The sequence below is a fragment of the Lynx rufus genome, unplaced genomic scaffold, assembly GCF_022079265.1.
Source record: "Lynx rufus isolate CCGP_SWC_20201006 ecotype Redwood Valley unplaced genomic scaffold, mLynRuf1.p SCAF_27, whole genome shotgun sequence".
In the NCBI taxonomy this organism is placed as follows: domain Eukaryota; kingdom Metazoa; phylum Chordata; class Mammalia; order Carnivora; family Felidae; genus Lynx; species Lynx rufus.
This window is the reverse complement of record NW_025814842.1, coordinates 7,822,082-7,883,029: the sequence shown is the minus strand read 5'-3', so window position 1 is coordinate 7,883,029 and position 60,948 is coordinate 7,822,082. Positions and strand designations below refer to the sequence as shown.

At 54.7% G+C, this 60,948-nt stretch overlaps 5 protein-coding genes across 6 annotated transcripts in view; 2 read left to right on the top strand and 3 right to left on the bottom strand.

Annotated features, from left to right (window-relative positions):
- Positions 1-2,384: 2,384 nt before the first annotated feature.
- NAT16 (N-acetyltransferase 16 (putative)) lies at positions 2,385-4,843 on the top strand. The gene is given in 6 exon segments (XM_047089548.1): positions 2,385-2,492; positions 2,574-2,708; positions 3,057-3,670; positions 4,291-4,339; positions 4,342-4,457; positions 4,459-4,843. Coding segments are annotated over 6 exon segments (1,407 nt in total).
- Positions 4,844-12,211: 7,368 nt separating this feature from the next.
- Positions 12,212-14,558, top strand: VGF (VGF nerve growth factor inducible). The gene has a single exon (XM_047089359.1). The coding sequence runs from the start codon at positions 12,212-12,214 to the stop codon at positions 14,066-14,068; it is 1,857 nt and encodes a 618-aa protein (XP_046945315.1). The 3' UTR covers positions 14,069-14,558.
- A 1,118-nt stretch (positions 14,559-15,676) lies between these two features.
- Positions 15,677-22,136, bottom strand: AP1S1 (adaptor related protein complex 1 subunit sigma 1). Its single transcript, XM_047089452.1, has 5 exons — positions 22,050-22,136; positions 20,043-20,221; positions 19,299-19,407; positions 17,759-17,896; positions 15,677-16,449 (listed from the first exon to the last, which is right to left on the bottom strand). The coding sequence occupies exons 1-5, from the start codon at positions 22,050-22,052 to the stop codon at positions 16,402-16,404; spliced, it is 477 nt and encodes a 158-aa protein (XP_046945408.1). The 5' UTR covers positions 22,053-22,136; the 3' UTR covers positions 15,677-16,401.
- Positions 22,137-28,815: 6,679 nt separating this feature from the next.
- SERPINE1 (serpin family E member 1) lies at positions 28,816-36,514 on the bottom strand. Its single transcript, XM_047089490.1, has 9 exons — positions 36,400-36,514; positions 35,338-35,609; positions 34,496-34,729; positions 33,787-33,981; positions 32,817-33,015; positions 31,706-31,806; positions 31,501-31,587; positions 30,860-30,943; positions 28,816-30,547 (listed from the first exon to the last, which is right to left on the bottom strand). Exons 2-9 carry the CDS (start codon positions 35,606-35,608, stop codon positions 30,510-30,512), a joined length of 1,209 nt encoding a protein of 402 aa, XP_046945446.1. The 5' UTR covers position 35,609; positions 36,400-36,514; the 3' UTR covers positions 28,816-30,509.
- Positions 36,515-58,932: 22,418 nt separating this feature from the next.
- Positions 58,933-60,948, bottom strand: part of TRIM56 (tripartite motif containing 56) — a 3,466-nt gene continuing 1,450 nt past the window's right edge. For both annotated transcript variants that reach the window (XM_047089177.1, XM_047089178.1), the window contains exon 3: positions 58,933-60,948. This exon is cut by the window's right edge and continues 322 nt beyond it. In XM_047089177.1, the coding sequence (XP_046945133.1) occupies positions 58,957-60,948 (1,992 nt within the window). In that variant the 3' untranslated portion in view covers positions 58,933-58,956.

The window sequence follows — 60,948 nt, the reverse complement described above, 5'->3', positions numbered from 1 at the left end:
ACACACCCTTTGGAAATACTCTCCCCCATCTTGAAAGCACAGGAGGGGTAACCAAAACCTCATGTCTTGAATTATTCGTTGGATGTGTCCCAGTCTACAAGTTGCTCACTTTCTGTCCCTTTTTGGGGCAGTGGGGAATCGCTGGAGTCAGCACAGAACTACCAGCTTGTTATTTTCCAGGGACTCAGGAACAGCTGGTGAGGTTGCCTGGAGACATAAATGGGAGCCACAAGCTAACTTGCTTTTATCTCTTCTGAGCCTCGTCATTCCTGCCTGTCACAAGGAATCTGATGCTTGAGCTGGTCCCCGGCTTGGGCTTGTTGTTGGCATAGGAACTGCTGACATGGGCAGAGGGTAGTGGGGATTCCTCCCATGGTCCCATCTCTGGTTCTTAGCCCTCAGCCCTTGGGACCTTTGACTCCTGCCAAGGACCCAGTAATTCCTTGCTCTTCAGGCTGGGTTTGGAGATCCAAACATACACCAAAAAGAGGTCTCCCCACCACTAGCCTGGGGGCTAGGAAAACGTAACTGTTAGCCTGGCTCTGCCCAAGCTGAGTCACTTTAGGCAAGACCTTAGCCTCCTTGGGGGTCTGTTTCCTCATTGTGAAAGAAGTGGGTTGAACCTGATGGTCCCCAACTCTAGCAGGGGCTCTAGGATCCTCTGAGCCTGTGCTGCCCCCACCTCTGATGACATTGGCCTGATGCTGTCTTACTTCATCCAGGCTTACCTGGGAGAGCCTTAGACATCAGCATCAGACTGAAAAGAAAGAGGGAGATGGGGCTCTTGTTTTAAAGCTTTGTCTGTACAGCAGGCACGCTGTGTTCATGTAAGCTATGTTTATGGCATAGAGGCTAAGATCATCCCTAAACTCCTTGGTGTCATTGTTTGTCCCCTATCCCAAGCCTAGGTCATGTTCCTGTTAACAATAAATAAATAGCCAACCAACACCATATTATCTCTCACAAAGTAGCTGGTATGTGTGTCCCCTGGGATGTTGGTTTATGAGGCTTAATGTAGGTTATATGAAGGGACAGTTATAATTGGCTGAAAGAGAGGAGGAAGATTTAATTGGAGGATTTGGGTGGGCACTTGTGTGACTCAGTCGGTTGAACTTCCAACTCTTGATTTTGGCTCAGGTCAGGATCCCAGGGTCCTGGGATCAAGCCCTGCGTTGGGCTCAGTGCTGAGCATGGAGCCTGAATTCTGTTTCTCTTTCTCTCTCCCTCCCTTTGCCCCTCCCCCAGTCAAATAAAAATTAATAACGATTAGTTGATTTTGTTGGTTTGAAGGAGAGAGGTCTGGAAATGAGGAGTCTTCAGGACTTGGGGAGGGGCCTTTCTCTTTGGCCCTGTCTCTGGCAGGGAAAACAGAAGAGCTGGAGGCCAAAGGGTACTAGATCCATAGGAGTTGACCCAAAAATGAGAAGGGGAAGGGCACAGAAAGTATTGAGCAAGAGACAGAGCAAGAATTATAGGAAGAAACTAAAAGCAGAACAGAGGGAGAGAGAGAACACAGAGACTCTCTGTAGGGAAGGTAAATGGGGGGAGGGGGCATCAGTGATCCCTGTGCACATCTTGTTTGCAGGAGCTCCAACAGAGCCCTTTTCCAAATAATCATCTAGCCCTAGAGTGGAACCAGGTCTTCCTATGGAGAAGGAGAGGACAAACTTCAGCAGAAGGAAGGGAAAGGCAGGTTTGATTAGCCTGGGAGAAATGACTTGAAATTTTTTAATGGAACTGTCCACCTGTCCACTCCTCTGGCTTATGTTTGAATGTATGTGTTGGAGGGGAGTGGAGGGCACTGGAGTGGACATAGGGGGAAGATCTGGCATCTACATCCTCCTCCCTTTGCCCTGGGGATTGAGAGTGGCAGTGGTAGGAAGGGGAGGAGGTTGAACCCTCTGCTTTTCTCAGGGAACCCTCTTGTAGGAGGAGTGGGGATGATGGGGCTTTCCCATGTTCTTGCAGAGGCCTGAGAGAGATGGTGGGACCCTAGAGGGATGTCTTTCCATTTTTTTTTACCCCTCCAAGGACCTTCTGCCCCTTGCCTGAGTCCCTGGGGGTGACTGGGGTTGAAGGAGATTTGGGGCCAGTCCGTGAGGAGCTCATGGCATTCCTGAGTTTGTCACTGTTGAGGAGCACCCTGGTAGGGTGGGGCAGGGTAGGATTGGGATTTGGTCAGAGTTGGAGGCCCTGAATTCCCAGGGTTAGTGTGGAGAGAGAAAGAGAAGGGGTATTTGTGTAGCAAAGTACTGTGGGGAGTGTGTGTGTGTGTGTGTGTGTGTGTGTGTGTGTGTGTGTGAGCGCGCATGCGCGTGTCAGGTGCTATATGTGGAAACAGGGGCTCTGACCATGATACTGGGTTGTCTATTTTCTGCAGGGTGATGAAACAATCCAGTTGTGATTCAGCCAGCTCAGAGCTCCCTAAGCCTGAAAAAAAGGCCCAACCAGATGTCGAGCCACACTCAAACACCCCGCTACAGGAAGCGGAGGCCAAGTTCAGATCCGGATGGGGGCTTGAGGCTGAGACTGAGCCCCTGGGGGCTGAATCAGGGCCTGAGGCCAAGGCCAAGTCCTTGGGGGCCAACCCCAGGTCTGGATCGGGGCCTGAGGCCACGGCCCAGCCATTGGACTTCGTGGTGGCAACCGAACAGGACGGCACCGTGTGCTGGCCAAGCGAAACAGGAGTGAGGAGAGCCGGGGCCCAGGTGAAAAGGGGGTGAAGCTACGTTTGGGTGAGTGGACCTTAAGAAAGAGAGGAGGCGAGCCTCTCCCCCAGCCCCCGTCCGGATGCTGAGGAGCCAGTCGGCCTTGGAACCAAAGAGTAGGATGTGCGGATCCAGGGGCCCAGCCAATGAGGGTGGGATGGAGGAACCCGAGGGAGGGGCTGGTGATAGCTTCGGTGTTTGAGCATTCATTTGGAGTTCCTGGGAGCAGGAGCACAAAAAGAAGAGAGCAGGCAAGAGAGGGTAGACCGGGGGTGAGAGCAAGAGTGGGGTCAGGACCCCCGATAGACCGAACTCGCGTACGAAAAAGCACCTGGACGCGGTTAGCAGGACCAGCCCCTAGACGGGGTCCGGGGCGGAGCTAAGAAGAAGCGGGGCGTGGCAAGGCCCGGGGCGGGAGGGCGTAGCCAGCTCCTGGGGTGGATCCAAGGGAAGGGGGCGTGGCCAGTGCTCAGGCACGGGGTGCACGCGGAGCTGGAGCATCTCGAGAGGTGGACGAGAGCCCGGCGCATGAGCTCCCTCTCTGCCGGCTCTGGAATTCGAGACCCAAGTGCTGAGGAGATCTGGGGCAGGCCCGGGCCTGGCCTGGCGCCCGGGGTGGTGACGACGGAGTGCTCAGCTTGTGGGAAGAGGCGAGCCCTGCGAGCCGAGAGTCCCGGCAGGGGCGGAGGGCCCCCTAACGGCCTGGGTCCGCCGATCGCGCTGGAGTCGGCGCACGTGATCGACTCCGGGGAGACGGCGCGGGTGGAGGGGCTGTGCGTGGCTCCCCGGGAGCGCGGCAAGGGCGTGGCCGGGCTGCTGCGGCGCTTCTGCCCGCAGCTGGTCAAGACACAGAACCCGGGGGTCAAGGTGGCACGGCTCACCCGGGACGACCAAGTGGGCCCCCGGGAGCTCAAGAAACACGGCCTAATCACCAAGCAGGTGAGAAGGACAAGGGAGCTCGGGTAGCCGGGCGTCCTCCCCGCGAGCCCAGTCACCGGCTTTCCTTCTCTGCTGGCTCTACCGAGTGGGGGCGCCCGTGAGCCCCGCCCCCGGACTCCCAGTCCTTACCCAGGCCCTTTTGCCCGGGGGAAGTCAAAAAGTTCCCGACTCCCAGCCGTCAAACCCTCAGTCCTTACTCCAGATGGCTGAGGAGCCTAAGCGTCCGGAGTTCCGTGACCGGGACTCCTCTCTGTTGATCCGGCCTCCCTCCAGGGATCCAAACATCCTAATGTGAATCTTTGTCCTTTCCGTCCGGCTCCCCTATCCTACCGACTGATCTGTTTTCCTCCCTTCCACTCCCCTCCGAGACCCAGGGGCCCACACCCCCAGTCCCCTGGCTCCCGCACACTAACCCCGCCCCTCCTTGGGGCTCCAGGAACCTATCCTGAGGACTTGCCCCTGGGTCCTCCATGCTACCCTCGGGGGTGGGGCAGGCTTTCACATACCCCACTCCACTTGGCCCGGCACAGTCGGTCCTTCCGAGGGGCCCTGCTGGGAGCCCGTGGGTGTGAAGATGCTGAGGCGCTGGGCTCTCCAGCCCTTCCGCTGCCCACTCCGCGCTCACTCTTGCCCCCCACAGGAGCATCCTTTGGGTCTGAGTCAATGCCTCCGTGCTACTGGCGCGGCTGGGCGTGTGCAGCTGGCGGCGCTGCGGGCCTCCGTCACCTCGCCGCTGCCCACCGAGACCGTGTCGGAGACTGGCGGCGACGTGGCCCGCCTCCTACTGTTGCCTTCCGTGCAGCGCGACGTTCACCCAGGACTGGCAGCCCTACCGGCCACGTGAGAGCAACCTGCGCCCGCTGGTGGCCAAGGGCCTGGAGTGGCACGTAGACAGCTCCGCGCGCCCGCGCTTACCCACGCTGTGCACGCGCCCCTTCCTCATCCCGCACGGCGGTGACGGCACGTGGCGCTACCTCAACGTCGACGCCGTGCGCAGCGCTGGTGCGCAGGCGCAGAGCCGGCTTCTGCGGCACCTGCAGGGCCAGGCCCCGCGCCTCGCCGGTCTCAACGCCATGCGCCAGCTTTTCCTGGCGTCCCAGTTATGGTCGCAGCTGGCTGACCTCTGCCAGGCCGGCTTGGGGCTCGAGCTGGTCAAGGGTTACACAGAACAGTACCCGCTGGAGGCCGACATCTAGGGCCTCTCCTCTCGGAGGCGAGAGGAGCATTTAGATCCGTCCATTTTCGCTGCTCTCCAGAAAGCCCCGCCCCCCAGTGTTTGCAAGCTCCGCCCCCTCCCCCTACTCTCCGTGGTCGGCTGGGAAGCCTGCTTACCCTTACCGGAGCGCCCCCCCCCCAACCTTTTAGCCTTGCCTCTCTGCCATCTCGCCTCTAGCGCGCCCACTCTATGGCCCACAACTGGATCCGATCGCCGGGTTTGGGGGAGGCCCTTGCTCTGCTATGGTCCGCCCGTTCCCCTCACGGGCCGAAGAATGGGTTCCTTCACAGGCTTCAGAGCCTTTTTTTGTCCGTCGCCCTGGGCTGGCGGGGAACTCCGTCCTTCCTGGCTTCTCCCTTCTGCCTCCTCGTGGGCGGAAGCGGGTAGAGGGATGTGCAAGGTCCAGCTGCCCAACACGTATTACTTTTCTTCCTCCCGCCCTTTCTCAAGCTCTCAGAGCTTGCCCCGCGCTCCCCTCCTGCCTCCCTCTCAGTCTCTTGCGCCTCTACATCAGTGTCCCCTCTCTCCTTCTCTCTGAGCTCCCATCCTCCTATTCCCCGGACCCCCCCCCCAGACACTTAGCTCCTCATTGCCCATTTGTCTGCTCCTCCCTTCCTCTTCCCCATGAACTCTTCATCACCCGCCCTGTGTGCAATACGGAGAGAGAGCCTGTAAATGAAACAATCATAATGCCCTGTTGACCCTCTGGTGACACATCTTTACAAGCCTGCCCCCCCTGATGGGGTTCGTCCAACTTTGCACGATGTTGCTATTTCCCAGGCCCCCTTCCTATATCCCCAACCAGTGCCTGAACCAGGACATGAAACAGGGGGCTTGAGCTGGGAAGGGCAGTTTCCTCAGCCCAGTATGGGGCTGTCTTCTGGCTCTAACCAGGCTTCCTTCTAGTGCAACTGGAACCCCTGCCTCCAGATATTTCTGGACATCCCTCCCTTCCTCTGGTTCCTTTATGGGGTTTTTTTTTGGACTTTGGCAGTTTTCTATTTCAATGCAAGTAGTAACAGCTGCAATTGCACAGCGCTGTCTTCTACACTGGATCCTCACATCTACCACCGAGGGAGGAAACAGACTCAGAAAGATCAAAGTGACTTCCAAGTCATTCAGAGTAGCTGGGAGCCTGGCAGGGACTGGAGTTCAGGTCTGTCCCAAGCCAGAGCATGCCTCAGAACCTCACTCGTTGTGGCGGTGACTGTTTGAACTTCTTGTTGGACGATGGACAGTTGCTAGGGATTTGTTGACAGTAAGCACAGGGGTCGCTGGGGATGGAATCAGAGACGTGGGCAGAGGAGGGCGCCAGGAGGTGGAAGAAGGTGGGCACAGAGGACAGCCGCTGCTCCATCACTTCCCCCAGTTCCGGTTTTGCTGTTGTGCTACACTGCCTTGCTTGTCTGCCTTCAGCGCCTGGCCATGCTGCCACCCTCCCTGTCACTTCAGCCGTGGCTGTATTACAATAAAAAGGACCCTTAGCCCACCCTCTGTGTCTGTTTCACTTCTCAGCGGGGGAGGGATGAGGCGCATTATCCTTCCCCCTTCCCCAGCAGCCTGTATTAGAGAGGATCTCTAAGCCCTGTGGCAATGGGGCTAATGACTTCCTGGAGCTGGAGAGGGCTGCTGGCCGTTGCGCGCCCCCACCCCCACCCCAGCCAAGCGGCAGAAAGAAGCGGTTGCTCAGAAGCGAGGCGGGCAGCTGCGCGCCGCCCTGACAAGCCTGGGTCTCGCTTTCCCCTGGGCCGGGGAGTCTGCTGCTATCCAAATTCTATGGGCTTTTCTCCCAAGTTCCCCTTGGCATCCGGGACCAGCCTCCCTCAGCCCCACCATCCAGGCGTCTAACTCCCAGCTCTCTGGGCCAGCGCGCTGGCTTTCCGGATTCCTGGGTGGGCAACGCGCGGAAGGGGGAGGAGGTGGAGGGAGCTTGGGCACCGCCCCCCCGGGAGCCGAGCTCCAGAGCGCCGGAGACTGCGACTCCGAAAAGTAACGCGAGGGGGCGCCAGGACGTGTGGACGCAGGCGAGGCAGCGCAAGGTGGTTTCCGTCCGTGTGAGTGTGTCCATGGGAGTCTTTGTGTGTCTGCGTTTCTGTACATGTGTGTACAAGTCAGAGGGTGTCCGGGTGGGATGTATTCGGGACAACGTGTCTGGTGTACCCCAGAATCAGGTACTCCAAGTGGCTTTTTGATGAGGAGGATGCTTGATATGTTACTATGTATGTGTGGATGGGGAGGTAGGCAACTGTGTATCGTGGTGTGTGCAAGGCATAGCCTGCGAGTCCCTGAAGCCGCATCTTGGATTTGTGAAGTCACATTCCCTCAGGGTTTTTGCCCCCTCCCACCATCCCATGTAAAAGAAACGAGGGCTCTCAATGCAAATCTCCATTACCCTGGTCACATCTTAGCATGTGTCTGAGTGACACTGCCGAGGCTAGGTGTGATACTGTGTTTGTGTAAGTGGGTGTGTCTCAGAATATCAGTGTAACTCTGAATAATAGTATGTTTGTATGTGACCGGTGGGTGTTGGAGGAGGCTGGTTCAGGATTATGAAAGTAATGTGCTTTCTCTGATTAGTTTGTGGATATCATCTTTATGGTGTGTGTGTTTTCCCTTCTCAGTCTCTCCAGAAGCTGTCTCTCTTTGTGTCTCCCCTCATCTCTGTCTCTTTCTCTCTCTCTCTCTCTCTCATTCTCTTGGTGACTCATCTCTGCGGCTTTGCCCTCCCCCGGCTTGCTGGGTCTCCCATCCCCCACTCAGGAGTGGGTGGGGGTATGAGGGAATGGGACCCCGGAACTGAAAATCAGGGTGAGCACCCCCTTCCTATCACTCATCATCCCCAGTCCCACCAGTGGCCCTCAGCCCCCTCTCAGTCCCCTCCCCAGGACTCCCCACCCTACACCCTACTGAACTGGGGTGGGCAGGGGATAGGGCAATGATGTTTTCTAATGGGGCCATTTTCAGGGGGACTTCCTGTGCCTTCTTTCAGTTCTAAGTGGAGACCCCTTCCCCTCTCATAAAGTGCCCCCTCCCTGCCTGTCCCCCCATCGCTGACGCAATGAAAGGCTGCAGAGGTGAGTCACCAGTTGGGGGGAAGGGAAAGATGGGGGGACGGTGAGCTGCAGGGTCCCCAAGCCCCTGGCCTGTTTTTCTCTTCCAAAGCTTCTCAGGGAAAAGACAGAGTGCTCTGTCCCCCCTCTCCTGGCTTTCCAAATCTTCAGCTTGGATCACTACTCCACCGGACCCCAGCTTCTCCTGCTACCCTCTTGGAGAGTATGAGAGATTCAGAAACAAAGACAGAGATAGATTTATACAAATAACTCAGAGCAAGCACCAGGCATACCCTCCAGGTTCCCATCTCAGCAATGCCTTTTCCAGCTCTGTCTCTCCATTTTCTTTCTTTCCTGCCACCTCCCTCCTCTACCGATTCCAGGATTCTGTCCCCAGTCCAGCTTTTTTCCAGAAGCCCCTAGAGGCAGCAGGATATGAAGGGCGCATCACATCTCTGAGAGGTGGGGTGTGTGTGAATGCGCAGACCCAGGTAGGGAACTGAGACGAAGAGAGGCCCAAAAACAGACCCAGAGATTCAGAGTCTGTGCAGGCATGATCCAGGTTGTGGAATGACCAAGCCTATCACCCTGGGTGCCTGGCTTCCACCTTCCTGTCCCCTACTCCACCCCATGCTGACTGAAATTCTTGGGATGTCAGTGTCTGAGAAGCTCTCCTGAGCTTCTGGGCTGAGTGAAGGAAGGAAGGGGTGAAGAGTTGGGGAAGAATGGAGGAATGATCTGAAAATGGGGGGCAAGGACCCAAACTTGGGGGCTGCAGAGGAGTGGCTTTACTTTACAGAAATCTAGACATGGTGGATGTGGGGGAGGGGCGAGCAAGATCAAAGACAGAAACATCCACATAACTTCTAACATATATCAGAAGGTATGGAAGGACCCAGGGAAATGCACAAAGACACATGCGTACACACACACACACACACACACACACACACACACACACAGTATTGACACATCAAGCCAGGCTCACTTTTCAGACACCAGCAGATGCCCAGACTGGATGCACTCAAAGTCTCCCAACCACGCGAGTATATGGACGGACACTCAGAAGGATCAGAACCCCTGCACACTCATACTTCTACAAAGACATCTGGACACAGGCAAAACACACGGCCACACAGATTGGGAGAGATTTCATATTTAAATTGGAACACTACCATGCCCATCCACTCTATCTGATTAAATACACAACTGGTCTTCCAATTCCCTTTCTCCCCACCCGTTTATGTTTCATCAATCTCTACACACACACAAACACACATGCACATATATGTACATGCACACACAGGTGCATGGGGACGTACACAAGCCCCCAGGAACACAAACTGTTTCTCTAGGTGCCTGTCTCCCCTCATCTCACACTTAGTTGTTAGCCCCATCAGCTCTCAGTCTGCCCCCCCCATTGGCTCCTTCCCTCCCCCCTTCTCTCTTGGATGGTTTCCCCTCCCCCCTCCAGATGTCAGAGCCATTTCACTGATTCATCCTCCTCGGGAAGGTAACGTGACCCCCTCCCCATTCCACTGCTCTCAGTAACCAGGCTGGGAAGATAAAGGGGAGAAGAGGAGGAGAAAGGAATGAGGGGAGCTCACAGGGTTAGGGAGTGGTCCTAGACAGTTGTGTGTGTTGGGGGATGGGGGTTAATCACAGCCTTGGGGTCTGCTGCCCCCTCCTCTCTCTGCTTTCTTTCGCATCTCTACAGTCACCTTGGTTCTCAGGGCTTTTTTTTTCCCCCCTCTCCTTTAGCCTGTTCCTTCTACCTGTTCCAGATTCCTTCCTCCCTCCCTCCCTCTCCTGCTCCCATCTCCTCTCTCTTGCCTCTCTCTCTGCTCCTCCCCACCTCTTTCCCTGCAGAGCTGATGGGCTTTCTTCTGGGAAAGTCGAGCCACTGATGGAACCGAGAAGCCACTGCTGGCTATAGAGGGAAAGCACGTGAGTGTGTGTGTGTGTGTGTGTGTGTGTGTGTGTGTGTGTGTGTGAAAGAGAGAGAGAGAGAGAGGGGGAGAAGGAGGGTCAGTGCTAGGAAGAGATGAGGAGGGGGTTGAGGACTGGCTCAGAAAGAGTCTCTGAGCCCTGACAGACTGCCCTGATCTCGGTTTCCAGAGTCTTAGGGCGCGGGTGTCCTGCGTGTGCCCACAGGCACCCCTGTGTCCGCAGTTCTTGTGTGTCTGGCATGTGTCATTGTCACTCCCCCCTTTCCCTGCCCACGCCCCCGCACAGCTTTCTGCCTGCACCGCAGCCCCCTTCAACCTCCCTCCTCCCCTTCATTCCTGCAGTGGCTGCTCCCCTTGCCTTCCTCTCTTCTCCCCTACCCCCTCCCCATTTCCGTCCTCCCCCCCCACCCCCGCCCACGGCTGGTCTCCCTTCACTGGACCCGGCTCGCTGATGGATTCTCTTTGCGCAATCTGTGCGTCATCGCCCCCCCCCCACAACCTCTAGTTGTCCAAGCCCCCAACCCCAACCCTTCTGGCAGGAGATACGGACGAGGGGTCTGGTGGTAGAGAGGGGCTGTCTCTGACGTTGCACACCCACCCCCACCCCACCGCGTTCAAACCTTCCCTTTAAGCGGTGGAGAGAGCTCGAGTTGAGTCACCCCCCCAACCTGCGCAACCCCCTCCCCACCTGGTCTGCTCTCGCCCTCCAAACGTCCTTTGGGGGGGAAGCAGAGGGAGGGAAAGAAGCAGGAGGAGGGTGGGGAGAAGTGGGCTGACAAGGGGCAAGCGGGGGCGCCAACATACGCTACAGAGTGAGATGGACAGAAGGACAGACACACCTTTTTCTCCAAACACGCACCGACTGTGAACAGACAAGACAGAGGCACACACATCCTCAATCTTTCCCCTTTCTTCTGACTCGGACCCTTTCCAACGGGATTACCAAAACCGCAAGATCCACCCATCTGCCCCGGCCCAGGACTGGCACCCCGCACCGTAGATCCGCGAACAGCGCCCGCAGGCGCGCAGATCCGTCCCTCCTCTCTCGGGTTCACGCCGTCCTTGGGTGTGTTCCCTATGGACCGTGCGTGCGGTCGGGGGATGGGGAGTCCAGCCCCTTCGTCGGCTTTGGAATCTTTATCCTCCCCCTCCCCAGTATGGATCTCCTACTGATAACCCAGTCAGACTCCGGGAGTGCCCCCATCCTATTCGGCTCAGCGACGCGGGCTGCCGCAGCTGCAAGTTGCTCTGTAACCCACCCTCCCGCTTTGCAGCGTCTCCGCATCCACCCTTCCATTCATTCTCCCATTCATTCATTCATCCTTTTCTCCTCGTCCCTCCTTCATTCATTCATAGCCCCCTGCCCCGCCCGCCTCGGCGATTTCATTCATTCATTCATTCATTCATTTCCCTGGTGCTAGGCTAACGCACGCCCCTCTAGCCGAGGCTCCCAGTGCGCAGGCGCAGGCCGGGAGAAGACCACATCCTCCAATCACTGGGCAGCCCCCCGCTTCGAGGCACCCGCCCGCTTCCCCATGAATGAACATTGACGTCAATGGGGCGGGGCCAGCCCACGTGACCCTGCGCTCTCCCCTTTATAAGGCGCCAGCGGCGCGGGCGCTGTCCAGCGTGCTGAAGCCGGAGCGAGCGAGTCGCCCAGAGCCGCGCGGACCCAGCTGAGCCCAACCCACTGGACGCCAGAACTCGACCGTCGCTCCTATCCCAGCCACTGCTCGGAGCCGAGGCGGACGCGTCCCGATCTTTCCCTGTCCCCACCCCGCCCCGACCCTCCTCTCCACCTCCCGCATCGTGAGACCAGCTGGTAAATACTCCGCTGTCCATCCCTCAAACCCTCAGCAGCCGTGGGCGTGAGGGAGGGTTTCTCTCTCCTCCCGGATGGGGGTGTTAAAAACACAGCGGGGAGACCCCGGTAAGGGTCCCTGATAAGTGGGGGAGTCGCCGCTTTTCTCTTGCTGCTGAAGTCGCCCACGCACCATCCGGGGAGTCCTGTGGGGAGGGAGCAGAGATTTTTTTCCACCTTATCTTAGCTGCTTAGTACGTGGGCGCTGGCAGTGAGATGGCTTAGGCAAGGGGGCGAAGAGGCATTGGGGGAGCGAGGGTTGCGGGCGTTTTCCCACTTACACGACTCCAGAGATCGGCACAACATCTTCCTCCTTTGCTTCTAAACGTCCCTCCTCTGGGTAAGGTTAGGGGGATGAGGGAAGCCCTGGCTTTCCTGATTAAAGGTGGGGGAAGGGGATATAGAATCAGAGAGCGGAAAATTCTTACAGAAACCCTCTCTTTCTTTGGTCCCTTCTATTTTTCACAGTCTCCGGCAGTCCTTTGGTCATGAAATCGCTCAGGTTGCAGGCTTCCACCCTCGTCTGCTTCCTTCTACTGATCAAGGGGTTGGGAGCAGCGCCCCCGGGGCACCCTGAGGCGCAGCCACCTCCCCTCAGCTCTGAACATAAAGAGCCGGTAGCTGGAGACGCAGCACCCGGGCCGAACGATGTTAGCGCCCCAGAGGTCCGAGCCGCTCGAAATTCTGAGCCGCAGGACGAGGGAGAGCTTTTCCAGGGCGTGGATCCCCGGGCGCTGGCCGCGGTGCTGCTTCAGGCACTTGACCGCCCGGCCTCGCCCCCGGCTCCCGGCGGCTCCCAGCAGGGGCCAAAGGAAGAAGCAGCAGAAGCTCTGCTGACCGAGACCGTGCGCAGCCAGACCCACAGCCTGCCGGCGCCGGAGACCCAGGCACCTGCGGCCCCGCCTCGCCCTCAGACTCAGGAGAATGGTCCCGAGGCTGGAGACCCCTCCGAGGAGCTCGAGGCGCTAGCTTCTCTGCTCCAGGAACTGCGAGATTTCAGTCCGAGCAGCGCCAAGCGCCAGCAAGAGACAGCGGCAGCAGAAACGGAAACTCGCACGCACACTCTGACCCGAGTCAACCTGGAGAGCCCCGGGCCGGAGCGCGTGTGGCGCGCTTCCTGGGGAGAGTTCCAGGCGCGCGTTCCGGAGCGCGCGCCCCTGCCACCCCCCGCTCCCCCGCAATTCCAGGCGCGTATGCCCGAGAGCGGGTCCCTTCCTGAAGCCCACCAGTTCGGGGAAGGGGTATCCTCCCCCAAAACACATCTAGGTGAGGCATTGGCACCCCTATCCAAGGCGTACCAAAGCCTGGGCGCCCCTTTCCCCAAGGCGCGCCGTCCGGAGAGCTCACTCCTGGGCGGCTCTGAGGCTGGGGAGCGCCTTCTACAGCAAGGGCTGGCGCAGGTAGAAGCCGGGCGGCGGCAGGCAGAGGCCACACGGCAGGCCGCGGCGCAGGAAGAGCGGCTGGCAGACCTCGCCTCGGACCTGCTGCTCCAATATTTGCTGCAGGGCGGGGCCCGGCAGCGCGGCCTTGGGGGTCGGGGGCTGCAGGAGAAGGAGGAGGAGCGAGAGAGCGTGAGGGAGGATGCGGAGGCGGAGCAGGAGAGACGCGGCGGGGCGGAGAGGGTGGGGGAAGAGGATGAGGAGGCGGCGGAGGCGGAGGCGGAGGCGGAGGAGGCGGAGAGGGCGCGGCAGAACGCGCTGCTGTTCGCAGAGGAGGAGGAGGACGGAGAAGCCGGAGCCGAGGACAAGCGCTCCCAGGAGGAGATGCCCGGCCACCGTCGGAAGGAGGCTGAGGGGGCAGAGGAGGGCGGGGAGGAGGAGGACGACGACGAAGAGATGGACCCTCAGACGATCGACAGCCTTATTGAGCTGTCCACCAAACTCCATCTGCCAGCAGACGACGTGGTCAGCATCATCGAAGAGGTGGAGGAGAAGCGGAAGCGGAAGAAGAACGCCCCTCCCGAGCCCGTGCCGCACCCCCGGGCCGCCCCCGCCCCCGCCCACGTCCGTTCCCCGCAGCCCCCGCCTCCCGCCCCCGCCCCCGCCCGAGAGGAGCTGCCCGACTGGAACGAGGTGCTCCCGCCTTGGGATCGCGAGGAGGATGAGTTGTTTCCCCCGGGGCCCTACCACCCTTTTCCCAACTACATCCGGCCGCGGACACTGCAGCCACCCGCTGCCTCGCGCCGCCGCCACTACCACCACGCCCTGCCGCCCTCGCATCACTATCCCGGCCGGGAGGCCCAGGCGCGGCGCGCGCAGGAGGAGGCGGAGGCGGAGGAGCGCCGGATGCAGGAGCAGGAGGAGCTGGAGAATTACATCGAGCACGTGCTGCTCCGGCGCCCGTGACCTGCCCCGGTCCCGCCCCCGCGCGCCGGAGACGCGCGCGCTGGCACCCCCCTCCGTGTTGCTCCTCTCCCCTTCTAGGTGTTTGCATGCACCCCAGCCCCATCCCTGGCCGCCGCCTGGCCCCGCCCCTACCCCCGGGTCGCCCCGCCCCAGGGCTGCGCCGGGACCTGTCAGACAGCTTCCCGGATTCGAAGCCCGAACTCCCCAAATTCATTCAAGGGGGCTCCCGGGGCCATCCCAGGCGGGCGGGCGGTTTGTGCGAATTCCCTCTCCTACCACGGCCTCTGGTCCCCACTAGTCCCTCTCGGGACGTCCCCGTCCAAAACCGGAAAAAGCTATTCCAGTTAATTGTGTGAAGAAGTGTCTGTCTCCTGCCCTTTGGGCCTCCCAGGAGCCTCTCCACCCTCTCCAGTTCGGTGTGAATTTACCTATTCTTTCCCTTCTCTGTTGTAAATACCCCTCACGGAGGAAATAGTTTTGCTAAGAAATAAAAGTGACTATTTTATTAGGACTTTGTTCTCCCTTATTCACCCGTCCCCTTGGGCCTCCGTGGTCCTCCCCAAGGGGCGGTGAGGGAAGCGCCAGCCACAACACCCTGTTCAAAAGTGAGGGTAGTGGAACCACTTTCAACCATATTCAAGAGTAGAATATGGCCCACATCTACTAAGAAAGCCTAAATTCCACTTCCAGCTTAGGGGTGGTGGCGGGGGGTAAAGTCATTGGTCCCCAGGGTGGGGCAGCTCCAGGCCACTTTGAAGGCTCTTCTGTCCATGATCCTCTGGCCTCTTAGGCAGTACTGGTGGCTCCCCACAGTCCCTGTTCCACCTACTCGCCTCCCTTAACTGCCCCCTAAATTCCCTGGTCCTACATACTTCGCAACAAACAGGGAGGAAGGGCCTCCAGCTATAGAAACACCTTGCTTTTAGACATTTCTCAACCCTTTGCAAAGCACACAGGGTTGGATATACTGTTGAACTCCTGACTCCTCTCTCCAAATAGAACTAAACCAGCTGAGGGGCGCCTGGGTGGCTCAGTTAAGTGTCCAACTCTGGGCTTTGGCTCAGGTCACGATCTCATGGACGGTGAGATGGAGCCCCGAACTGAGCTCTGCGCTGACAGCACTTAGCCTGTTTGGGATTCTCTCTGACCCCCCTCTCTCTGCCCCTCGCTCCAGCATTCTCTCTCTCAAAAGAAATAAAAACAAAAACAAAAAACAGCCGAATGAAATGTTCCACAAAGAAACCTCAGAGGTGTGAAACTATGTCCCCAGGAATGGCTCCTACCTGGCCAAAGGCAGCTCCAGAGCCGGAGACACCGTGTTCAGAAAGGCACTGAGCTCACAAACCCATCTGGAATAGGGGTACCAGATAAAGTACAGGACACCCAGTTAAAATTTCATTTTGAATAAACAGCGGATGTGTTTGCATAGGACACATAAACTAAAAATATTATCACTCAAATTGAACTGGGTGTCCTGTATTTTTTTCTTCCTCTCTCTCTCTAACTCTGGCAAACCTAGTTCCAGGGAGGTGAAGAGGCAGTGTTCCCATCCCCTCCTGACTGATCCCAGAAGCTTTTCCTTCCTTCACAGAGCCTAAGCAGGCAAAGTCCAGAAATGCTTTTCCTTTTATTTCAGAGGAAAGGAAATAAAGTCAGCCACTTCCCACACCCCACCTCTTAGCTCCTGCCTCACCCCGAACACGGAGTGAGGGAGGGACAGTCTCCCATAAAGCCTGCCCTTCCCCCAAAGCTCACTTCCCTCAAAGTGGCAAGGTTAGAAAAAAATTAACCACGCTGTCCCTCCCCTGGCACTGGACAGAGTCCCCACTGCAGCCAAGGAGGAGGGAGGAGGAGGGCAGATGAGGGGAAAGGACTTCCCTCTCAAATACACAGGACCCCCCTCCCCGCCCCTGCCCCAGGCAGAGAAGATGCCCTGGCTGACTATGGGGCAGGGTGGAGGTAGGTTTTGGGGCAGGGAGCAGAGAAGAACCCTGAAAACCTTTTCCCTTTAACCTGACATATTTATATATTTACAGTTATAAGGGAGGGGAGTGAGTTTGGGGTAACATTAGTTCTTCAAAGGCAGGGAATGAAAGCCAAATAGCACCCCCATTTTGGTCACATTTGCCTACCTCCTAAAACCTTCATTGGGGAAAGGGGAAACAGGAGATAGAGGTGGAGGGAGGGAATGTTTGAGGGTCCTGAGCCCACAGCTCACTCTGAAAGAAGGTGAGGCAGCAGAGGAGGGACAGCTGGGTCCCGTCGAGGAAAGGGGGCACTCATGCCCTGCCTCTCCACCAGCTCCCCACGTCTCCACGCGGCCCAGGCGGGGGCTACGCCAGACCCATCTCCTCCAGCACGCTGCGAGGCGACTCATCCTCCTGAGGCAGAGACAGACAGAGGGTGACGCAGAGACACCAGGAGAGGCGGACAGGGAATGAGGCAGAGGAGGGTGGGCAAGACAACAACATCACGAGTCGGGGAAGCACAGAGAGACACGGGGAGGGGAGAGAGAAGCCAACATGAGCTCAAGTCTGGAACAGCTGGGGACCCTTCCGGGGAGCTCCCCAGTCTCCAGGGACCACCCCCCAGAGGCCAACTGTGGCGAGGAAGGAGGTCCAGGTTGAGTCCACCACCACCCAGAAAATCCCAAACCAGGAGCTTGGTGAGCAGGGGCGCAGTCTCAGTATCTGAGGGGGAAGGGTGTGAAGCTGGGATGGGGGCGGGCAGGGGAGGGAACCTGCTTTGTGAAGGCTGGGGGTGCCAGCTGGCTGGGTTCTTTTATGCAGAGTGGGGGCAGGGAGTAATCAGTTGGCATCAGGTCCCTGAGGGAAGGTGAACCAGACTGCAGAGAAATGAGTCATTAGGGTCTGAGCAGAGCACTAGTAACAGGGGTGGGTGTGTGCCAGGGCACGTGTGTGTGTGTGTGTGTGTGTGTGTGTGTATGTGTGTGTATAAAGGGGAAGTCAGACCAGTGAGGTGGCAAGTTCAATTCTGCTCCTTCTCTTACTGCAGAGATGAGCCCCCATCTTTCCCCCTCCTCAGAGCCAGCTCGGGCCAGCTTGCTTGTCATTGCAGATTCCGGTGACTCATCTCCCTGCACCAAGTCTCAGCGGTGGCACAGCAGAGAGGGGGCAGGCAATAATGGGGTGAGGGCGGGGGCGTCAGAGAGCAGGAGAACCCCCAGCCAGGCACCCTCTACCCCAACCCCCGAGTCCCCGCCACCCTTCGCTTCTGAGGAGCAGAGGCTTTTGAGTGTGTGAGTGTGTGTGTGTGTGTGTGTGTGTGTGTGTGTGTGTGTGTGCATGCGTTAAGAAAAAATGGGGAAGGAGAAGACACCAGGGGGGTGAAGAATCATGTGCCCCTTCTCCAATTCCCTGAGCAACCCTAAATGCCTAGAGAAGGATGGGACACGGGAGATTCAGCTAGGATGGGACACCTTGGGTCTTGGGAGAAAGAGGGGGAGCGGGCCCAGCGGGCTGCCTGCCACCCATACCTCCCACCCCGAGCAGTCAGCGCTCGAGGGCAAGCTGGCCAACTGGGTGCTGTGGGGGCCAGACGCCACAGGGAGGGGGGGCCCCTTGGTGGCGGGAAGGGGGGCAGCCGTGGCTGGCAGGCAAGGTGTCCAGGGCAGGGAGGGCACCCTCCACCACGGTACTCATCTTCCTCCTCACTGTCCCAGGCCCGTACCTCCTGCAGCAGGTCTGCCTGCTCGATGGCCTTCAGCACACTCTTCTTGGAGGTGTCCTGGACGTCTCCCCCCATCAGAAACTCATCCAAGATGAAGTAGGCCTTCTCAAAGTTGAAGATGATGTCCAGCTCGCACACCTGGGAGGAGGGGGAGGGAGAAGGCAGGGTTGAGTGTCAAGGTGCGTTCCCACCCCACCTGCACCCCAGCCGCCCACTTCTTTTCTTTTTTTTCCTTTTCTTTTTTAAATGTTTATTTGAGGGGCGCCTGGGTGGCGCAGTCAGTTAAGCGTCCGACTTCAGCCAGGTCACGATCTCGCGGTCCGGGAGTTCGAGCCCTGCGTCAGGCTCTGGGCTGATGGCTCAGAGCCTGGAGCCTGTTTCCGATTCTGTGTCTCCCTCTCTCTCTGCCCCTCCCCCGTTCATGCTCTGTCTCTCTCTGTCCCAAAAATAAATAAACGTTGAAAAAAAAAAATAAATAAATGTTTATTTGAGTGGGGGAGAGGCAGAGAGAGAGGGAGAGAATCTCAAGCAGGCTCCACACTCGGTGTGGAGCCCCACGTGGGGCTTGATCTCACAACAAAGAGATCATGACCTGAGCTGAAATCAACAGTCAGGCGCTTAACCCACTGAGCCACACAGGCATCCTGCCCACTTCTTTTCTCATCATGGCTCCATGGTCTTCTCTTTGGGACCACTTCTCCCACCCCGGGCTCTTGCCACACAGGTCGATGACCTCCCCAACCCATAGGCCTTAGCGTTCAGTTTGACTTTTCCTTCTTGACTGTAGTTCCTGCTGCCTTCCCCTCCAAATCTGTGACATTGTTCCCACCAGAGGCTGGCTAGTCTCCCTTCCTAGACACTATGGAGCAGAGGAGGAGACTCTGAATCACAGGTAGAAAGACTTGAGTTCTAAGCAAGGCTCTGCCCCTAGGCAGCTAGATGCACATGTCACTTCATTTCTCTGAGCCTCAATTTTCTCATCTGAAAATGCAGATAACAACACCTACTCGCAGGATAGAATAAGGAGCAGACACGAGAGCCTGAAAGCCCTTTGTAAACCATTAAGTGGAATACAAATTATGGAGTCATTACTATTCTCCATCTAAGATCTGAGCTGTCAATGTCCAGGCTATACCCCAGATCAGTTAATTCAGAACTGCTGGGGGTGGGACCCAGGCATCACTAATCAACAACAACAACAACAACAACAACAACAACAACAAACCTCTCTAGGAAATTCCAATGCAAAGTCAAGGTCAGGAGCCACTGATAAAATCTGAACTTGGTTTCTGTCCTTATGGGAGAGGTCCGAGCTGAGCTCCACTTGATTAAGTGGCAGATTCTGATCTGCCCCCCCTGGGCCCAGGGGCCGATTAAGGGATATGGCTAATAGGCTTAAGGCTTAAAATGGGAAATTAATTACTGTTCTCACTGCTCCAATTTCACCTCGCCCAAATCTTCTAGGCAGAGCCTGGAAGGGTCCCAGGGTTTGGTAGAAGAGGGGACTGCTGGGTACGAAAAGGTGGGTGGGGACACTTACGCTGCCGAAGTATTTGTCCAGGAGCTCCACATATCGGTGGATCAGCTCCAGCGTGATGAGCTCATTGTCTTGGCCCTCGATGGCACAGCAGAAGTAGAGGCTGGCATATCTGTGGACAGGGGCACATGCGGGGTAGCTGGGGGGGCTGCTGGGCCTGCTTCCGGATCCAGGCTTTCTGCACTCAAACCTCCCATTTGCCCTCATTTCCAGCTCAGGGTCTATGTCCCTACTGGACACAGGCAGGGTGACCCCAGGGTATGCAAATAGTAACTCACTCTGCCTCGAGGTGGCTCTCACAAGCACAGGCAAAGACAGGCATGCACACTCTTTCCCTCTCGCCCTCTGACCTGTTCAGTTTGACTCAGCAAAATCCTGAGTGAACTAATCCACCTGCTCAAAGAAGGAAATGGACAGGGTGTGTGTGTGTGTGTTGGGAAAGGTGGTGCAGGACCTAGGACTGTTGAATGAGGCTGCGAGGGACGTGTGCAATGGACAAGAATAGGGCCTTTGCGACAGAGGTGAAGTAGGTGTCAGGTTGAGCAATACAAGTGGGGAACAAGAAGGTCTTCAAGGGAAGTTCGGAGAGCAAAGGAAGAAGCTGGAATTCATCACTGCCCTCCGGATGCCCTTAGTTCCCAATCCTCCCTGACCCGAAGGGATGCCTTATTTCTCAGCCATCTGAACCCACTGCCAGGCCCCAATCAAGCAGGGTCCAGACCGGTCTGAAAGCCGGTGGTGAGTCACCTCTTATAGACGACTTTGAGATCCCTCCACTCCAGGAAGCTGCACATCTTGGGCTTGCGAGCCAGAACCACCTGCATAAGCTCCCGAACCATTTTCTTTCGCTCCTTGTCCGATGTGGCCAGGTACCATTTTTGCAGCCGCAGCTTCCCCTGCCGGCTGAACAGCAGCATGAATCGCATCTAGGGAGAGGGGGCAGAGCCCAGAGAGGGCCAGAGACCCCAGAGAGGGTCAGAGATTTGGTTCTCTGAGTTTGTTTACTCCAGAAACACAGCCGCAAATGCATCCATCACATCCACGCACATCTAACTCTTCTCTATTCATGGCCCCGGTTGCTTAGAAAATCAGCCCTTGCCGTCAACTCTGGGTATTCCCGCCAGCAGGTGCCCTTCCTTCTGGAACATGTCAGAGCTTCTGAGTCTGTCATTTGGGCTCAAACCCTGGCTCTACTAGTTGAGTCATTTGCCTTGGGCAATTATTTCATGTCTCTGGCCCTCAGTTTCCTGGTCTGTAAGATGGATGTAATAAAAGTACCTTCCTGTTTGGAGGGATTAAACGAGTTGATATATGCAACTGTGCCTGTCACGTGGTAAGCACTGTAACACAATAAGAGTCAGTATTATTATCCTTTCACCTTCTGTTTCATACTTTTGTCTTCCACAGGTCATTAAAATGCCTAATAGAGTGACAAACAGCCCATAGCTGAAGTCAAAGAGAGGTCTGCTTTCTTCCATGGTCCTTCTGTCCACCACCACGCTGAAATGGGGTATTTTGTCTCTAGAAAAGCTACCTCAATTCTCCACCCCATCCTGGACATACATTCTTGCTGATGTCCCCAGTGCACTGCCTTCAATTGCCAGTCATATGCCCAGGGGCATTGGGACCCCCAAATTCCACTCTCCTCTCTCCTCAGCCATCTGGCCACTGACAGTCCTCTCTCTTTTTTTTTCCTTTTAGGGTGACTCCTGTTAGGCACCGACACCTCTCCAGACACCAGGTGACAATTTCCCTTTCAGTTCCTCAGTTAGGACACTGACATTCAGGGTGGTTCCTGAAGCTTTGTGCAACACAGTGCAGGCTGAGTTGAGCGGGGAGGAGGGCAGAGCCCTCACTACCCTGTGCACCCTCAGTTTCCCAGTTCCAGGAGGTCCAGTCTATATATCCTGGAGTTATCGCCTTGTCCCTCCAGTGCTCCTCTCCCTGGGCATTACCAGGGCTGGAATCCGTGGGTGTTTGGAACAATACTACTTTAGGGTTTTGGGCGGTGGGGAAGGGAAAACACTGCTAGCGTGGTGGGAGGGCAGCAGAGGGGCACAAGGGAGGCCTGCGCGTCTGAGATTGGGGGGCGGGGAAGCGGGAAGCCAGCAGGAAGACGGAAGGCCTGGGCTCCGGAAAGAGAATGGGATGGGGGGCGGAGAGCCAAGAACACGGGAGCCGGGGATCCGAAGCCTGGGTCCGGGAGAGCAAGACCTCGAGCCCACTTGGCTTTCCCACCTCACCCCAGCCTGTAGGCGAGCTGGGAGATAAAGCGAGGCAGGACGTCCACTCCTCGGACCCGGAAACTGTCCCCTCCCACACACGGCTCTCCCCGCGGGCCGCCGCTCCTCTGGGCTGCTCGGGAACAGAGGGTCTTGGTGACCCGCCAACCCCGCCGCCTCCCTCCGCCGGCAGGCCCCCGCGCCCCTCTTCCTCCTGCGACTTCCCTGCGGCAGTGGTCGGGAGGTCCCCTTGGACCGCCACCCGCGACGTCCCCACGACTCGGGACGGTCCCGCCGCCCCTAGTCACCCCCCTGTTGCCCCACAAATGTGCCCCTCCCCGCCCCTTCTCCCTAAAGCCATTTCCAGCTGCTCTTCCTTCCGAGGCCGGCTCGCCCACCCGCTCAGGTAAGTGGGGCCTGTGAGGACCGGAGGAAGAGAGGGCGGCCCGCACAGAGGGCGGCCCCCAAGGACCCCCGCAGGTGCAACCCACGCCCCTCGGTTCCCCCTCCCCTCCCTCTCCGCACAACCTACCATCCTGCAGCCTCCGGCTCGGCGCGTCCCTCTTCGGCCACCGTACGCGCCAGCTCCACTCCCTTTCTTATCCTTTCTCTTCCTTCCCTCCCTCTAGCCTGAAGCCCCGCCCCGTCCCGCCCCGGCTCGGAGGCCCTTCGAGTGGCGTACTGCGCAGGCGCCAGCGCCGCGGGGCGCGCGGGCGGGGCTGGAGGCGGAGAAGCGGAAGCCATGGCAACCAGGTCCTCGACTTCGGCTTTGAGTAGCTCTATCGTCATGGTAACAAGGCTTTCTGGTAGGCTGGTTGGGGGATGGGGGGGTGGACAATGAGCGGTCCTCGCGCTTCTGCACCTTGAGGGGGAAAAAGGCGGGAAAAGGGGTGAGAGGCGGAAGGGACGACCATTGGAGTTTGTGAGGAAGCGGGGAGGACTAATGGAGGGCCTGGGGCGATGGAGACGGAGCAGGGTGGGAACTGGATTTGGGGTAGGGGCGATGACTTGGGGAAGGCTAGACAAAGCGCGGTGGTGGGGCTGACATAAGATAAGGATGGAGCCCAAAATAGACATGTACTGAGAACCTGCCAGATGCAGCACTCTCCTCAAGTAAGAAATGCACAGGTAATGAGGGAGACGGGAAGTAAGAGAGAAAAGGAGGGGCTGATATTTAAGCGATGTGAAGAAAAGGGCGAGGGGCATGAACGAAGGCCAGAGGAATGTAGAGCGTCTTACAAGGTGAGCATGGGTCGAAACTGAAAAGGGACACATGTAGCCTAGACACAAGTTTAAAAATGAGGAGGCTGTGGATTGGGCTACGGGCTCTTTGGCTGTCCATGTGCGTGTATCTTTCCTTGCGGTCAAGTAAAGCAGTTCGCACCTAAGAGAAAATCTTAAATTTTGTCATGTGGAAAATGACGTTTTTTAATTTTCGGGTACCACTTGAAACAATTGTTGGGAAGGCCTCGCCTGTCTCCATTTTATGTTCTTTTTTTCTTCCTCTTGGATATGGAAGTCATATGCTATTGTGGCAAGACAGGGGGCCTAATGCATCTGGCATATGGTGTGGTCTCTGACCCTTACCGGATGTGCGGCCTCAGGTGAGTCATTTCAGCCGAGTTTCCTCATTTGAAGACTGAGGATGGCCGTACCTGCCTTGCAAGATGGTTTTGAGGATGTGCAGAGTATCCGGCATACTGTCAACGCCTGTTGACGGTGGCGCTGGTCATTTTCTCCCATTCTCAACTTTTTTTGGTCTACTCCTTTGTCTTCTTCCTCTTTTTCATTCCCCTTTCTCCTCTGCCTTCAGCTTGCCAATGGCATACATGTTGGCGGAAGTATCTTGATAGTTGTTTTTTTTTTTTTTTTTTTTTAGATCAAGTATAAGATCAATAAAGCAAGCTGTTGGAGTTAGGAAGGGTAAATCATTAGGGAGTGAGAAAAAGGAAAGGAAATGTGTAAGAAGGGCAGAAGGCAAAAGGAATGAAAGAAATGTGCTCCTGGTGGGAAGAGGAGAAGGTTGTAGATAAGGAAGTAATGAGCCTTGAGGCAAAGACGTAAAGCAGAGAGCTGAGCAACAGCCTGTGGAAATTTGGAAGCTCTAGAGATGTGAACTCCTACACTCCTTGGAAAGCTGATACTTTCTAGAATTCCTCGTCTCAATGTGGCATTGCCTCGCTGCAGAAAAGAGAAGATTTGTGAGAGAATTGTTAGAAATATGGGTTTTGCTCATGTAGAGTCCTAGACTTCAAGTGGTTTACATCATTTTGAAGACAGTGGGCTGGATTTCTTCACTGTTAGCAAACGGTGAATGTAGCGAATCTGTGAGTTAGTGCATCCAGTGTGGCTTGTGTCTGCAGAGGAGTTCGGATTCGAGGCCGTGGGCAGTTGGGAGTCACTATGGTTGCCTGAGCTGATGAATAACTTGGCGAGAACACTTTTAAGAAGGTTAATCTTACAGTAATCTGGGGGACAATATGAAAGGATAAATGGAAGGCTGGAAGATCATCTTTGGGAATCCAGGCACCAAGATGAAATGGAGAGTTACAGATTGGAGAGGCGCCTGAAATGGGCCAGTCAACTCACGTTGATGACTAATTTGTATTGTCACCCTACAAACCATGCTGACACCTCCCTGAGCCTTCCCTCACCTGGTTGTAGCGGTGGTTCCTGCGGTGGTTGGCAGGGGGGTGGCCTGAAGCCTTTTCATCTCTATGAGTTTATGCTCTGTGTTTCTCTGTCTTGTGATAACCTGTGCACCCACTTTTTGCACATTCTTTAAGTAGTCCATAGTTCCCAGATGATGTTATTTGTAGTCATCATTGTTTTTTCAACAACTTCTTCTTCTTCTTCTTCTTCTTCTTCTTCTTCTTCTTCTTCTTCTTCTTTCCTCTTTCCTCTTTCCTCTTTCCTCTTTCCTCTTTCCTCTTTCCTCTTTCTTCTTCTTTTTAACTGAGCAATCGGGACCTTACTATATGCTGTTCCTAACAGTTTGGACAATTAGAATATCTTCTGTGGTGGATGTTTGCCCTTCTTTTCACTTCCCAGGCTCCAGCCCCATGTCGTAGGGTTTGGGAATCCCACCTTATGAGTCTAGGGTGAGACAGAACAACCTCCCAGTGAAACATCAGAAGTTTCCTGGGGTGTCTGGGTGGTTCAGTCAGTCAAGTGTCCAACTTTAGCTCAGGTCATGATCTCGTGGTTTGTGAGTTCGAGCCCCAAGTTGGGTTCTATGCTGACAGCTCAGAGCCTGGAGCCTGTTTCAGATTCTGTATCTCCCTGCCTCTCTCTGCCCCTCCCCTGCTTGCACTCTGTCTCTCAAAATAAATAAATAAACATTTTTAAAAAGAGAGAAATTTCCTGACTTTCACTTTTGCAGCCTTCTTCGTGCCCACAGCATTGGCATGTCTGCTGGACTCGACCAATCTGTGCATCTGTCCGGACTTTGGTCCAAGAAGGAATGAGGTGATGGAGGGGATATAAGACTCTGGTAGAAGGGCAGAGGGTCAAAACCTAGGGTGCCAGTACAGCGGCACCAATGGCAGCGTCCGGGGCCCAGTGAAGGTTATAGGGCAGAGTCACCAGTGTGATTTGGGGCGCTACCTCAAGTGTGAGACCTTCCTCTGGTTGTCTGGCCCTCCTGGAAATTCCCTGAGCTCCCCAGTTTCCTCTGGTGCTTCCCTTAGCTAGAGTTGGTTTCTGTCCCTGGTAGCTAAGAACCTTGCCTGGTACTCTCGGTAAGCATGCCGTGTTGTCCCTTGGCTGCACGTGTGAGTTGGCCTTGTCTCTTCAGCTGGATTGTCTCCTTCAGAGATGGTATCTTTTTTTTTATGTTTATTTATTTACTTAGAGAGAGAGAGCATGAGCAGAGGAGGGGCAGAGAGAGAGAGAGGGAGGAAGGGAGAGAGAGAGAGAGAGAGAGAGAGAGAGAGAGAGAGAGAGAGAGAATCCTAAGCAGGTTCCATGCTGTCAGCACAGAGCCCGATCCAGGGTTCAGACCCACAACTGTGAGATCATGACCTGAGGCAGAATTGAGAGTCAGATGCTTAACTGACTGAGCCACCCAGGCGCTCCCTTCAGGGATGGCATCTTATTCATCTTCTGTTTCTTCACAGCATCAAACATAGTGCTTGTTGACTGGCTTCAATTATGATTGGTATTCATGGTTATCAAATCTAGATATTTAACTCTTCTAATCCAAACTATTCTAAACTCTAATTTTGTGTATGGTGGGTAGCATATTCAACATGTATTATTTCTGCTAGAGGATGAACTGTCTTTTGGTGTTTCTACTGTGCCTGGCACAATGCCTGACATATGGCAGCAGATACCCAACATTAGTAGAATAAGCGTATCCTGGATCCCCCACTTGGAAATCCCAATGTCGTCTCAAAATTCACTTGATAAAACCTTCGCCTTCCCCTGAAACCATCCCATCTTTTGGTTTCCCACCATGGTCAATGTCACTGCCTTTTCCTAGACTTGCAGACTATGAGCCTGGGACGTGAAGGATAACAAGAAAGCACGGCTGATTCAAGGGACATAGTCCAGACTTGCCTGACTAGATCAGGAGAGGGGGAGACTTGACTGGCTGGGTTATCAGAGGAGGGAGGAGCAGTCTCAAGGTGACTTGGGACTTCCTCCTCAGGTGTGTCCCTTGAACGTGCCTTGCTATTATTTTTCCTTTGTCATTCTGTTCACAGTGTTTTCTCAAATGCCCTACAGTTCTGCCCCACAGACCCAAATCCGTCTTCTCCATCTTGTAAGTTTCCAGCAAACGCCCCACTCCAAGTAAGCCTCACGGTCTGGTGTAGACTCTAGTGATCATTTCGACAGTGTTCCCTTCAGCCCTTTTTGAAGTGACTCACGTAGCATTTCAGCTTTTTAGTGTCTATTCTCCTTAGGTACTGGATAGTTAGAAAGACCACTTACACTTGGCAAAACGTGCTTCACAGCACCCCTATCAAGTTAAGCTTTTAAATAAATACTTGTTTGATTGAATGGGGTTCAAACTCTGGAAGATTTTGGGAGAAGCCACAGCTGCTTTGCTTCAAGAAGAGCTTTCCACTGGAGTCAAAGCGACACCTGGTGGCTAGGGGATAAAAGGCCATGTGGTGGTAGGACGCCGGTGTGCTGGCTGAAAGGCAGAGGTGTGAGCGCAGGACCCTCTGGTGACTGGCACGTGAGACCCGTATTCACAAATGCCACAGCCTAAGTAGTTTTGCTACTCTCACCCCAAAATTTACTTGAGGAACCACCTCAAGGAAAGTGGCTTGGAAAACAGATGGTGTCTCCTTGACAAGTTTCATTCTGATGGAATATTTTTTTACCATTGAGGGATTTACAGAATGAGTCATACCCTTTGCCCACACGTGGGCAGATAAATAATCCCACTGAGTGAGGCTGATGAGAAATGTAATGATGGCTGCAAGCAGATCTGGTTGGTTTTTCATTTCTAAAGAAATAGAGGAAGAGAGATTTGGAAGGGTAAGGAGGGGGCCCAGGCGGAGCCAAGCAGGACCAGGCAGGCTTTCCACTGTGAGGCTACGTCGTCATCTCTGTGCTCAAAATATCCAAGAAAAGCAGAGGGCACCGCTAAATGGGGCACTTCCTGGAGCAAACTCTCTCTGCGGGGGTGAGGCCTTCTGATGAACCCTTTTCTTCTGAGACCTCTCAGCATGTATGGATGGTTTCTGAACTGCCCACTGTCAAATCAGGCTAACTTGTTCTGGTTTTTGAGGCTCTTGTGGTTTCTAAGCAAATCTGTTACAGATAGGTAAATCCTCAACAACTAGCCCAGTGCCTGGAACTGGTCATATTTTCTGGGTGTAAGGAGGACACAAGATCTATCTGAGTCCCTGTATCCCTGAATTCTTGGACCGTTGCCTTCATGACCCCAGCTACCTACTACAAGCTGAAAGGGAGACCGGTGTGAGCGGAAGGGAGTATTCTTGCAGGAAGAGGAATACTTTAGTACCAGCTGAAGTTTTGGCTACAAATCTCAGTGATCTCGTGAACTGGATTAGGCCATGTCTAGTTTGGGTAGCTCTGGTCTGAGCCAGCTAGAAGCAGGCCAAAGTTGCCTCTATGGCCCCTTTTCTCTAGTTCTGTGACCATATCTTGGTCCTACAGGGGTTGCCAGAGATTTGGAAAGGGAAGAGGAAGCACTCACTGAGATTGAAAGCATCTCTCTAAAGCTGAGAGTGGGCTTTAGTGGGCTATGCGTTCTACTCCTTTCTTCTGGGTCTTGCTCTGGTTCCCATTTCCTTCCTTCCTTCCTTCCTTCCTTCCTTCCTTCCTTCCTTCCTTCTTTCCATTAAGTTTAAAATTTTAATTCCAGTAAAGTTAATCCTTTGGCTTTCTAAGGAGAGACGAAGACTTTCCTTCCAGGTTGGATTGGGCTTTAGGACCCCTCTTACTATATAGACCCTCATGAGGGAAGAGAAGGCCTGAAAAAAGATGAATCCAAAGAGATGAATCCATAAAGAGAAGATGCCAGACATCGGCACCCACCGGAACACATTAGTGCACCATGTTGGAGGCTTCCAAGAAGGTCCCTGACTGTCCCTCGAGAGGGACACAGGAATGGCAGGGGCAGTGGGAAGGCGTTTCACACAGGTCGAGTGAGTGAGGGTGAGCAGTGAACAGATGCCCCTCCTGAATTTATGACATGATCTAAAACTGCTCCAAGGAAGTCTAACACAATTTAGAGAAAGTTGTAACGTGAAGGTTCCTTTAGTTCAAGGCCTGAAATCTATCTTTATCCATGGCAGTGGGCTTATTTAAGCTTGAGAACAGGTAAGATTCTAACCAGGCAGAATGATCACTTTTGGCTGTTTTTGTGCCATTTGAAGATGTTCGTATTACCCGACCCATGGGGAGTGCCAGGCGAAGGAAACAGACTCGGTCTGGGTTTTGAGAAGTGGGGAGTGGGGCAGGTGCGGGGTGGGGCATTTGGCGGGGAAGGAGATGGCATGAACAGAGATGGGAACTCCCAGGGACAGTGGGCATGAGCAGGCCTGTCAGGGAAGGTATGAGGTGACAGGTGTTCGGGGGACCCCTCTTTCCCTTTTGACGGTGGCACCCCGTGTGGGGGGGTGTGGAATTATGCCCTGCACACCATGTCCCTTGGGTCTTCCCTGTGGACTTCCCTGTGGCAGGTCTTCGTGCCTTGGGCTTGTGGGTGTGTGTTTCGTAAAGCTCCCCTTTACTGGAGAAGGGCTATGAACTGATGAGCTTTTGACTTTGTACTGTGCAAAATGTTGGAAATAAAGGCAGGGACTCTTTCGGACTATTTTTACTTATTTATTATTTTTAAAAAATATTTTACTTGTTTATATATCAAAAGTGAAAAAGCATATAATTCAACAGTTTCAAGAATGTCGGACCCCACATTGGGGTGTCCTTACCAGTACTGTGTGCGGCTGTCACTCTCCAGTGCATGATGAGAAACAAACAAACAGACACACAAAGAACAAAGATTTTTCACTGAGGAGCACGGTGGGATGATTAGGGTCCTACTGGCTCACATTCATTCGTTCGACATCTATGTGCAATTCTTCGATGAATCGGTCTTGATGTCATGCCCCCTAGCTCGTTGGTTTTCAGAAAGATTACCTAGCTGGGGTAGTTGAGTCCAGGCTCATGGTCTCTCTCATTCTCTCTCCTCTTCCTCCTCTTTCTCAGTCTCTCTCTCTCTCCCTCTCTCACGTGTCCACTGCTCACACACAGCAGCCGGAAATGACACGTTGAAGTGAGTCACCAATGCGGCTATGAATCACCCTGTAATTGGGGAAAGTTCTGTCCTTCTAGGTCGTGCAGCCCCTTGCTCTCGTGTTCCTAAATATATTGGAAAATTTTGAAACCACTCTGTCCTCACTCCGATCTCTCTTACCCGCCACATCCTTTTGGTCCCTAAAGTGGGCTGAAGTTAGATCATCTTGCGGGGGGGGGGGGGGGGGGTCTCAGCCCTCGAGTGGAAAAGGGCGAGGAAAAGAAGGCTCGGGCAGCCACAAGGTGGCAGTGTGGGCCCCACCATGCTGGCCACCAGCAGGGTGGCCAGTCAAGTGGCCAGACTCCTGAGATGCAATGACCAAGACCACCGAGGAACACTACTAGCTAGTTCAGATTATACATTTCTCTTGAGAGTCCTCTTTCTCTTTAACAAGCACATGCGGACAAGGCTGTGATAAATACTAGGCACACCCCGGCATCCCACCCTCCCCACCAGATGAGGGCTGAGAGCCAGGCACACATCCCACTCTCTCCCCCCCCCCCACCCATTCCTGCAAAATAAAGTTTGTGGGAAGCAGAAACCTGCTTCTATGAGTAAACAAGTCACCTACACTCCAAAATAATACATGCACACTGTTTCTGGGAGGGAGTCGGCCAGGTCGGAGGGGGTCTCCGCAGGGAGGTGGGCAGGTGCTCTGTCCGTGTGCAGGACCGCCGAACCAGGGAGCACAGGCCTCGAGATGAAAGGGTGTCTCTTCCACTGGCCTTCTTTGGCCTGCCGCCAGCCTCCTCAGCAGTGGCAGACAGTGCAAGAGTGACAGCAACGTGACTGGAACGCAAATAGTGTCTACCAAGCGCACAAAAGCCCCCGTAAAGCCTTCTGGTGCCATCCTGCCAGGGTCTCGGTGGGGTCCAGGTCTGAAGACCCGGATGGGCAGAGCGATGGGCAGAAGCAGCTGTGCGTGTGCCTGTGCATGTTTTACAGTCTGCTTTGGAGACTCAGCTGAGCGTTGGCGGTCTCCCCGGGGGGCTCCACGAGGGAGTTTTCCTGAAAGGTCCTCTTCTCCATTCCTGGGAGAGGCTGAGGTCTAAGAGGCAGATTTGAAAGATTTACCATTTTTTTTTTTTTTGAAGGCAAAGGCCTTCTCTTTCTCCAGAAAAATTAATTAAAATAAAAGTTTTCTTCCTTTGGAGTTCTTTCTTCTTGGCTACGTCTCCAGTTCTGTCACAGATGAGAACTGCTTCACCCTCGTGGTCAGGGTTCCATCACTTGGCCCATGAAGAGGACTGTTCCTGAGAATGGAAGAATCGTAGGAGATGAGAACGGGGAGAAATGGCATGGCTCGCCCAGCCCCATGTTTATGGATGAGCTGAGATGTGAGAACGCGAGTGAGCTGTTTGGAGTCCCAGCTTTTGGAGTGACTAAGCTAGGGCTGGGGTCCTGGCACGGTGCTCAATTTGTGACAGAACGTCATCCCTGAAGGGAGGAGGAGGGGCAGAGTTATGGACTGGGGCAGGAGGGAGCGTCTACACCTGTCTGGACTGGTGTCTGAGGCGAAGAGACGCGGGGGCAGGGGGCAGTGGAGCCTCCCCGCCCCGGCTCACCTGTGGGGTTGTGCCGAACCACGAAGAGGAAGGGTCTGTCCATGATGATCTCCTCGGGGGCCATTCGGGCTGATACAATAATGGCTGAGAGAGAGGAAACAATGTTAGAACAGAGGGACTGGGCACTGGTGCCTGGATTGATCATAAGTGATCCATTGACACCAGCCTTCTGATGGCAGCATTGGAGGGCGACTAGGAGGCTTAGTTGTTCTTCCCATCACAAACTTTAACAGTTTAGGGAAGTTCTCTGAGGACTGGCTGCCTCCAGGCATTTCAGAGAGATTTACCGGCTACTCACCAACAGCTATTTGTGTAACCCTTTTTAGAATGTTGATAAGCAAGTTCCTTAAGCCGACTGGCCACCATGAGCACAAAGCCAAGGCTTCCTTTGAGGGGCCTTTTCACCTTCACGGGGCCTCAGGAGCCATTGGGTGGGGGACCGGGATCCCAGGAAAAGTGGGCCTACAGCAGGCTAAGAAACTCCGGGGGGATAAGGGTGATGCCCTGAGCACGGGGTGTGGGGGGTGCCCCTCTTCGAGGAGAGGCTGGTGAAGCAGGGCCGTGGGGTTCCTCCCAGACGTGGGCCCCTCCTTGGAAGTCCTGGGAGGACACTCACCAGGCCTCACCTGAGCCTGACTCACCTGTGGAGGAGGACGCCACCGTGCCGCTCTCATTCACCTCGATCTTGACTTTTTGCAGCGCCTGTGACACGTACAGTGCCTCTTCATCTGAAACAAGCGGATCCGAGTGTGGATCAGCTGGGGTTCTCAGAGATACACTCCTTTGTCCTCTTGGGGGCCCCCCAGTCCACCAGCATAAGGAGGAGGTGGAAAGAAAATCTCTTACCTGAGAGACTCGAGAAGTCCGCCTGGTTTGGCTTAAACATGTCAGTCATCCCCAAGTTCTCCAGGGGTCTCCGGAGGTTGACTTCACTTTCGAGGGAGAACCTGTAAACAGGAGGGGGAAATAGCTCAAGCTCAGGCTGCCCCTTGTTGCCTCTGCCAGGCCCTGTCCACGTATCCCCCTCAGCTGACGGGATGGGGATAGGTGTGAAAGTGGAGGAGGGAGGCTTGGTTTTTTCACATCTGTGCGTCAGGTGTAATGTAAATGAACAACCCCTACCCTCACCCCCTGGAATCTTGAGGGGGGCGGTGGCAAAGGGCACATCCTCCTGCAAGAGGATTTGAACAAAAATTTGGTCTGTAGATTGTGTTTCTGGGAGCGAATTCTGAAGAGGACTCCAGCAGAGAGGTTTTGGGGCACCTCTGTTTTCCATCAGGGCCCAAGTCACCTCGGTTCTCGGTTCTCGTTTTCTAGATGAGGGGGTGGGTGGGGGTAGAGAACACAAGGGCACCCTAAACAACTGAATCTTCCTCTTTCCCCAAGCATGGCATTATAACAGCTGGAAATTTGGGGTAGGTGTGGTGGGAGGCTTCCTTGCAATTCTGGAATTACCCAGCCTCAGCCTTCTCCACCCTCTACTCCTGCAGAAGGATTTTTTTAATCTGCTTTGTTGGAAGCCAGCTAGAAGCTGTAGTTCTGGCTGCTTTGTCCCCTTTTGTCTCTTGTTTGGATGTTGATTTGAGCAGATGGGGGTGGGAGAGGGTCATCTCAAAGGCTGATCCATCCCTCTCCCCTCCCCCCTCATTTCTCTGACTCTTCTTTTGGTTGGCTTTTGCTGGATATTCTGAGGGTGGGGAGTGTGGGGGCAAGGTCTAGGAAAATTCCCCGCTGCCCTCTGCCCTCCAGCAGAAACAGGAGCAGAGATGAGGAGAGGAATCTTAATCAAACCCAGGCCAGAGTGTTTCCCATCAGCTTCCCACACATGTCCCTGCCCTGCAAATGTCATACTTGGGAAACATGGGGGTGGTCCCTTCAGGGAGCCTTGGGGGAGGGGAGGGGTAGATAGAGAGGATTAGGGCATTGGCAAGTGTGGTGCGAGCAAGGGGTGACTTACTTGGGCAGAACCAGGAGGCGGAGCTGTCTGGTCATATTCCCTTTCCACTGGCTGATGAGCTGGGCATCCAGGATGTTGGTGAGGGCAGAGAGAGGCACCTCTTTTTCATAGGGAGCAGCAATGAACATGCTGAGAGTGTCCCCGTGGTAGGGCAATTCCAGGATGTCATAGTAATGGCCGTCGGGGGTGGAAAACTCAGCTGTGAAGACACCAAGATGGCGCACTGAAAATGGCTTCAGCTCTCGTTGCTTCTGACCCGGCACTGGCTTTTCAGCTAGTTCTGTCTCATCCATTCTTTCTGGAAGCCACCTCTCCACCCTGGCTTTTGAGGCTCCCTAGTCGGTGTTTTTTATCCCCGTTTCCCTCCTCTTCTGCCAATTCAGCATCTTCTGATACTGTCTCCTTTTGGCCTTCTTTGCCTTTACCCCCCTCTCCCCCACACCCAGCCACTGATTTATCCCAGCATCTCCTTCATCTCAACTTCCACATAGGCCTTCCCCCAGCAGGATCTGTGAGCCCCTGGTGATCACCTAGAAACACGTGGGTCATGTGGTCATATTTGGGCTGGAGGGACTTTCTGGACTTTTTTTTTTTTTTGATGTTTTTATTTAATTTTGAGAGACAGAGCTCAAGCGGGGGAGGGGGAGAGAGAGGAGACAGAATCTGAAGCAGACTCCAGGCTCCGAGCTGACAGCAAAGAGCCTGATGCAGAGCTCGAACTCGCCAACTGGGAGATCATGACCTGAGCCAAAGTTGGACACTTAACTGACTGAGCCACCCAGGCACCCTGCACTTTCATCTTGCGTGATATAAAGCTACTTTCTGCTGCTCCAGTTATCCCAGTAGCTCCTACCTGGGGATTCTTTGTCAAAGATGGGCTATATTCGAGGGGTTCTCCTCCCTGAGAGGGGAGCACCCCGGGGAAGAGATGCGGTAGCTGTGGGACTTGGGGAAAGTGTTTTGTACTCACTGTAGTTGAACTTATTGGTCTGAGCCATCATGGGCACAGAAACGGTGCTGCCATCAGATTTGTGGAAGAGGCGGTGGTGGGTGCCTGACTCTGGGAAGGGCGTCTTCCACTGGCCATTGAAGTAGAGGGCATTCACCAGCATCAGGCGCGTCAGCTGGTTCACGGCCCCTTCGCCCAGTAAGTCGCCAATCATGCCTACGGGAAAGCCAGGTGAGCAGGAGGCTAAATATGTTTTGACCCTTTTAGATGGTTCCCTTCAGTCCTTTGAGGGGATCCGGTCAGGAGGCAGACGGGGGTGTAAGTCTAGACTGAGCCAGTCTAGCTGTGTTCAACCTGTTCATCTTCCTAAGAGTCTCAGGAAAGCTTCCCGCTCATCGCATGCTCTGGCCCTGGGATCCTGTCCAGGATCAGACCCGGACACTTAAGTCTTGCCTTACTTTGCTCCCCAAGCAGCAGTGTGGAGGAGCTGTGTGTGTTTCTTGTGGTTATTACTGTTGTCATGACATCTCACAGCACTTTAGGGAGGCCCTTAGAGTTGGTTCGTGAGAGGGCCTACTTTGAAAACTAAGATGCTCTGATTCTTACAGCACCTGCCCTGTCTACAGAGAACAGCATGCTGATGGGGAGAGGTTGGGATTCTGGGGACTTGTTTCTAGATCCCCTTCCTCTGCAGGCCCTTGGGACTGGCCTCCGCTCCCTGCCCGCTCACCTTTCGTGTGTGTCTTCACCCAGTCGTTGACGATGAACCTGGCTCTATCCACCTCTGAGAAGTCCACTTGCTTGACCGTGGTCCGGAAGAGCCTGAAGAAGTGAGGCATGAAGCCCTTGACCAGCTTCAGATCCCGCTGGACGAAGATGGCATCGGCCGTGCTGATCTCATCCTTGTTCCACGGCCCCATGAGCTCCTTGTACAGCTGGCGGAGGGCAGGGGCCATGCCCTTCTCTGTGCCGAGGCAGGGCCGAGAGGACACATTAGCTTATGTTGAGCCGAGGGCCCCCAGCCGGGCCAACTTCCCCCAGGAGAGGCCCAACCTTGTGCATGTGGATGGGGCTCTTCTGTTCCCCCAGGGGTCTCTGGAGGGAGATTCCCTTCCAGACCTTAATCTCTTCGGCATCTCTCTCTTCTCCTCAAAAAATCTCAGGCCCTAACCCCTTTTTGGGTTAGAATACTTTTCTCTGCTTTTGACGAACCCTAAGTTTTTTCTTATCGTAAGACTAGCTGTGCTAAGCATTCACATGTATAATCCTATTTAATCCTCACAGCAGCTCTATGTGGTAGATGGTTTTATCGTCCCCATTTTGCAGATGTGGAAGCTGAGGTCCAGAGGTGTTAAGGTAGTAAGTGGTGAGGCACACCTGTTTTACACCACATCCCCTGGCCTGTGCCCCCTGTGACTGACCCAGAACCCAGTAAAGATGCCCCGTGACACGGCTGCATAGGAGCTGGCTCGGCTAAGCTGGCGTCCGCCCGCCTTCTGCTTCTGGTTGCTTACACCCCTGTCCCGTGAAGACAGTGTGAGTGCCCGCCCTCTGCTCTGCCCTGTCTCTCACCATCAATCTGGAACTGCATGGCTGCTTGGATCTGCTGCCGAGTCTCTCCTCCTGTCGTCAGCTGCAACATGGCCAGGACCGAGGCCACCCCGTAAGGTGAGAAAACCATGTTGCGGTCCTTGGAGGCCCATGCCACCTGCTGAAACACCTTCACTCCAAAGTCTGTGGTCAGTCGGGCCGCCTGAGTCTGGCGGTGGTAGGAGGCCGACCCTTCACCAAAGACGAGGGCCAGGCCCAGGGCTAGGCAGGCGAAGACTGGAGACATCCGCATCCTAGAGCAAGCGGAAAAGGATCTGGTGAGAGGAGAGTTCTGGAAAGCGGCACCCCAATCACAGGCCAGGCTCCTCGGGTTCACCGCTGGCAGGTGATACCTAAACACAAGGACAGGAGTCCTTAAGAAACCCTGATGGGCTCCGATTCTGAGCCTTTCCCCTCGTCTCAGCCCCAGGGAGTCTTTTTTTTTTTTTAATTTTTTTAAAGTTTATTTTTTTTTGAGAAAGAGAGACACGGAGCCCGTGCTGGGGAGGGGCAGAGAGAGAGAGGGAGACACAGAATCCGAAGCAGGCTCCAGGCTCCGAGCTGTCAGCACAGAGCCCGACGTGGGGCCAGAACCCACGAACCGTGAGATCATGATCAGCCCCAGGGAGCCTTAAGTGCATTTCCACCAGTGGGACTTTGGGGAACCCCTGGCAGCACCCTGTAGCGTATCTCCCTTCCCTTCAGGAGGCCAAAAGACTAAATTGTAATAACGCCTTTGATTTGCATAATGCTTATAATTCTCTTCTAAAGCTTTCTCAACCGTGAATTTTTTCGAGCGAGCCGGCATGAAAAGCCCCTTTCCAGAAGTGGGCTGGGCGTCCTGATGGAGAGGGACGGAGAGTCGAAGCCCCTGTTTCTGTGTGGTGGGGTTGACGGTGTGGCCTGGCCACCTTCCGTCAACTCAGGTCTGCAGTTCTCCAGGGGGAAAAAGAGGAAAAGTGAGGATCGTGGACAGAGAACATTTTATGGGAGGGGTGTTCTTCGCTTTAACCTCAGGAGGAGATGGAGTTTTTTTTCTCTTACCTGAAGTTCTCAAAGGCCCCTTGTGATTGGTGGTCTGTCCTGCTGTTGCTGAATCGTGGTGATTCTGCAGCTGGAGAGGGCGTGTGGCTCTCCTGACAGTGCTCTTGGCCCCGCAGCCAGACGCAGCTGTGTTCCTCCAGAGGCTGCCGCCTCCCTTTATACCAGATGTGGGCAGGAAATAGATGAACTCATGGTTCAGCCCCACCCACTTTCTCGCTCTGCAAGTCCCTCTGAACAGCTGGCCAGGCCCCCTCGGCACCTCCCTCTGCCCAACTTGCAGAGGCGTGTGCGCGTGCTGTTCTGTGTGTACGTGTGTCAGAGGGGTCAGGAACAATTGGGCAAACCCCGGTCGCCTTGGCCCGAGGGCCTCCCTGGACTTGCTACCCTCTGCCTGTGTCCCCCTCTTTTTGGATGATCTTCCAGCTCGACCCCTGGCAGTGCCAGGCGGCCCCAAACTACCCCGTGTTTGGGATTACCTTCCCCGATACTCAGCTGGGGAAAAACAGTTTACGTTTCCTCCTTTTGGAGAAACGGGTCACCGCGTAGTTACCAAAGAAGCCGTGAACTTTTGTCTGCCAGTGCTGTCCAGTCTGTACGTGCTGGCCAGCCTGGGGAGAACACCCCTCCCTCCTCCTGGCCTCATTCCAGTGGCCAGAGGGCACGGAGCGTGCCATGTGATTGTCTGGGTTTTGACTGTCTAGGACATGAGCATGCGGAGGACTCCCTTCCGTTTTTCCCTCTTCCCTGCCAGGTGCGCGCCCGCCCGCTGGTCGATGATACACAGCTGACTCTCCCACGTGTCCAGACTCTTAAGATGCCCTCGAGGCTCTCTTTTGTGCCAACAGCCGTGTCTGGAGGGGGTTTGGGTGTGCTGGATGGGGTGATGGTGATGGAGGCTGAAAGAAACCAGGGGTTGACAGGGTAAAGACTTGGCAAGGAAGTAGGAGCCCAATGTGTAAGTTTCATTTCTTTAAGCTGCCTTCTGTGCCTGGGGAGAATTATACCTTATCCTTTCCTCGAGACACAGACACCTGGGGGGTGGTGCTGGGGCGGCCAGTGAGAGTCAGTTCGTGGCGGGTTTGTGGGGTGTGCTTCCAGAACACCGGGCTTGGGGATGGAAGACTAACCAAACAATTCTGCAGAGGGTGGGAATTGGCCAGAGACTGGTGCATGGGACTGCACCTGGGGGCTTGGCAGGGTCAGGTCACGTGCCCAGGATGTTGTGGACAGAGGGGTGGCTGGGTGGGGAGATGATGCACTTGACCCTGGGCTCCACACGCTGTCTCGCTTTGTGTAGGTGGTGGGGTTCAAGTGAGAGTATCCATGGAGACAGCGGATAGCAGAATCACAGGAAGTTTAAGTGGGTGGAAGCTTCGGGATATTTGTTTTGGATTTTTTCAGTAAGCAGATACCAAGGGCAACCACAGCTGGACGGCTTTCTCACTTTTTACTCTGCCTCTGCCTGTGTTTTCTCTGTTGCCCCTAGGAGTCAGGTGGGGAGGGGGTGGCAGGGAAAAAAGGGGAAACCTCGGTCGGAAAGTTAGGATCACCCACTCTTTTCAAGTACAGGACTGTTCCCATGTAACTGCTTCTTGTTTATGTCCTTTTCTTTTCTTGGTCTTGTTTGGAGTCTCTGAGAGAGTGGTTAAGCATGAGAAGGTGGTTACTTCTGATCTCTTTCAAGTGGAGAAGACAGAAGTGAAGCCCCCAACCCATCTCCTACCCCCCAGAAATGCCCCCAGTGCCCTGCCCTCCACCTCTGGGGCTCAAGGGGGATGGGGACATGGGCATCCAGGTTGGGAGTGCCAAGCCCCAAGTTAGAAGGGCAGTGGGTCGAGACCTGGTTGAAAGGGGCTCCCTTGAGGTGCCCCACTGCCCATCCTCTCCAGCCACTTCAGCTGACCCTCCTTCCCTTCTTTTGTTGGCCATCCAAGAACCATTGTCCTGGACCTAATGGATGATCCTGATGCCATTCCAGAAAAGACACTCTGTTCCCAGGCATGGAAGGGAGCAGCTCTATGTCCTGTTGGGGAGAAAGGGGACATGACTTATGTTGAAAACACAAAGGGCTGACTTAATCAGGGTTTTTTCCAAAACTGGAGGGAACGTGTAGGTATCTGGTGGGTGTAGATTAGAAACTGAGGCAAGGCCCGGTGTAACTGGGTCCCATGCTGGGGTTTCTGACTCTTCCTTTGACTTTCTCATGAGCTAGGGCCGCTGGATGATCTAAGCCCAGACGTGACCGTGACCATGGTGCCTGTTGCTCCTCTGTGTGTTAAGGCCTTGCTTCCACCCTGTCTGCCCTCTGGAGACCTTCCACACATCACAGTGTAGCCGGATCGCCCCGCCACCCCCAGACAGACTTCCCTGCGACGCCCTTCTCAGAATCCAGCCTGATTCAAGGGGCCACATCACTATCCCTCCTTCCCCCGAACCCCAAACAAAGCCTTGACCCAATCACCTTGCTCAAGCTGTGGCTCTTTTGTAAGGGGTCAAACAGCAGAAAGAAAAAAGTCCCTGCTTTTGAAATTGCTGGATCTCTGATTCCCAGAGGGTCAGAGATAAGAGCATGAGTTACAAGACTGTGGATTTCTGGGGAAGTTTCAGTTCCAGCTAACTGGGAAAGATGTTTCCATCTGTCCGCTAGCAGGTGGTTCATGACTAGACCACACTCACGCTTTCCGTGACTGTCCCCCCACCCCATGCCCATGGGCCCTGGCAGCCCTGGTTCTCTGTGGGCCTATCTTCCCTTCAATCTTTCACCTCCTGTCCTTTAGCTGCCCTCTTTGCCTACTCCCTTCTCTTCCTCTTTGCTCTCCCAGCACCACTACCTGCTTTCTTTTTCACTTTCCCTTTCTCTCTCCGAGACTCCCTTTTCTTGACTTCTCTGTTCAACCCATGGTCAACTGGTCTACTCCACTAGCCTCAGCCGGCCAGGGGAGGTCTCTCCCACTTTCCCTCTCTCTCTTCCGCTCTCTCTGACTCAGTCCCCCTTCCCTGGCTTCTCCTCTTGAAGAATCCCTTTTACAGTCAAATGCTCTGCTCCAAGTCTTCCTGCAGGGCGGAGAGTGCTGTCCCCTATCAGTTACACAGGCTCCCTGGAATGTTGGAGCTGGCCTCCTGATTCTTGGTGATTTCACTGGGAGAGCTGGGGGTGGGAGCAGAACAGGGTCCTACTAACTCACAGCACTATTTCTGGCCTGGTTGCTCTCCAAACAACACAACACCAAAAATAGCCTGTGTTTAGGCTGGGCTGGCTCTGCCCTTCTCGTAGGAGTGAGCTGGGGTGAGTGCCCTGTGTCCTTCCCTGCCTATCCTTGCTTAAGATCTTGACCCTGGAACCCCGACAGACACGGGCCACCTTGGCCCGTCCAGGGTCTCTCCTCACACTGGTACCACACCCAGCGTGTCTCCCCTTCCTCTGCCTGCATAACCACCTCCATCTCCCTTTCCCAGCCACCGCCAGCCTTCTCTCCTTAAATGCCTGTAACATGACAGCTTGAGGAAGGCAGAGGGCAGCCCCCAACCTGTCTCCTTCCCTCAGTCTCAGCCCTGCTTGTCCACAGTTGCTTTTTTTCTGCAATTATATCCCTGCATTTCAGAGCAGGAGGGTCTGAAGAACCATTTAATGCAGCCCTTCGAATTTGCAGGCATGGGCCCTGAGGTCCACAGAGGCTGCATGATGTGTTTGAGTCCACACGGTGCCATCCGGTGAGGGGCAACGGTGGTCACTGCAGTGGATGGACCCGCCTGGTCCCAGATCTGACACCTTGCTGGTCATGTGTCTTTAGGTAAAACTTAACTTTCGGGTGCTTTGGTTTTCCGTTTTGCAGCTAGGTGCAGATGACAATTTATAGGTAGGTTGAGAATGATCCCCATCCCTCAAGGTTGTTGGGGTTACATGAAATATTGTCCCCAAGTGTCTGACATGTTCTAGGCTCTCACTAAGTGGTGGCCACTCTTGGTCGGGAAGGAGCCAGAACAGGAACCCAGATGGCTTGAGCTGTTAATTTCAATACAATGTGAGTTCCTTGATGTGGGTGTTCTTTTCACTTCCCTTGGCCTGTACTGAGTGTTGACATCAAATGCCTCAGGCGGCCGGTGACAGGAGAGAATGGCTACCAGCCCCTCTTGTCCACTTCAGGCCGGATCTTCTCATTTCTACCCCCCGCCTGGTATGCTCCACTGGCTGATGGGCAGATTTCGATCTTAGGGAGATCTTCCTTTGTGGGCTCTGTTTGCATGTGGACTTCACTGACATCTGACACTTGTGTCCCAATTCCTCGAGCATACCAGGAAGGAGGGGGGCTTGTTTTAGTAAAAGGTAAAAACCAAACTGAGTTTGACCTGTTTTCTTGGTCCTGGCCCACTGGACCCACTCTCTGCCACCCGCGTCCACTATCTCTTGTTGAGTCTCCATAACTCTTTACCCATTGCACATACTTTCCCAATCTCAACGGTCCTGTGTGTACTTACTAAACTCACTGTGCTGTCGCCACGCCTCATTTATTTTTATGTCCTGGGGTGCCCCTTGGAGGCTCTCTCATAATGTCAGAGTTCAGTAAGCATTGAAGACCCCCCCCTACCCCCTAGGCAAGAATGAGCCTTCTCTCTTGGGGGAAAGAAGCAGAGAGAGTAAATGGGACCCACTGTGGCCACAAGGGGAAGTTTAACGGGCCGGGAAGGGTGGGGTGTGCAATTTTTCGGGTAGCTGTGACCACAGAGTCTGATGGTGTCAGCCAGAACGAGGCGCCTGTGGGGCGCCCCAGGGACACCCCAGGGCCACCTTCCATTTCTCTTTACTCACGAATGTGGATTGTCCAACTCTGATTCACTTCTTTTATCTTTACCAGAACTTGTTCCTCATTCTCTGAATTCCTGAATCTCCCTTGTAACTTTCTCTGGAACACATCCTGTCTTTTTTTATCCTGGCTGTTGCGTGAATCTTGGCTGCCCCAAAACGGCCAAATATTTGTTGACTATGAATGCTCAATGGTGTGACCTAGAGACATATACGCTTCTCTCTCCCCGAGAGAACAGACACAGGGACAGGAGCAGAAGATCAACGAACATGCGACAATTAGATTAAAACTTAAAACTGCCTGCATGTTAAGTTGTGAGACTTGGGCTTGAGGGTGGAAGGAAGGCTTCCCAGAAGCAGAGGGACGGTGCTGGGTTATGAGGGAGAGGCAGCGTGGCCTTGGCAGAGAAATGGGGATGGGGTGGGCCCAGGAGGTGCAGAGCCGTGTGGGGGAAGGGAGGAAAACGTGCCCATCGTCTCTCTGCATCTTCATCTCCAGGGAACAACTTCTCTTCTGGCTGAGGCTTCCCGTCTCTGCCTTGTTCTCTTGTCGGCTTTTGTGTTGCAGGCCTCTGCTTTTCCATCTCCTCAAAAGAGATGTTCTTGCTCTAGTCTGGATCCTGGCCCCGGGCACCGCTGTTTTACTGAGCAAATGCCCAGAAAGACAGTGACCCCGGGTCAGTGGGGGACCTGTGGGTGGCGGAGGTCCCAGGGATGAAGCAGCCTGAGTGATGCAGTACAGATGGAATTTGCCACTGGAGAGTCAGGGGCCCCGCGAGTCACTGACCATTCCTTCTCCCTCACTTCCTTGCCATATGGAAGCAGGCTCTACTGTGTGTCTTTCCATCTGAGTCAGCCTGGGCTACTTGGTGAGCAGCTGGCCTGATGAACGCTAATGCATTCAGGCTGCTGGTGTGCTTCTTGGATTTGCCGGAGCCCAGATATGCCGGGTTATATACCATAACCTTTCCCAGGATTCCAAGCCGTAAGGGCCGGGGAGGGCGGGTATGGCGTGTCTGCTCTCAACACAGGACTCTGAGGGTCATCAGTGCGCCCGCGCAGTCCCGGGTCTGGTTATCATTCTCCCTTCCCAGAGCCTCCCTAAGACCGACACCATGGCTTGGAACAACACGCTTTGCATAGAAAGAGGCAGATGTGGCCCGAGGACCAGCGGGAACCTCGGGGCAGCTTCCTTTGTTCCCCTGAGCCTGTTTTCTCTGGAGAGAAAATGTTGCCATTTTCATGATAGTGTAGTTAGGATTTCAAAGGACAGCACGGATGAAATGACCGAGTGCATCTATCTCTACAGAGAAAGCGACCTGTAGGTTTCAGTTGACTTTATTATTATTTTTTTTTAATTCAGTTTTTGGGGGAGAGCACAAGCGGGAGAGGGGCAGATGGAGGGGGACAGAGTATCTGAAGCAGACTCTGCGCTGACAGGTTGACAGCAGCAAGCCCGACGTGGGGCTCGAACTCACAAACTGTGAGATCATGACCTGAGCCGAAGTCGGATGCTCAACCGACTGGGCCACCCAGGTGTCCCTGTCTCAGTTGACTTTAAAACTTGCATTCTTCTTCTTTTCTTTTCTTTTTTTTTTTTTTTCCCCTGTGCTTCCTCTCAAGAGCCCCTTGGTTTCCTGAGGGTAGACTGGGTTCCTGTGCCAGAGGGGGCTAGCTAATCAGGTCCTCGGGTAAGGGATCCCAGAAGCTCAATGGTGGGGCTGGACAGGGCCTCCACCAGGACAAGGAAGGCCACCAAGGGTTCTGGCCCACATATGTCACTGGCAGGAGAGGACCAGGCTTCCTGTGGATGCCGGACAAAAGTATTGTCACCATGTTAAGAACTTGGGGACACCTGGGTGGTTCAGTTGGTTGGGCGTTGAACTCTTGATTTCCGTTCAGGGGATTGAGCCCCACATTGGGCTCTGCACTGCCTGTGCAGATCCTGCTTGGGATTCTCTCTCTCCCTCTCTCCTGCCCCTCCCCGTGCTCACTCTCTTTCTCCACATAAATACAGTTAAAAAATAAAAAAAAAAAAAAAGAAAGAACTTGGATCTGAAGCAGGTGCTCCAGGCCAGCGGTGCCTGCTGTCCATCCTGTTCTGGGACCCAGAATTATAACATGCCCTTCTCTTGAGTCCCTTGCCTGGGGGGCCTTGCTGTGCCCCCACTAATGTGTCAAGAAGTATTAGGACTCTGAGTAAAGGCTGATGCAGGCAGAGTAAATAACTTATTCACATGGCGGTGTGGGGGTGCTGGGGGAGGGAGCCGGGCCTGTTGGGTGAGGGGAGCCCAGATGGCAACGTGAGGCAGTTCAGGCCTGAGAAGGGCTCCGGGGTGGGGGGCAGGGCAGGCTAACCTGGGGGATATTTAACACCCCAGGAATCAGACTTAGGCTCTTTCCTGGAGCTGCCATGCGGGCTGGGGTCTAGGGCAGGAAAGGGGAGGCATGAGCCACCCCCACCCGCACCTGCCCCTTCTCCCGACCTTGTGCAGCTGCATGGGAAGTGCCATGGGCAGGGCGGTTGGCACAAGTGGGGCAGTCTTGCCTGTCACGTCCATTATCCACCCCCTGCCCCGTGACCACAGTGGAGACTGGCCTCAGTCTTGGCCTATCTGGGCTCCTTGGCTTCCTTAGAGCCAGAGCGGGTCCTGCACCAGATCTAAGGAGAAACTGATCAGGGATCGTGAAGTTCCAGCTTGTAAGGTTTGTCCCCATCTGTGGGAAACCTCCTCATGTGTCCGCCCCAGGCTTGCTCACTGAGCTCACACTGCCCACCACCAGGCGGGGTAGGGCTTGCCCACCCACAGTGGACACACCGCCCACCACGGACGCTCTGCAGGCCCCACGGAAGAGGCCTGAGGCCCTGACCAAGGAGGAGTGTCAGCTTCCCACTTCCTGCTTCCCACTTTGCTGTCTTCGGCCCCTGTCCTCTCCATGAATGGTCGAGGTCCTGGCCAGTGGCCAGCACTGTCTGGACAGGAGGAAACCAGGATGTGAGGTCTGGCGATGGTGGTGGCGGCGGGAGTAACACAGAACACTGAGTCCTCAAGAGCAGAAATTCCACCGGAAAGAAAACAATGCGCTGAAGACAGTCACCCTCTGGGGAGCATGGGGGCAAGGAAAGGGACGGGGCCTTCCGGCCCCAAGCAGGTAAACAACCCCCAGCCTAGGGAAGCCCTGTCATGAACTGTCTCCCAGATATGAATGCTGGCGTGGAAGGCTGGAGGCTTGGGTCCTGCTTCGGGACAACTGGGAGAAATGGTCCTCTGCACCCTCTCTGGCCTTCTAAGGCAGATGAGCTCCTACAAGGGAAAAATAGGGTCTCCTGCCAAGGTCAGGAGGATCTTAGGGAGGCCAAAGGCAGAACTAAAGGAGCATCTGGCGAAGAAGGCCAGTCATGCTGGGGCTGGGATCACCCCGGCCCCAAATGGCCAGTCGGCTGCCAGAAACCAAGTCAAAGGCAAGTCTAGGTTCTAGGATAGGATTTGCGGAGGTTGGAGCCTCTGAGCACTCCATTTGGGATGAAGGCGGTCAGGCCAGCCCAGTGTGGAGGCCAGCCTAGGGCTCTCCACTGTGTGCAGGGCTAGAGGTGAGAGGTTCCTTCCGCTTTCGGAGCTCAGAAGAAGCTAACATTGGAAGCGACAGAAAGAAACACCCAACCGGGGCTGCAGTGCCCCCAGGATGCATCCCAGCCTCCCACGCTGGGAAGGCCGGGGATGCTGAGACTTCGAAAACTCGTGCCAGGCTGTCTGGATTTGTGGTTGCCCCTGTCTATTTCTTTAGGTAGTTTCTTTTCTTTTTTAAATGTTTTATTTATTTTTGATAGGGGGAAAGAGAGCGCGAGTCAGGGAGGGACAGAGCAAGAGACGGAGACAGAGGATCTGAAGCAGGCTCTGCACTGAGAACAGTGAGCCCGATGCAGGGTTAGAACCCACAAACCGTGAGGTCACAGCCTGAGCCCAAGTCATCCGCTCAACCAACCAAGCCCCACAGGTGCCCCTATTTAGGCAGCTGCCGATCTGCACATCTCTTCATTCCTAAAGTTCTGGGTCTGCATGCCCTTTCTTCAGAGTTGCAGGGAAAAGTCCCCTTTCCCCTAACTGCCGCGGTCCCAGTGGCTAAAGTGTGCAGAGAAGTTGCTGTCTGCCAGGCCCTGCTGTCCTCCCATTACCTGCGTTCGTTCTCATCTGGCTCAGAGATTGGGGATGGTGCTGTCCCATTCTGCACATGAGGAAACCGCCACAGAGATGGGTTGGATCTCTTGCTCCAGGTCCCTCAGCTAATGAGAGGAGCTGGCTCCAGCACGCCCTGCCTCCGTTCTGTTTTTCGGCGCCACAGCTGTCCCCGTGGTGTCCCCTGCGGGCCTGTGGCCCTAACCCCCCGACCCAGGATAGGGCCTGGCTCCGCCCTCACTATATCCCATGGCTCCCCTTCCCATCCGTGACTCCTTCCTTCAGAACCTTCCTGTCCTCTGAGCAAGGAACTGATTCTGGCTCAAGCCGTGATGATTGACCGTTTCATACCCTCGAAGGCCACGCTTGCTTGGGAGTTGTGACATCCTGTGCTTCGTCCAGTGGCTCTCGGCCCCAGCTTCACATTAGGCTTACCCAGGAGCTTTCAAAAAGCCGTGAGAGCCGGGCCCATCGCTGATGATTTGAATCTTGAATCAGAATCCCAGGATGCTGATTTGGTTTGGTCTTTACTGGCTCCCCTTTGGGATTGAGATTGCAGCCTTAGACCACCCCAGCCAGGGGTGGGGAATTTCAGACCTGTGTGCTTTCCCGCACCCCCACCCCCCAGGTGGCTTTTGGAGACAGGGATCTCATCGCCCCAGAAAGAATCTACCGGAGGCCCTGAGCCCGGGTTGCCTGGTGACGGAGCACACTGCCCTTTGACCCATAGGCTCGGTTAGCAGTTTCGTGCCCTGTTCACGTTTGTGGGCTGGTTATCTGTGGACCTTGGACTGCAGGCTCGACTTTGAGATGGGTGGAGAAGGCAGAGAGGACATGAGAAGCTGGTCAGGGCACGGAGGCGCTGTCCTCACCTTCAGAGCCAGAGAAGCCGGAACCGGCCTCGAATGCCTCAGGAGAGGTACCCGTGAAATGCTCGGGAGGCCCCTGTGGGAGCGGGCCTGTGAGCTAGACCTGAAAGAATGATCTGCAAGCATTTGCAGAGAACTGTTTTTCTGTCCGCGGGGCGTGTAAAGGTGCTGGGGCCGAGGATAAGGGTCTGGCCCTGGAGGGCCTTAGGGCCCTGTTCCGGTAGAAAGACAGACTGCTGTAAAGACAAGGAGTTCCAAGGAGGGGTGTGCCAAATGCCTGTTGAGTAACACGGGAGATCAGGCATCCAGCCAAGGGATGTCTGAGGCCTGGGGGCAGGCACGAAGAGTCCAGGGACCCGACCTTTGGGATAAGGCAGAGAGGCTTGGTGGAGAGGATGCGGACGACATGTCAGGCTGGAGAAGCAGAATCATGTGGGGAGAAGGGCCCGAGAAGGAAGGAGCCCAAAGAGCAGCCAAGGGATTTGCCCTGTGTGTAGGAGCCCGGCACTCTGCTCCTTGCTCGTCACCCACTCGCCCAGACCTGCTCTCTTAGTCAGTCCCCGTGCTGGGTGCTCCTGCCCCTGCAGCTCTGGGGTGGTGATGAGGCCCCCGTTATTCACGGCCCAGACCGACAGCTGGCTCCCTCAGGCACACTCCCTCTTTCCCAGGGTGCAGCCCCAGCCTGCCAGCTCACCTCCCTATAGGGCTGGCCCAGACCCAGACGGCCTCTGTCGGTCTTGCCACGGTCGTCAGGAGCTCGGGGCCATGCGGGTGGACACCCCTCCCTCCTTCCTCCTGAGCCCTCAGCCCTGCACCGGCCAGCTCTGTCAAAGGATATGGCGGTCTGAGGAAGCAGAAAGGCAGTCTTCTCTTTTCCAAGGTCTAGACCCTTCCAGTGGAATGACAGCGGGGCCAACAGGAGAGCTTTAGGGTCCAGGAAAGCTGGGGGGGGGGACCTTCTTATTCTGAGCTCCTGTTTTAATTTTTTAAAAATATTTTATTTATTTTTGAGAGAGAGCAAGCGAGCGAGCGAGCGCGCGCACAATAGCAAGTGTAAGCGGGGAGCAAGTCCCTCTCTAGACGGGGAGACAGAATCCCAAGCAGGCTCTACACTGACAGCACAGAGCCCAATGTGGGATCGAGAGATCACGAAGTAGGATACTCAACCGACTAAGCCACTCAGGCGCCCCATACTGAGAATTTATTTATTTTTTTAAATGTTTATTTATTTTTGAAGGAAAGAGAGACAGAGGATCCGAAGTGGGCTCTCCACTTTCAGCGCAGAGCCTGATGCGGGCCTCAAACTCACGAACCGTGAGATCATGACCTGAGCTGAAGTTGGACGCTAAACCAACTGAGCCACCCAGGCGCCCCCTGGGCTCCTGTTTTAGACTAGCGCCAACAGACCCCGTTCTGCTCTGAGTGTATCAAGTAGACCTAAACCCCCAGGATGGGCTCAGGGGACCTGTGTCCTCAAGTGCTTATCCTTTCAGGAAATAGTGGGTCCCCCTCTGTTTTGTTCTTGTCTGCCTGTGGTAGCGGCTTACCCGGGGAAATGGGGCTAAGGTGGGAACTGAGCCCAGACGGAAAGCCCCTGACTCGGGAACTCCCTGTTATCATTTCTGCAAACCCCAAGGGACTGTAGGTAAGGGGAAGGACGTCTTGTTGTGTCTGGCACACCGGCCTGGTTTCCGGGCTGAATCAGGCACATCGTCAGCGCAGCAGGTGGAAGGCACGGGTCTGTCACTCCTGGTCTGGGGCCGAGGTTCCCCACCCTTCTGCTCTGACAGGGCTTTCCTGCCAGTGGACCATTAACTCAGCAGCTGGACAGGAGTGTGTGTTTATGTGTGTGGGGGTCCTGGTATATGTGCCAGGTCTGTGTTAATTGCCGGGCCTCCTGACGCCTCCCGGGTTTCTCAACAAACCCAGTTCATGTGTGGGGAAGATGAGCAAGAACAGTGTGGGTGAAAGAGGGAAAGTGGGAAGGCATTCATAACGGCGGGGACAGGATCTCCATCTGCCATATCTATCCCCTCCATCTACACTGCCTGATTTCTGGTTTTCCCACCCATCTCTGGCCTCTAGAATGTTCCACACACCCCCTGCTGTTCATATGCAAATCAGCTCTTCACGGAGCCTCCCAAGGGGGCTTGGATCCTACCTTTTCCCCAAAGCCATTCCAGCATCCTCCAGGCCACCCTAAGCTGTTTCTCCTTTGAACTTGAACACTCTTATGATCAGACACACCATTCAGCATTGGAGGGTTCTTCATCTGTACCACATGTGTTCATTTTGTTCTCCCTACTGGGTCGTGTGCCATTTAGAGGTAGGAAATGTTTGGGTCTGTGCTTTCCTCCTCTGCCCCTTAATACTGCCCCACGTGGGCAGGACTTGGGCCTGACAGCCAAGTACCTTGAAGTTAACATTGCCTTTGGAGAATCCAATTAGGAATAAACCCGGTTTAGGAGAGGATATTAGCCCTCTGTAGAAATTACCTAGGAGACTGTCTGTCTGTAAATATCCGAAATCCAATTAAGGAGACCTGGGTGAAACCTCAGAAGAGCAGATAAGATTGCAATTGATTTTAGGGACCTAACTGCATTGTCTTCTGCCTGAGGGAAAATGCCAACAGAGGAGAGAGTTCCTTCTCATTATAAATGGGGGATCCAAGGAGATCCAGCTTGGGGCCGGGTCTCTAGGCTGTGCAGGACAGTTGGTGCTCTGTCCCTAAAACCTCAGGGGGCCGGGCCCTGGGACTGGCTTATCCAGAGGTGGTGTGGACACCTCAGGCTATCATCCAGCCATTAAAATTATCCAGTGGCCTGGCCTTGTTCTAATTCCATCCTCAGCAGTTCCATTCTGAAGCCCCCAGGAGAGAGGTGCCCAGGTGCCTGGGGATAGTGGCTCTGTCGGTAAACTAACGAGCTGGCATTTGGTTCCTAACGCTACCCTTTGTGCGTCTTGTACGCACGCTTGACGTCAGTACGCCCCGAGATCGGTTTGTCCATGGTGTGCACATGTTAGTTGGAGAATCAAGTGCTGGGCTGTGATGTGATGAAACTCCACAGAGAAGTCACTTCATTTGGGTGACCAGCTACTCACCCCAGCTGGCCACGTCTTCCCTCCACATCTTTGTTCTTGCTGTTTGCATTGGTAACTTAGAGGCAGGGCCCAGTAAATGCTTTCTGTATGGTGGGCTGATTGAGTGGTGGTGCATGGGGGTGGAAGGAAAAGAGCTCAGCCCGGGTGTTTTGTGCCCAGAAGGTGTGGGGAGAAGGCACGTGGTCCCAAGAGGTGAAGGCAGGAAGGAACCATGAACTCTGACTAGACATCCCCTATGTGCCAGACGCTGGCTGAGTGTGTTCATATTCTTTATCTCATTTATTCATTTGGGAGCCCCATGGGATATCTCACTGCCTCCATTACACAGGCAAGGAACCGAGGTCCAGAGAGGTTAAGAAACCCATGTGGGTGTCCCCTGTTAGTGAGTGACAGAGCTGGGATAAAATGAGGCCGTCCTCACCCTGAATCCCTTTATTGGAGGGAAAGATCCCAGAGGGAGAGCATATCACCTTCTCTGTTAGGAGAGGGGCTTGTGGGTGGAGAGGTGGACGGGGTATGGGGGCATTCCTGGAGAGCTCTGCACCTTGCCCACTCCCCCAGCACCTGCCCTTGGGAGGCCCTGTGGTCCTCGACTGAGGATTAAATGGTAGGAAATGATAGCCTTAGGGAAATTCCAGTCTTGCTTCTTTGATGGGGCGCATGCCTGCCTGGGAACATCCTAATGGCATGCCTACCGCCATGTGTTTATAAGACCACAGAGATACACCCCCTCTCTCATATCAACAGGCGTGGTACTGCTTCCCCAACATCTGGACTCAGTTTCTCCCTGACAACCCCCAGTCTAGCTTCTGACTCCCCCGACCGCCCGTTTCCAGATGTTGCTTAGACATCCCAGCCTCCTTACCCTCGCCCTCTCACTGCCCTCCTGAGCCCTTGGAGGGAGGTGGAGGTGCTGTGTCTCCCTGAGCATGGACATGGGTGCCCTCAGGTGTCTGTAGGCTTCTCGCTGCTCCTGCTGTTCCTGGGTCTCCGTTCTTTTCCCAGAGATCACTAGGAGCAAGGGGCTGGGCTGCCCGAGGCCAGCTCTCCATCACTCCCTGGGGAGGTGCCCTGCAGGGGCCTTCTGGGGAAGCCACACCCGCTTCATGCCTTCTGGTGATATTTTTCTTTATCACTCTTCCTACTGATTTCCCACATGACCCCATCCCACCCCCAAAAGATACCTCTGCCCTGAAGCACAGCATCTCTTCAACTTCCAGACTCTTCCTGGCAGGAGAACCACAGAAGCTTAAGGGGATGCAGGGAAGGGGCCAGGAGAGTGAGGTAGGAGGTGAGGGGCCTGCAAAGCTGTCCTTGCCAGGAGACGTGTCTGGGAGCACTGGCCCCCTGGCATAGGCAGAGGCCTTCTTGTGTTCTAGCCTACTTCCCAGCGGTAGGAAGCCCACAGAAAAGTGATCTGGGGGTTTCTGCCTTCCTTGAACTTGGGGCTGGGGAGCCTCCCACACAGTCTGAGGGTCAGCAGGAAGGGAGGTGTTAGGGAGTGGGCTACAGGAACATTCCTGCCTCAGCTCTGCAGGGCCTGGGTGGGGAGAGCCAGGCCTAGGTTCCCCAGTCCCCTTCTCTGCTCTCAGGCCTCTGCGGTTCTGCCAGGAAAAGTCTGGAAGCTGGGGTGCTGTGTTTCAGGGCAGAGATATCTTCTGGGGGTGGGACGGGATCATGTGGGAAGTCGGTAGGAAGAAGGATAAAGAAAAACATCAACCAGAAGGGATGAAGCGGGTGTGGCTTTCCTGGAAGGCCTGGTGTGTGCAGTGCTTCCCCGGGGAGTGATAGAAAGCTGTCCCTAGGCAGACCACAGCTGGCGTTGGCCTCTGCCCAGCCCCTTGCCCAGCTCCTGGTGATCTTGTTTGTGTTACATAATCTCTAACCTCACCTTCCTCATTTTTAATCTCTCTCTCCCTTTTTTTTTTTTAACGTTTATTTATTTTTGAGAGTGCCTGAGTGTGAACAGGGGAGGGGCAGAGAGAGAAGGAGACACAGAATCCGAAGCAGGCTCCAGGCTCTGTGCTGTCAGCACAGAGCCCGACGTGGGGCCCAAACCCATGAGCCATGAGATCATGATCAGAGCTGAAGTCGGGAACTTAGTCGACTGAGCCACCCAGGCGCCCCTCACCTTCCTCATCTTTAAACCAGGGAAGACAGTAATACTACTTCCTAGAACTGCTAAGGGCACAAAATGAGATAATACATGTAAAATGGGGCCTGGTTCAGAGTAAATGCTCAATAGATACCATTGATTGATTGATTGATTCATTCATTCATTCATTCATTCATTCAGTATCTACTATACCCCAGGCATGTAGGTTAGATCAGTGCATGAAATAGACAAAATGCCTTCTGGGGCTTGCATCCTTCCAGGGTAGCAACTGGGGGGGAAACACAAACAATAATCAATAAACAGGATAAACAATTAAGTGAAATAGCACCTAAGAAGGTTAAAGGAGTGGTGGGAAAAAGAAAAAGGACAGCACAGCGGGATTACTCTCTTTTCCCCACAGAATTTGGATAACTTCTATTCATGCCTCCCTTCTAAGGAGGAGGGATAGTCGTCTCTTGCCCCAGGGCCTGTCCTCTCCTCCCAGGGCTTCCTCTGACCTTAGGGACGGTGACTAGGGTTTTAGCACAGATTCACTCATTTGTGCTTTGAACCAACAAATATTTACAGAACACCTGATCATGGAATGCTCCATGTGAATCAGAAGTTCTTGTCCTGAGGGTTTGGCAGGGGAGGAAAGAACTGTATGAATAATCGAGGTGAGAAAGTAACTGGGGTCACCAGACAAGAGTGCCCAGGCACTGGCGGGGAGGAGCAGGTCTGTGTGCCCTCCTGCTGACCTACAACCTCTGTGTCCCGGCCTCCCCCATAGAATTCGGGGGCCATTCTGTCTCCCCGTTGCTTTGGCTGTATTCAGGTGGTAAGTTGATGGACTGTCCTGACCTGAGTGTTAAGGGGAGAGAAAATTTCTGAGGGGGAAGAGACGTTTTCTGAGTTAACCCTTGAGCAAAATCAAGAGCAGAGCGCCCCATTCCCTGGCCCTCAGCAGGAGGAGGGATGCTGTGACCATCTGCCTAGTCGCGTGCCCCGCCTGTGACATGTGCCCGCCTTCCCCCGCCCCTACAGTGGGGCCCCTGCTGCCCTTCTAGAGAGGGCGGCCTGACCCTGGCAGAGCAGTGAAGGGGAAAGAGGCCCCCAGAGTCTGTGGCCACAGTATCCTGCAGCAGACCCCAAGGCCGTGGGGAAAGGAGGCAGCCAGGCCTGCAGAAGAGGAGACCCAGGTCTGAGGGAGGAGGCTTGGCCACATGGCTAGGAACCCCAGACCGTGTGTGTCTGACCACAGAGGCAGACGCTCCGCCTTGGGGTTTGGGGCCTGGAACAGGCCGTTCTCCCCACAGTTACCGCTCACATGGACCGCGGCAGCCTCTCCTGCGCCCGGCCCCCTCAGCTGCTGAGTCATGCTCCCCGGGGTTCACAGAGGCTCCGGTCCAAAGCCAGGCTGAGTCATTCGATGATGAATTGCGGAATTCTTTTTCAGGCTGTCACCGCAGCAGTGGTGGGCCCTGACTCCCACCCCCTGCTTCCCCACCAGGCCACTCAAAACATTGTCTCCTCCGCTGTCTTCTCTTCTCCGTCTTGCTCCCCCCCCCCGCCCCACCCCCCTGCAGTGAGCACTAGCCGCTGGGATGCTCAGAAGTATCTCTGAGTTTCCCTTCCTGTGTTAGATTCCAGTCCTATTATAGGGACAAGGGCCTGGTCTGTTAGCTCAGGAAGGAACCTCAGATCTCATTTCATTCGGCCGTCATTGACGAAGGAGAGAAGAGGAACATAGGCTTAGGATTCAGAGCTGGTTGGAAGGGCAGCTTCGGAGTCAGGATCCAAGAGCAAGCCTCGCCACCTTTGGTTTCCTTGTCTGTCAAATAATGCTAACGATTCCTACTCTGTAGGAGTTGAAGCTTCTGGAAGCCGATGGGTATGAAGCACAGGTGGGCGGGCACTCAGTAACTGCTATTCCATCTACTGTATTTGATGGGGAAGTCAGAGGTTGTGTGAGTTAGAAATAACAACTGGGGCGCCCGGGGGGCTCAGCCCGTTAAGCGTCTGACTTTGGCTCTGGTCGTGATCTCACGGTTGGTGGGTTTGAGCCCAGCGTCGGGCTTGCTGCTGTCAGCACAGATCCTCTGGCTCCCTCTCCCTCTGCCCCGCGCCCGCTGGCTCTCTCTCCCTCTCTCAAAAATAAGCAAACATTAAAAAAAGAGAGAGAGAGAACCTCTGAGGTCTTTCCCCTTCTGGTTCAGCACAGCTGGGGGCAGGAGCTCCCTCAGGGGCTTTGGAGACTAGGTCAGAGCGGGTAGGTTTGGCGAGCAGGCACATGTTCCGCCCAGCCCTGCAGGGCCCACCGTGCATGCTGGACGGTGCCCACAGCTGCTTGTTTGGTTCCTCCAGACCAGAAAACAAGCAGAGACCAGTGGTGGGCACAGCCACCCCGACCTGGGCCCCTTGCCTGCCCCCCACCCCACTTCCACGCAGTCATTCCCCACCTGAGTGAGCCCACATTCAGTCCTGCTGAGCCAGGTCACCGGCTGGCTCCCACCGAGGCCTAGCCTGTAAGACACCTCTGCCCAGAGGGCCCTCTGTCTATAGGTGGCAGTGGCCGGGACTAGGTGGGACCTCCTGCAGTGTCCCCAAGGACGAGATGTTGGCATCTTTGGAGCTACAGCAGGGGTGGCCATGATACCTTTGCTCTCTGGGCTTTGGTGTTGACAGTTCCCCACAGCCATGAATCCAAGTAAGAAAAGGTTCACATTTTTTCAGAAGAATTTATTACGAAACGGAAGAAAAATACAAAGGACACGAAGGAATGAAAGAGTTTACAACACAGATTCTTCAGCCCGTGGCAACTAAAACTTTGCTGGGCTGACCCCATGGGTACTGAGGTCTCGGTTCTGTCTCCAACCCTGTCTCTTTTGGCTGCTGAGCTAACCGGTTCAGAGTTTCTCCAGAGACAAGTCAAGTTGTCCTTCCAAACCTCCTTCCTAATCGCCTCTTTATGTGGTCCCAAAGATTCCTCACCTGGGGCTTCAGGTGAGGTCTTGCCTGATCCCACTGTACTACTCCACTCTCCTGTCAAAGGCGTCTATGGTCCCCAGAAAACCTGGTTTTGCTTCTGTCCTGATCCGTTTAATTAAGCTATATTCGTGAACCAGTTGGGTAGGCTGGTTCTGTGATCTTCAGTCAAACTACCTATTTTCCTAAGCTTGCATCTGAACTTGATCTTTCTCCTGCCAGGAACATCTTCCTGAGTGCCCGCTCTGGCAGTTCTCTGCCCCAGCCAGTCCAAAATCGCCTTCCCCTCTGCTGAAACAGACCTCTATGCCCTGTGTCCAATCTCCCCCTCAATTTACAGGATAGCTATAGTGTCAGCTGACCTGCCACGGAGAGATGGCCAAACACCTTGGCCTTGGCAACCACCTATTGAATCCTGCCCAGCTCAGATCACCGACTTTACCGATTTCCTTGGAAGATTTCTGACTTCTCTCTCAGACCTCTGCCCCTTTGGAATTCTCCCTCTTAAGCATGTATTAGGTAACATGGCTTTATAGATATAGTAATTATAAGATTACAGTGGAAGGGGAAGTTAGTCCCTCCCGAGTTATATTTTCTCTAAATTATCAAAAGATCAGGCCACGCTTGCCATTTTGAATTTTTCCTAAATGTCTATGGTTATCGGTCCTTAATTTAGCACAGTCTGGTTCTCAGCTGGCTTTTAGGAACAGCACTGAGTCTTAGCAAGCTGGCCATTGGTCCCTTCTGCTCCTACAATTACTGCTGTGTCTTACATATGGCTTCTTCAAATAAATGCGGCAAGGCAAAACATCTCCTCCAAAAGAGAAACAGGTAACAACTCTACCCAGACCTTCTTGAGCTTTGACCTCGTCAACATGTTCCTATAACATCCCCATTCAGGCTTGCACTGGCAGACAGTCCATATGAAGGCAGTACAAGTTGGCTGAGCTTTCTCCTAACCCACACTTCGGATCTGAACTTCATGGTATGCAAAACACTTCTCTGTGCTTCTCACCCAGCACTCATGACAACCCTGTGAAGTGGGTCTGTTGTGTATTTTACTGACAGAGAAATGGAGGTTCAGAGAGGTTAGGAAGCTAGCCAAGATCACACAGCTGTCTTGTGGAGGAGCCAGCACTCAACCTAGGTCTCTGCTACCTCATTCACTTCCCTTTAGACACAAAGACTACGAAAGAGGTTTTCTACCCACCCTCTCCCTACCGGGACGGCATGCTCCTTTCACCAGTATATGCACAACCTGGAAAGTTCCAAACACGAAATGGAATGAAAATTGTTACAAGCCCAATGTGGGGTGTGTGTGTGTGTGTGTGTGTGTGTGTGTGTGTGTGTGTAGGGGAGGGGTGTTGCATCTTTCATGATGTTCCTGATTTCTTCACATCTTTAGTTTAACCAAGAATTTTCTTTTGGTGCTGAGTGGGATTCCTAGGTCACGGGTAAGGTGATGGAGATTTTACCTCCATAGCACGCTCAATACTGTACTTCTCTTGCATTTCACGTTTTGCCAGTGTTCTGTGCCTTCCCACCCCTACCCCTCAACGAGGAAAAGTTAGTACTTCCGTCAATCTTCCAATGCCTGGCTTCCCAGGATTCCTACAGCTTTCTGGAAAGCCAAGTGGTTCCCGCAGCTCTGAAGCATCTGTGGGATTCTCTTCTTGCAGCCAGATGGCGTTCCTGGGGTTCCAATGCAACCCTCAGAACGGCTCTGCTAACCTGAAGGTGTATGACCCCCTAGAGCCTGTGACCTCCCAGGTCCCCCTTCACACACAATCAAGTCACCCCAATCTCACCTCTTTTGTGACTCAGAGGAGGGCCACCCCCCAGGAGGCATATGGTGGACTGTGTCCATAGTGCCCCCTACCAGAAATTTCTCACAAGCCAAGCTTTTGGACAGCTTGGTTGGCTGGGGCTTAGACATCTGAGGTGGGAAACCTCTACAAGAGTCTTACCACTGTCTGTTCATTTCACAGACATTTATTGAGCACCTACCATGAACCATCCCTGTGCTCACTCTGGAAATAGAGTTTGCGAAGCAGATGAGACACTGCCCCACCCCCACCCCCGTACAACTTACTCTATACTAGTTGGTTCTGTAGAAATACCACTTGGTTTCCAGTTGTTCTGAATTAGTTGGTGAACTCAATATGACCTTCCCCTGCTTTGTGGACACTCCACAATGATCTGATCACCCGAGAGGACTCTCTGACCTCTGCAGACAAGCCTCTGCTCCTCTGCTCTGCCCTTCCTCCCTGCCAGGCCCTGGCCAGCTGGGATTCTCCTCCAGACTCCTGCCTCTCCTTCAACTGGACAGTCTCGTTTATACCAACTGACACATTCATTTGCAAATCCAATAGCTATGCTCACACATCATTTCTAGAGGTGTATGTTTTTGAAGTAAATATTAAGCATATATGTTACCTAATGGTCAATAAGAACTGAAGTAGGAATGTGCATATATGAATGTGCATATATATGTACACGAAAGAACTCAGAACTCAGTCTCCCAAATCGCTATTTACAAATGTTGAACATATTTCCACTCGGTAACTATTCAGACATACTTTTACCTTGTTGCTATCATTACGTGGTCATAATCCCAAATTCTCTCTCTCTCTCTCTCTCTCTCTCTCTCTCTTTTTGCTATGATTGCATCACATAACATATTCTCCTAAATAGTTTTCATAGTTGTCATACGTGAAGGCAATAGCTCATGGTCCGAACAGACCACAAGCTGCTTGGCTGTCCCTCACAGCCAAGCAGTTTCCAGTCGATGACTGTGACATATAAGACGGCCACAAATATCTCTGTGCAACTACTTTCTTCCTCTTGAATTATTTTCCCAGAACGTATTCCCCAAAGTGAGATAACTTAGTCCTATGGTCATTTCTTTTTACCTTTGTCAACTATTGCCAAATTGTTCTCCAGAAAGCATCACACTTTATAATGCCAGCAGTCTACCTCCCCATGACGTATTTTTAATATATTTTTGGTGAATGCCAAGTGGTTGACTTTATTTTATAGTTTCCTAGTCCTGGCCTGTGTGCATTTCCTCCTGCGTACATCGCCTGATTGGTCTTTTAACCAAGTAGATCTCTTGGTCACTGCTTGTACTGGAGGCTCAGCCCTTACTTGGACCAATTCTACATAATTTCCTCATCTTACTGGCTTTCCTTTCCTTTTCATTATTTTTTTGCTGTGTATACATTTCCAGTTTTTATATAATTGAATTTGTACACTTGACCTTGATGATTTCCCCCATTACTTCAACGGAATAAGCAACGACCTCTCCAGAAAAGGGTTTTCTTTTCCCTTGCACTTTCCCTCTGGACTTGTCCAAAATCCCTCTGGTCCCCATGAACATTCCATTGTCCATGATCCCTAGATTAAGATTTCCTTTGGTCATCTCACGACAGCCCCAGGCTCAACACGTCCACCTCGGTTCTGGTGCTGCCATGGCCCATGCAAGAGTGCAGTGGTCGCGGCTCACCTCTGGCAGAATTCCCTGTGGGTTTCATCCCTCCACCCAGCCCAGCCCCACAACTGACTTCTCAAGTTTTCCAGCTGGTTTGGCCCCACAGTCCAGCACCTGGCCTCCAGGGTTAGGGTAGGCTGTTTTTCCCACAGTAATGGCCCACCTGAAGGCAAACTCCTTCACCCTTTAGTTCTGCCAAACCCAAATTTTCTCGAAAGGAATCACACCGGAAAACTAAGGGGAACTAAAAATAAGACTCTAGAAGTGTAAAGACATCAAAGCAGAGATTATACATCCTATGTAGGTCTTGCCTTGGATTAGCCTGGTGGTGGGAGGGGAGACCCTGGGGTCTCCCCTCTCATACTCAGAACCCTGTGTTTTAGACTCCAACCCTTCTGTTGGCACATTCACCTCACGGACTTTGAGGTACACACCTCTTGGCCTCAGCTGGTGTCTGTACTTGGTCCCCCACCTCAGAGGGATCTCTACGTCAGGACTGTGGCTGGTTCAAAATCCCAGACCTCTTCTGACCTGGTGTGTCCCTGCTTCCAGTCTGAGGGGAGCTGGGTTCTCAGCTCTCTTCTAGAAGGCACATGCCTGACATACCCCAAGCCCTTCTTGACTCAGAGGATTCCTTCTGCCAGCCTCGCCAAGACTCTCCCTGGGCCATCCCATCGGGAGTAGTTTTGAAGAACGCCAATCAGCACAAGCTTACGAATTTCAGAAACTTGACCTACAAGGGTGGTGACAGAAGCAGCAGTCACCCCCCAAAAGCAGGAGACACAGTTAGCTCTTGGCGCACTCCTCCCTTCCTCCCCTGCTTCTGAGAGCTGTGGTCACACCGCTGCCCTTGGTCCCATCCCCACAACACCCTGAAGAGGGGTTAGCATTTTGGCACTTCACACTGAAAGGTTGCCAGCCCCTGCCTTCCAGAAAACACCCTCAGCCACCACATCCCATGGCGGCCTTGCCTCCCTCGTCCCCCCTATAGCCCCAGCACCACCCCCATCCCTCCCCAGCCCCTCTCCTGTCCTAGCCCTTTAACTATCAGGAGACCGGACCCGAAAGACATGAATGGTCCCGTTACTGAGAGACACGACCAGGTGCCTGCCGTCCACCATGGTGGTCACCCTAGGCTTTTCCAGGCCATGATAGGCCGTCAGGAAGTCGCCGAGCAGTGACCCCTTTGGATCCAGGATCACCACCTTGTTGACCTCGCGAAGGGTCAGGAAGATGTAGCCTTTCTTATCCACGGACACAGAGCCTGGCTGGCAGCCATGCAGGCCTGGCCCCCGGTACTCACCAATCACCTGACCCAGACCATCACAGACCACCACGCTGTTCTGCTGCCAGTCGGACCCCACAAAATTGCCCTGGGGGCTGGTGGTCAGGAACACCAGCGCCCGCAGGCCCCTGTTGGCCTTGCCCCCAGGGATGAACCGGGTGGCCAGGCTGCCTTCCATGTTGTACACTTCCACGTGGCCTGACACACTGACAGCCACGCGGTCCCCACTCGGCATGGCAGCCACAGCGTGGCTGGCCTGGGAGAGGCTCAGGGCCCGGCGCCACTGCACCTCACCATCAGGGCTGATGAGGTAGAGCCTCGCGCCGGCCGAGAAGGCCACTGCTCCCTGCAGGGCAGCCACGCTACATGGGGAGCAGCCCTCGGGGACGGGCACCGCGCCCTTGTAGTCGCCATTGAGGGAGAAGCGCTTCAGCGCCCTATTCTGCTCATCCGCCACCAGGATCTCCCGGGGGCCAAAGGGACAGAGCCCTGTGATGCGGGGAGACCGCTTGTCTCCTGGCATCCGCGTGGGGAAGCTGCAGGAGAAAATGGGCCTGGGGAGGAGGCCAGAGCCCTCCAGGTTCAGCCCAGGCACTGGGCTGGGCTCCCGGGAAACTGACTTGAGCCTGCCTTTGAACTTCCTCTTCTTGTTGGATCTGCCACCCCTCGGGGTCTGGGCTCCTTCATCTTCTAGGGGTGTCTGGGCTCTGCCCTCTTTTGGAGTCTGGGCTCCGTCTTCCTGGGGTGTCTTGGCTCTGTCCTCCTTTGGGGTCTGGGCTCCATCCTCCTGGGGTGTCTGGGCTCTGTTCTCCTTTGGGGTGCAAGCTCCAGCCCTACTCTGGGGCTGGATTCCACCGTGTCTCTCTGACTTGGCTCCGTCCTCTCTCTGGCTCGAAGTTTCATCACCTCCCTGGCTTCCAGCTCCTTCTTGCCCACCGTCCTTCTGGGGCTGTTCCTCAAAGGAGAGCCCTAGCAGGCGGCAGTTCTTGTCCAGGAGCCCAGGATGGAACTCCAGCTGGGGCAGCAGGCGGGGGGATGGCCCTGGCATCCAGGGACAGCCCTGCAGCTGCCGGAGCCTCTGGGCAATCGCCCCTTCCAGAGAAAGTATCTCGGCCTCGCGACCCAAGCTGAGCACCCGACGGGCAAAGGCGGCCGCCGCCCTGGCCACCTGCTCCCGGCCCTCCAGCTCCTCCAGCCTCTCCCGAGCAGCCTCCTCAGCAGCCTCTACGTGGGCCCGTAGCTGCCCCAGCACCTCCTGCTTCTGGGCTAGTAGGGCCCGGAGGACCCCCTCGGCCACTTCCTCCACCTGCGTTCCCACCCTAGCTGCCTGTTCCCGCAGCCGGGCCAAAGCTTCCTTTTCCGTCATCCGGGCGGCCTCAAGCTCCGCCAGGTTGCTGTCCACGCCTGCCAACAGCTCCTCCAGGCCTGGCCTGCGGGCGCGCACAGCCTCGGCCAGTGGCAGGCAGGGATGGTCCAGGTGGGGGTCCAGGCGGCACTCGCGGCACAGCAGCTGGGAGCAGGGCTGGCACAGGAAGCGCAGGGCCTCTCCCGGGTGCTGAGGGCACTGGGCCGCCTGGCGCTCCCGGGCCTCCTCGTCGTACCAGCCTGCCCGGTAGCCCACCAGGTCCACCACCCGGTGGGTGTGGGTCTGCCGAGTGCAGCGGTGCCCGTCAGCGCAGGCCTGGCACAGGTCGTCCGCGCAGTCCAGGCACCGGGCAGTGGCCGGCCCCCCCGTGCCGGCCCCCCC

Coding starts and splice junctions, on each gene's coding strand:
- VGF (XM_047089359.1), top strand. CDS start 12,212: ATGAAATCGCTCAGGTTGCAGGCTTCCACCCTCGTCTGCTTCCTTCTA.
- AP1S1 (XM_047089452.1), bottom strand. Junction 19,408..20,042: donor CTCAAAGTCGTCTATAAGAG/GTGACTCACCAC, acceptor CCCTGTCCACAG/ATATGCCAGCCTCTACTTCT. Junction 17,897..19,298: donor TGGACAAATACTTCGGCAGC/GTAAGTGTCCCC, acceptor CCCTCCTCCCAG/GTGTGCGAGCTGGACATCAT.
- SERPINE1 (XM_047089490.1), bottom strand. CDS start 35,608: ATGCGGATGTCTCCAGTCTTCGCCTGCCTAGCCCTGGGCCTGGCCCTC. Junction 34,730..35,337: donor CATGCAGTTCCAGATTGATG/GTGAGAGACAGG, acceptor GCCTCGGCACAG/AGAAGGGCATGGCCCCTGCC. Junction 31,807..32,816: donor CGCCTCCTGGTTCTGCCCAA/GTAAGTCACCCC, acceptor TCCTGTTTACAG/GTTCTCCCTCGAAAGTGAAG.